At 45.6% G+C, this 62,500-nt stretch overlaps 1 protein-coding gene across 1 annotated transcript; it reads right to left on the reverse strand.

Annotated features, from left to right (window-relative positions):
• Positions 1-18,920: 18,920 nt before the first annotated feature.
• LOC139419736 (carboxypeptidase Z-like) lies at positions 18,921-50,111 on the reverse strand. The gene is made up of 16 exons (XM_071169729.1): positions 49,861-50,111; positions 44,313-44,345; positions 40,738-40,792; positions 40,190-40,373; positions 39,274-39,421; positions 37,787-37,928; positions 37,414-37,487; positions 36,857-37,053; positions 35,637-35,798; positions 34,625-34,783; positions 31,290-31,357; positions 31,145-31,212; positions 30,309-30,448; positions 28,685-28,784; positions 22,426-22,571; positions 18,921-19,904 (listed from the first exon to the last, which is right to left on the reverse strand). Exons 1-16 carry the CDS (start codon positions 49,970-49,972, stop codon positions 19,659-19,661), a joined length of 2,034 nt encoding a protein of 677 aa, XP_071025830.1. The 5' UTR covers positions 49,973-50,111; the 3' UTR covers positions 18,921-19,658.
• Positions 50,112-62,500: the final 12,389 nt, after the last annotated feature.

Here is a 62,500-nt window from a genome sequence, read left to right on the forward strand (position 1 = left end):
TACTGTTGACCAGGACCCATAGAGCTCTACTGTTGACCAGGACCCATAGAGCTCTACTGTTGACCAGGACCCATAGACCTCTACTGTTGACCAGGACCCATAGAGATCTACTGTTGACCAGGACCTATTAGAGCTCTACTGTTGACCAGGACCTATTAGAGCTCTACTGTTGACCAGGTCACATAGAGCTCTACTGTTGACCAGGATCTATAGAGCTCTACTGTTGACCAGGACCCATAGAGATCTACTGTTGACCAGGACCTATTAGAGCTCTACTGTTGACCAGGACCTATTAGAGCTCTACTGTTGACCAGGTCACATAGAGCTCTACTGTTGACCAGGGTCTATAGAGCTCTACTGTTGACCATGACCTATAGAGCTCTACTGTTGACCAGGACCTATAAAGCTATACTGTTGACCAGGACCCATAGAGCTCTACTGTTGACCAGGACCTATTAGAGCTCTACTGTTAACCAGTACCTATTAGAGCTATACTGTTGACCAGGACCTATTAGTGCTCTACTGTTGACCAGGACATATTAGAGCTATACAGTTGACCAGGACCTATTAGAGCTCTACTGTTGACCAGGACCTATTAGAACTCTACTGTTGACCAGGACCTATTAGAGCTCTACTGTTGACCAGGACACATAGAGCTCTACTGTTGACCAGGACCCACAGAGATCTACTGTTGACCAGGACCCACAGAGCTCTACTGTTAACCAGGACCTATTAGAGCTCTACTGTTGACCAGGACCTATTCGAGCTCTACTGTTGACCAGGACCCACAGAGCTCTACTGTTGACCAGGACACATAGAGCTCTACTGTTTACCAGGACCCACAGAGCTCTACTGTTGACCAGGACCCACAGAGCTCTACTGTTGACCAGGACCCACAGAGCTCTACTGTTGACCAGGACCTATTAGAGCTCTACTGTTGACCAGGAACCACAGAGCTCTACTGTTGACCAGGACACATAGAGCTCTACTGTTGACCAGGATCTATTAGAGCTCTACTGTTGACCATGACCTATAGAGCTCTACTGTTGACCATGACCTATAGAGCTCTACTGTTGACCAGGACCTATAAAGCTATACTGTTGACCAGGACCCATAGAGCTCTACTGTTGACCAGGACCTATTAGAGCTCTACTGTTAACCAGGACCTATTAGAGCTCTACTGTTGACCAGGACCTATTAGTGCTCTACTGTTGACCAGGACCTATTAGAGCTATACTATTGACCAGGACCTATTAGAGCTCTACTGTTGACCAGGACCTATAGAGCTCTACTGTTGACCATGACCTATAGAGCTCTACTGTTGACCAGGACCTATAAAGCTATACTGTTGACCAGGACCCATAGAGCTCTACTGTTGACCAGGACCTATTAGAGCTCTACTGTTAACCAGGACCTATTAGAGCTCTACTGTTGACCAGGACCTATTAGTGCTCTACTGTTGACCAGGACATATTAGAGCTATACAGTTGACCAGGACCTATTAGAGCTCTTCTGTTGACCAGGACCTATTAGAACTCTACTGTTGACCAGGACCCATTGAGCTCTACTGTTGACCAGGACCCATAGACCTCTACTGTTGACCAGGACCCATAGAGATCTACTGTTGACCAGGACCTATTAGAGCTCTACTGTTGACCAGGACCTATTAGAGCTCTACTGTTGACCAGGATCTATAGAGCTCTACTGTTGACCATGACCTATAGAGCTCTACTGTTGACCAGGACCTATAAAGCTATACTGTTGACCAGGACCCATAGAGCTCTACTGTTGACCAGGACCTATTAGAGCTCTACTGTTAACCAGTACCTATTAGAGCTCTACTGTTGACCAGGACCTATTAGTGCTCTACTGTTGACCAGGACATATTAGAGCTATACAGTTGACCAGGACCTATTAGAGCTCTACTGTTGACCAGGACCTATTAGAACTCTACTGTTGACCAGGACCTATTAGAGCTCTACTGTTGACCAGGACACATAGAGCTCTACTGTTGACCAGGACCCACAGAGATCTACTGTTGACCAGGACCCACAGAGCTCTACTGTTAACCAGGACCTATTAGAGCTCTACTGTTGACCAGGACCTATTCGAGCTCTACTGTTGACCAGGACCCACAGAGCTCTACTGTTGACCAGGACCCACAGAGCTCTACTGTTGACCAGGACCTATTAGAGCTCTACTGTTGACCAGGAACCACAGAGGTCTACTGTTGACCAGGACACATAGAGCTCTACTGTTGACCAGGATCTATTAGAGCTCTACTGTTGACCATGACCTATAGAGCTCTACTGTTGACCATGACCTATAGAGCTCTACTGTTGACCAGGACCTATAAAGCTATACTGTTGACCAGGACCCATAGAGCTCTACTGTTGATCAGGACCTATTAGAGCTCTACTGTTAACCAGGACCTATTAGAGCTCTACTGTTGACCAGGACCTATTAGTGCTCTACTGTTGACCAGGACCTATTAGAGCTATACTATTGACCAGGACCTATTAGAGCTCTACTGTTGACCAGGACCTATAGAGCTCTACTGTTGACCATGACCTATAGAGCTCTACTGTTGACCAGGACCTATAAAGCTATACTGTTGACCAGGACCCATAGAGCTCTACTGTTGACCAGGACCTATTAGAGCTCTACTGTTAACCAGGACCTATTAGAGCTCTACTGTTGACCAGGACCTATTAGTGCTCTACTGTTGACCAGGACATATTAGAGCTATACAGTTGACCAGGACCTATTAGAGCTCTTCTGTTGACCAGGACCTATTAGAACTCTACTGTTGACCAGGACCCATTGAGCTCTACTGTTGACCAGGACCCATAGACCTCTACTGTTGACCAGGACCCATAGAGATCTACTGTTGACCAGGACCTATTAGAGCTCTACTGTTGACCAGGACCTTTTAGAGCTCTACTGTTGACCAGGACACATAGAGCTCTACTGTTGACCAGGATCTATAGAGCTCTACTGTTGACCAGGACCTATAAAGCTATACTGTTGACCAGGACCCATAGAGCTCTACTGTTTACCAGGACCTATTAGAGCTCTACTGTTAACCAGGACCTATTAGAGCTCTACTGTTGACCAGGACCTATTAGTGCTCTACTGTTGACCATGACCTATTAGAGCTATACTGTTGACCAGGACCTATTAGAGCTCTACTGTTGACCAGGACCTATTAGAGCTCTACTGTTGACCAGGACACATAGAGCTCTAATGTTGACCAGGATCTATAGAGCTCTACTGGTGACCAGGACCCATTGAGCTCTACTGTTGACCAGTACACATAGAGCTCTACTGTTGACCAGGACACATAGAACTCTACAGTTGACCAGGACCCATAGAACTCTACAGTTGACCAGGACCTATTGAGCTATAAATATTTTAAGTCTGCCCACTAAGTCTGCCTAGTTATTACCTCAAAAGTTTTCTCTATAGTAGATGTATTGATGTGTAACAGGGACCAAAGCCTAGTTATTACCTCAACAGCTGTCTCTATTTTAGATGTGTTGATGTGTAACAGGGACCAAAGCCTAGTTATTACCTCAACAGTTGTCTCTATTTTAGATGTGTTGATGTGTAACAGGGACCAAAGCCTAGTTATTACCTCAACAGCTGTCTCTATTTTAGATGTGTTGATGTGTAACAGGGACCAAAGCCTAGTTATTACCTCAACAGTTGTCTCTATTTTAGATGTGTTGATGTGTAACAGGGACCAAAGCCTAGTTATTACCTCAACAGCTGTCTCTATTTTAGATGTGTTGATGTGTAACAGGGACCAAAGCCTAGTTATTACCTCAACAGCTGTTTCTATAGTAGATGTATTGATGTGTAACAGGGACCAAAGCCTAGTTATTACCTCAACAGCTGTCTCTATTTTAGATGTGTTGATGTGTAACAGGGACCAAAGCCTAGTTATTACCTCAACAGCTGTCTCTATTTTAGATGTGTTGATGTGTAACAGGGACCATAGCCTAGTTATTACCTCAACAGTTGTCTCTATTTTAGATGTGTTGATGTGTAACAGGGACCATAGCCTAGTTATTACCTCAACAGCTGTCTCTATTTTAGATGTGTTGATGTGTAACAGGGACCAAAGCCTAGTTATTACCTCAACAGCTGTCTCTATAGTAGATGTATTGATGTGTAACAGGGACCAAAGCCTAGTTATTACCTCAACAGTTGTCTCTATTTTAGATGTGTTGATGTGTAACAGGGACCAAAGCCTAGTTATTACCTCAACAGCTGTCTCTATTTTAGATGTGTTGATGTGTAACAGGGACCAAAGCCTAGTTATTACCTCAACAGCTGTCTCTATTTTGGATGTGTTGATGTGTAACAGGGACCAAAGCCTAGTTATTACCTCAACAGTTTTCTCCATAGTAGTTGTATTCATGTGTAACAGGGACCAAAGCCTAGTTATTACCTCAACAGCTGTCTCCATAGTAGTTGTATTCATGTGTAACAGGGACCATAGCCTAGTTATTACCTCAACAGCTGTCTCCATAGTAGTTGTATTCATGTGTAACAGGGACCATAGCCTAGTTATTACCTCAACAGCTGTCTCTATTTTAGATGTGTTGATGTGTAACAGGGACCAAAGCCTAGTTATTACCTCAACAGCTGTCTCCATAGTAGTTGTATTCATGTGTAACAGGGACCATAGCCTAGTTATTACCTCAACAGCTGTCTCCATAGTAGTTGTATTCATGTGTAACAGGGACCATAGCCTAGTTATTACCTCAACAGCTGTCTCTATTTTAGATGTGTTGATGTGTAACAGGGACCAAAGCCTAGTTATTACCTCAACAGCTGTCTCCATAGTAGTTGTATTCATGTGTAACAGGGACCAAAGCCTAGTTATTACCTCAACAGCTGTCTCCATAGTAGTTGTATTCATGTGTAACAGGGACCATAGCCTAGTTATTACCTCAACAGCTGTCTCTATTTTAGATGTGTTGATGTGTAACAGGGACCAAAGCCTAGTTATTACCTCAACAGCTGTCTCCATAGTAGTTGTATTCATGTGTAACAGGGACCATAGCCTAGTTATTACCTCAACAGCTGTCTCTATTTTAGATGTGTTGATGTGTAACAGGGACCAAAGCCTAGTTATTACCTCAACAGCTGTCTCTATTTTAGATGTGTTGATGTGTAACAGGGACCAAAGCCTAGTTATTACCTCAACAGCTGTCTCTATTTTAGATGTGTTGATGTGTAACAGGGACCAAAGCCTAGTTATTACCTCAACAGCTGTCTCCATAGTAGATGTATTCATGTGTAACAGGGACCATAGCCAAGTTATTACCTCAACAGCTGTCTCTATTTTAGATGTGTTGATGTGTAACAGGGACCATAGCCTAGTTATTACCTCAACAGCTGTCTCTATTTTAGATGTGTTGATGTGTAACAGGGACCAAAGCCTAGTTATTACCTCAACAGCTGTCTCTATTTTAGATGTGTTGATGTGTAACAGGGACCAAAGCCTAGTTATTACCTCAACAGCTGTCTCTATTTTGGATGTGTTGATGTGTAACAGGGACCAAAGCCTAGTTATTACCTCAACAGTTTTCTCCATAGTAGTTGTATTCATGTGTAACAGGGACCAAAGCCTAGTTATTACCTCAACAGCTGTCTCCATAGTAGTTGTATTCATGTGTAACAGGGACCATAGCCTAGTTATTACCTCAACAGCTGTCTCCATAGTAGTTGTATTCATGTGTAACAGGGACCATAGCCTAGTTATTACCTCAACAGCTGTCTCTATTTTAGATGTGTTGATGTGTAACAGGGACCAAAGCCTAGTTATTACCTCAACAGCTGTCTCCATAGTAGTTGTATTCATGTGTAACAGGGACCATAGCCTAGTTATTACCTCAACAGCTGTCTCCATAGTAGTTGTATTCATGTGTAACAGGGACCATAGCCTAGTTATTACCTCAACAGCTGTCTCTATTTTAGATGTGTTGATGTGTAACAGGGACCAAAGCCTAGTTATTACCTCAACAGCTGTCTCCATAGTAGTTGTATTCATGTGTAACAGGGACCAAAGCCTAGTTATTACCTCAACAGCTGTCTCCATAGTAGTTGTATTCATGTGTAACAGGGACCATAGCCTAGTTATTACCTCAACAGCTGTCTCTATTTTAGATGTGTTGATGTGTAACAGGGACCAAAGCCTAGTTATTACCTCAACAGCTGTCTCCATAGTAGTTGTATTCATGTGTAACAGGGACCATAGCCTAGTTATTACCTCAACAGCTGTCTCTATTTTAGATGTGTTGATGTGTAACAGGGACCATAGCCTAGTTATTACCTCAACAGCTGTCTCTATTTTAGATGTGTTGATGTGTAACAGGGACCAAAGCCTAGTTATTACCTCAACAGCTGTCTCTATTTTAGATGTGTTGATGTGTAACAGGGACCAAAGCCTAGTTATTACCTCAACAGCTGTCTCTATTTTAGATGTGTTGATGTGTAACAGGGACCAAAGCCTAGTTATTACCTCAACAGCTGTCTCCATAGTAGATGTATTCATGTGTAACAGGGACCATAGCCAAGTTATTACCTCAACAGCTGTCTCTATTTTAGATGTGTTGATGTGTAACAGGGACCATAGCCTAGTTATTACCTCAACAGCTGTCTCTATTTTAGATGTGTTGATGTGTAACAGGGACCAAAGCCTAGTCGAATACAGTAATAACACACACACACACACTGTCTGGCAAGGTCCTGTTACCCACACTGCCGGGCCCAGGGCGATTCTGTCTTGACCGCTCAGCTCACACTGCAACCAGAGAGGGGCGTCGCCACTCCGCAAAGCAAACGACTACTGAATCAAAACGTCTGTCTGTCTGTCTCTCTCTGTGTGTGTGTGTGTGTGTGTGTTTGTGAGTATTTGCATGTCCGTGTTTTAAATTCACACTTACACAAATATAATTTACAATATGAAAATACAAAATGTCTCATGGACTAAGAGGTAGACAGTCTATCGTACTACTATGGTACTGATAGGGACAGTAGTACTATATTACTATTGTACTGATAGAGACAGTAGTACTATATTACTATGGTACTGATAGAGATAGTAGTACTATATTACTATGGAACTGATAGGGACAGTAGTACTATATTACTATGGTACAGATAGAGACAGTAGTACTATATTACTATGGTACTGATACAGACAGTAGTACTATATTACTATGGTACTGATAGAGATAGTAGTACTATATTACTATGGTACTGATAGGGACAGTAGTACTATATTACTATGGTACTGATACAGACAGTAGTACTATATTACTATGGTACTGATACAGACAGTAGTACTATATTACTATGGGACTGATAGAGACAGTACTACTATATTACTATGGAACTGATAGAGACAGTACTACTATATTACTATGGTACTGATAGAGACAGTACTACTATATTACTATGGTACTGATAGAGACAGTACTACTATATTACTATGGAACTGATAGAGACAGTAGTACTATATTACTATGGTACTGATAGAGATAGTAGTACTATATTACTATGGTACTGATAGGGACAGTAGTACTATATTACTATGGTACTGATAGAGACAGTAGTACTATATTACTATGGTACTGATAGAGACAGTAGTACTATATTACTATAGTACTGATAGAGACAGTAGTACTATATTACTATGGTACTGATAGGGACAGTAGTACTATATTACTATAGTACTGATAGAGATAGTAGTACTATATTACTATGGTACTGATAGAGACAATAGTACTATATTACTATGGTACTGATACAGACAGTAGTACTATATTACTATGGTACTGATAGAGACAGTAGTAGAGAGAGAGACAGTACTACTATATTACTATGGGACTGATAGAGACAGTACTACTATTTTACTATGGTACTGATACAGACAGTAGTACTATATTACTATGGTACTGATACAGACAGTAGTACTATATTACTAAGGTACTGATAGAGACAGTACTACTATATTACTATGGTACTGATAGAGACAGTACTACTATATTACTATGGTACTGATACAGACAGTAGTACTATATTACTATGGGACTGATAGAGACAGTACTACTATATTACTATGGTACTGATACAGACAGTAGTACTATATTACTATGGTACTGATACAGACAGTAGTACTATATTACTATGGTACTGATAGGGACAGTAGTACTATATTACTATGGTACTGATACAGACAGTAGTACTATATTACTATGACTCTGATAGAGACAGTAGTACTATATTACTATGGGACTGATAGAGACAGTAGTAGAGAGAGAGACAGTACTACTATATTACTATGGTACTGATAGAGACAGTACTACTATATTACTATGGTACTGATAGAGACAGTACTACTATATTACTATGGTACTGATACAGACAGTACTACTATATTACTATGGTACTGATAGAGACAGTACTACTATATTACTATGGTACTGATACAGACAGTACTACTATATTACTATGGTACTGATAGAGACAGTAGTACTATATTACTATGGTACTGATACAGACAGTACTACTATATTACTATGGGACTGATAGAGACAGTAGTAGAGAGAGAGACAGAAACATTCAATTAAAATATATATGTTCTTCCTTCTCCTTCCCACAAGCTATGAGAGAGAGAGAGGGGCAGAGAGAGAGTGAGATATGAGGGGAGAGAGAGAGACAGAGAGAGAGAGAGGGGGGGACGGAGAGAGAGGGGGGAGACAGAGAGAGAGAGAGAGAGAGAGAGAGAGAGAGAGGGGAGACGGAGAGAGAGGGGGGAGGGGGGAGACAGAGAGAGAGAGAGAGAGAGAGAGAGAGAGAGAGAGAGAGGGGAGACGGAGAGAGAGGGGGGAGACAGAGAGAGAGAGAGAGAGAGAGGGGGGGAGAGAGGGGGGAGATGGAGAGAGAGAGAGGGAGATGAGGGGAGAGAGAGAGACAGAGAGAGACAGAGAGAGGGGGGGAGACGGAGAGAGGGGGGGAGACGGAGAGAGAGGGGGGAGACAGACAGACACGCATACCGACAGGCAGCGAAGGAAAGAGAGAAGGAGTGAGACAGATGGACAGACACGCATACCGACAGGCAGCGAAGGAAAGAGAGAAGGAGTGAGACAGATGGACAGACACGCATACCGACAGGCAGCGAAGGAAAGAGAGAAGGAGTGAGACAGATGGACAGACACGCATACCGACAGGCAGCAAAGGAAAGAGAGAAGGAGTGAGACAGATGGACAGACACGCATACCGACAGGCAGCGAAGGAAAGAGAGGAGTGAGACAGACAGACAGACACGCATACTGACAGGCAGCGAAGGAAAGAGAGAAGGAGTGAGACAGATGGACAGACACGCATACCGACAGGCAGCGAAGGAAAGAGAGAAGGAGTGAGACAGATGGACAGACACGCATACCGACAGGCAGCGAAGGAAAGAGAGAAGGAGTGAGGTAACATTTCAAAATAAACCCATCAGGAACAGAGAAAGAAAGAGAGAAGTGGATCTCTCACCATCAACACACTCTGGTTGAGACAATATCTGTCCCAAATGGAACCCTCTTCCCTATATAGTGCCCTACTTTATTCCCCTAGGGACAGCCATCTGGTCTAAAGTAGTGCACTATATAGTGCCCTACTTTATTCCCCTAGGGACAGCCATGGGCATCTGGTCTAAAGTAGTGTACTATATAGAGTCCTGGTTTAAAGTACAGCACTATTTAGGGCCCTGGTCTAAAGTAGTGCACTGTATAGGGAATAGGGCTCTGGTCTAAAGTAGTTCACTATATAGGGAATAGGGCTCTGGTCTAAAGTAGTGCACTATATAGGGAATAGGGCTCTGGTCAAACGTAGGGCACTATATAGGGAATAGGGCTCTGGTCAAACGTAGGGCACTATATAGGGAATAGGGTCCCATTTGGGATGCAGATGGAGATTTGACTACTTGGAGGCTCAATGGTGGCCCGGGGTCGGGCTGGGGGTCACTGCGATTAAAGCAGGTAGCATCAGCTGACCCTGAAACTAATTCATTCATAATTAGAGCTACCATTAAAAAGCACAGAGTATTGTGACTCCAAAATGTCACCCTATTCCCTGTATAGTGCACTACTTTAGACCAGGACCCTATATAGTGGACTACTTTAGACCTGGACCCTATATAGTGCACTACTTTAGACCTGGACCCTATATAGTGCACTACTTTAGACCTGGACCCTATATAGTGCACTACTTTAGACCAGGGCCCTATATAGTGCACTACAGACAGACAGACAGACAGACAGACAGACAGACAGACAGACAGACAGACAGACAGGCAGGCAGAGAGACAGACAGACAGACAGACAGACAGACAGACAGACAGACAGACAGACAGACCTGGAAAAAAATACTGTAGTATAAGAAAACTGTAGTATTTACTGTAGTTTTGGGGGGATTTACAGTAGATTTACAGTAGTATTAATTGACTGTATTGTTTTGGAGACTGTACTGTAGTATTTACTGTAGTATTTTGGGGGACTCAGGGAGGACAGAACAGGATTGATCCACGCATGTCCCTGTCTAAGACCTGACTCAGGGAGGACAGAACAGGATTGATCCACCCATGTCCCTGTCTAAGACCTGACTCAGGGAGGACAGAACAGGATTGATCCACTCATGTCCCTGTCTAAGACCTGACTAAGGGAGGACAGAACAGGATTGATCCACCCATGTCCCTGTCTAAGACCTGACTCAGGGAGGACAGAACAGGATTGATCCACGCATGTCCCTGTCTAAGACCTGACTCAGGGAGGACAGTACAGGATTGATCCACCCATGTTTCTTTCTGAGACCTGACTCAGGGAGGACAGAACAGGATTGATCCACCCATGTCCCTGTCTGAGACCTGACTCAGGGAGGACAGAACAGGATTGATCCACACATGTCTCTTTCTCAGACCTGACTCAGGGAGGACAGAACAGGATTGATCCACCCATGTCCCTGTCTGAGACCTGACTCAGGGAGGACAGAACAGGATTGATCCACCCATGTCCCTGTCTGAGACCTGACTCGGGGAGGGCAGAACAGGATTGATCCACCCATGTCCCTGTCTAAGACCTGACTCAGGGAGGACAGAACAGGATGGAACCACCCATGTCCCTGTCGAAGACCTGACTCAGGGAGGGCAGAACAGGATTGATCCACCCATGTCCCTGTCTAAGACCTGACTCAGGGAGGACAGAACAGGATTGATCCACCCATGTCCCTGTCTGAGACCTGACTCAGGGAGGGCAGAACAGGATTGATCCACCCATGTCCCTGTCTAAGACCTGACTCAGGGAGGACAGAACAGGATTGATCCACCCATGTCCCTGTCTAAGACCTGACTAAGGGAGGACAGAACAGGATTGATCCACCCATGTCCCTGTCTGAGACCTGACTCAGGGAGGGCAGAACAGGATTGATCCACGCATGTCCCTGTCTAAGACCTGACTCAGGGAGGACAGAACAGTATGCATCCACCCATGTCCCTGTCTAAGACCTGACTCAGGGAGGACAGAACAGGATTGGGGACATGAAATATAGATTTTCAAGTCCTTGGTTTAATTAGAGCCACACAACTTCAGGGGACAAATAATATCCAAATCTCTCTGCCTTGCTTGGAACCGAAGAACCCTTGTTGAACCCCTCCTTTACCCTTGTTGAACCCCTCATTTACCCTTGTTGAACCCCTCATTTACCCTTGTTGAACCCCTAATTTACCCTTGTTGAATCCCTAATTTTTTGAGTGCAACAATCACTATCGCTCTAAAAAAAGTAGTGGTTCAACAAGGGTAAATTAGGGGTTCTTCAAGGAACCTCTTTAGTTGGTGGGGGTTCTTCAAAGGAACCTCTTTAGTTGGTGGGGGTTCTTCAAGGAACCTCTTTAGTTGGTGGGGGTTCTTCAAAGGAACCTCTTTAGTTGGTGGGGGTTCTTCAAGAAACCTCTTTCGTTGGTGGGGGTTCTTCAGGGAACCTCTTTAGTTGGTGTTTAGTTAGTGTTTCAGTTTGAAGAACCCCTGAAGGATCCCCTCCAGGAACCTTTTAACAATGTACAGCTTTAGTTTAGTATCTTTTAGTTCAGTGTGTGTGTTCACAGTGGAAGTATAGTGGAGTAGGCCTGGGTCTAAAATACACTGAACAGAAACATAAACACAACATGTAGGCACAAAAAGCTTATTTATTCTTTGTCAAGATAATCCATCCATCTGACAAGTGTGGCATATCAAGAAGCTGATTAAACAGCTTTATCATTCCACAGGTGCACCTTGTGCTGGGGACAATAAAAGGCCATTTCAAAATGTGCAGTTTTGTCACACAACACAATGCCACAGATATCTCAAGTTTTGAGGGAGCGTGCAATTGACATGCTGACTGCAGGGAATGTCCACCACAGCTGTTGCCAGAGAATTGAATGTTCATTTCTCTACCATAAGCCGCCTCTAATGTCGATTAAGATAATTTGGTGGTACGTCCAACCGGCCTCACAACCGCAGACAAATGTGTAACCATGCCAGTCCAGGACCTCCACAGCTGGCTTCTTTACCTGCGGGATGGTCTGACACCAGTCAAACAGACAGCTGATGAAACTGAGGAGTATTTCTGTCTGTAATAAAGCCCTTTTGTGGGGAAAAAACTCCTTCTGATTGGCCTGGCTCCTCTCGGGAGAGGCGAAGGTTTGGAGCCGTGCGTCCTCCGAAACACAACCCAGCAGCATTGCCTCTTAACACAACGCCCACTTAACCCTTGAAGCCAGCAGCATTGCCTCTTAACACAACGCCCACTTAACCCTACACCGTTAACACCGTACACCTGGCAACCGTGTCAGCGTGCACTGCGCCCACAGGAGCCGCTAGTGCATGATGGGACAAGGACATCCCTGCCGGCCAAACCCTACCCTAACCCGGACGTTGCTGGGGAAATTGTGCGTCGCCTCATGAGTCTCCCGGTCAGCTGAGACAGGGCCTGGACTCAATCCCAGAATCTCTAGCGGCACAGCCTTAGACCACCGAGACAGGGCCTGGACTCAATCCCAGAATCTCTAGCGGCACAGCCTTAGACCACTGAGACAGGGCCTGGACTCAATCCCAGAATCTATAGCGGCACAGCCTTAGACCACTGAGACAGGGCCTGGACTCAATCCCAGAATCTCTAGCGGCACAGCCTTAGACCACTGCCCCACCCGGGAGGCCCCCGTTTATATATTTGTGGTCAGTGTTATTTAACAGCCAGGAGAAGAAGAAGAAGAAGACGAAGAAGCCTATAAGGCTACTCTCTACTTCATATCTATTGAATTATCTTGCCTCCCTTTGACTTTGGCACAATGGGTGCGTCCCAATTATCTCTCCAAGTGAGCACTTGTTCACTTCCCTATCGTGGATTTGAAAGGGAATGACCGGGTGTATGGAAACTCTCTCTAGCCCATGTCACCACAACACCAATCCAATGCTTTATGACTTGAGGGCAGTAGGCCTAGTGAAGGAGTGTACTCTTCAGGAGGAAGGAGAGATCATTTGTGGGCAGTATGCCTAGTGAATGAGTGTACACTTCAGGAGGAAGGAGAGATAACAGACTTGAATAACATCTCTCTCTCTAAATCCCAACGCCTGGACAATTTCTCATCTTTCTACTCTCTTGTTTTTCATTCTCCGTCTGGGTGGAAGGTGGCCTGGTCTTCATTTAATGTACGGTTGCGCCATCTTGTGGTTAAAATAACTCATGACATCTCCCATCAAAGCAGTGTGAATGCCTGGCGGTTGATTTGGTGTACTGTGGCGCCATCTAGTGGCCAGTAGTGTAAACGACACCCTAAATCATGCAAATAGCAAGACCAATGGATTCTTCATCCATTTATCCATTTTTAATCCAATCTGAAATGAAAAGCATCTGACGGACAAAACGTGTAATAGTGATTTATGAAGAGGGTTGTGATTCTGGTAGGCTATACACTGACACAGCTATACACTGACACAGCTATACACTGACACAGCTATACACTGATACAGCTATACACTGATACAGCTATAGACTGATACAGCTTATACACTGACACAGTTTATACACTGACACAGCTGACTAACTCTTCTGATGACTTGTTTAATACAGTACACAAACATCTCTGTCAGGGCCGATGGACCCTGGTCAACATCTCTGTCAGGGCCTGGTCAACATCTCTGTCAGGACCTATGGACCCCGGTCAACATCTCTGTCAGGGCCTATGGACCCCGGTCAACATCTCTGTCAGGGCCTGGTCATCAACACTGTCAGGACCTATGGACCATGGTCAATATTACTGAAGGAAATAGATAGGGGCCATAGAAAGTTTGAACAAGAGAGAGGAGAGTATGGGAGGGAGAGAGGAGAGTATGGGAGGGGGAGAGGAGAGGAGGGGAGAGGAAAGGAAAGAAGGGGAGGGGAGAGGAGAGAAGGAGGTGAGGAGAGTAGGAGGAGAGGAGAGAAGGAGGAGAGGAGAGAAGGAGGAGAGGAGAGTAGGAGGAGAGGAGAGTAGGAGGAGAGGAGAGTAGGAGGAGAGGAGAGTAGGAGGAGAGGAGAGAAGGAGGAGAGGAGAGAAGGAGAAGAGGAGAGTAGGGGAGGGGAGAGGGGAGAGCAGAGGAGGGGGAGAGGAGAGTAGGGGGAGAGGAGAGTAGGGAGGAGGGGAGAAGAGGAGAGAAGGAGAAGAGGAGAGTAGGGGAGGGGAGAGGGGAGAGGAGAGTAGGGGAGGGGAGAGGGGAGAGGAGAGGAGAGAAGGAGAAGAGGAGAGTAGGGGAGGGGAGAGGGGAGAGGAGAGTAGGGGGAGAGGAGGTGGGGGGAGAGGAGAGTAGGGGGAGAGGAGAGAGGGGAGAGGAGAGGAGGGGGAGAGGAGAGTAGGGGGAGAGGAGAGTAGGGAGGAGGGGAGTATCTTTAGACATGCTGAGTCTTGAAGGCAGTAAGTCATCACAAGCTGCCTGTGTGTTTAGAATTTGCCCCCAATCCTTTAAAATGACAAATGTGTGTGTGTGTGTGTGTGTGCTAGGGTTTGTGTGTAAGTATTAGCGTATGTGTGTGTGTGTGTGTGCTAGGGTTTGTGTGTGTGTGTGTGTAAGTGCTAGGGTTTGTGTGTGTGTGTGTGTGTGTGCTAGGGTTTGTGTGTGTGTGTGTGTGTGTGTGTGTTAGGGTGTGCGTGTGCGTGTTAGGGTGTGCGTGTGCGTGTTAGGGTGTGCGTGTGTGTGCTAGGGTTTGTGTGTGTGTGTGTGTAAGTGCTAGGGTTTGTGTGTAAGTATTAGCGTATGTGTGTGTGTGTGTGTGTGTGTGTGTGTGTGTGTGTGTTAGGGTGTGCGTGTGCGTGTTAGGGTGTGCGTGTTAGGGTGTGCGTGTGCGTGTGTGTGCTAGGGTTTGTGTGTGTGTGTGTGTAAGTGCTAGGGTTTGTGTGTGTGTGTGTGTGTGTGTGTGCTAGGGTTTGTGTGTGTGTGTGTGTGTGTGTGTGTTAGGGTGTGCGTGTGCGTGTTAGGGTGTGCGTGTGCGTGTTAGGGTGTGCGTGTGCGTGTGTGTGCTAGGGTTTGTGTGTGTGTGTGTGTAAGTGCTAGGGTTTGTGTGTGTGTGTGTGTGTGTGTGTGCTAGGGTTTGTGTGTAAGTATTAGCGTATGTGTGTGTGTGTGTGTGTTAGGGTTTGTGTGTGCGTGTTAGGGTGTGCGTGTGCGTGTGTGTGCTAGGGTTTGTGTGTGTGTGTGTGTAAGTGCTAGGGTTTGTGTGTGTGTGTGTGTGTGTGCTAGGGTTTGTGTGTAAGTATTAGCGTATGTGTGTGTGTGTGTGTGTTAGGGTTTGTGTGTGCGTGTTAGGGTGTGCGTGTGTGTGCTAGGGTTTGTGTGTGTGTGTGTAAGTGCTAGGGTTTGTGTGTGTGTGTGTGTGTGTAAGTGCTAGGGTCTGTGTGTAAGTATTAGCGTATGTGTGTGTGTGTGTGTGTGTGTGTGTGTGTTAGGGTGTGTGTGTGTGTGTGCTAGGGTTTGTGTGTGCGTGTTAGGGTGTGCGTGTGCGTGTGTGTGCTAGGGTTTGTGTGTGTGTGTGTGTAAGTGCTAGGGTTTGTGTGTGTGTGTGTGTGTAAGTGCTAGGGTCTGTGTGTAAGTATTAGCGTATGTGTGTGTGTGTGTGTGTGTGTGTGTGTGTGTGTGTGTGTGTGTTAGGGTGTGTGTGTGTGTGTGCTAGGGTTTGTGTGTGTGTGTTAGGGTGTGCGTGTGCGTGTGTGTGCTAGGGTTTGTGTGTGTGTGTGTGTAAGTGCTAGGGTTTGTGGGTTTGTGTGTGTGTGTGTGTGCTAGGGTTTGTGTGTGCGTGTTAGGGTGTGCGTGTGCGTGTGTGTGCTAGGGTTTGTGTGTGTGTGTGTGTAAGTGCTAGGGTTTGTGTGTGTGTGTGTGTGTGTAAGTGCTTGGGTTTGTGTGTAAGTATTAGCGTATGTGTGTGTGTGTGTGTGTGTGTGTGTGTGTGTGTGTGTGTGTGTGTGTGTGTGTGTGTGTGTGTGTGTCCCAACCTGTCAGATCCACAAGTCCACTTGTTGTAACAGAAAGACATTGAAACAGAAGCATTGTTAGAACCCTGAGGAAGACAGAACTCAGAGGAGGAATGTTGTGATTAGAATGTCTTAATGAAACATAATAGAACACTGAGGAAGACAGAACTAGAATGTCTTAATGAAACATAATAGAACACAGAGGAAGACAGAATGTCTTAATGAAACATAATAGAACACTGAGGAAGACAGAACTAGAATGTCTTAATGAAACATAATAGAACACAGAGGAAGACAGAATGTCTTAATGAAACATAATAGAACACTGAGGAAGACAGAACTAGAATGTCTTAATGAAACATAATAGAACACTGAGGAAGACAGAACTAGAATGTCTTAATGAAACATAATAGAACACAGAGGAAGACAGAACTAGAATGTCTTAATGAAACATAATAGAACACAGAGGAAGACAGAATGTCTTAATGAAACATAATAGAACACAGAGGAAGACAGAACTAGAATGTCTTACTGAAACATAATAGAACACTGAGGAAGACAGAACTAGAATGTCTTAATGAAACATAATAGAACACAGAGGAAGACAGAACTAGAATGTCTTAATGAAACATAATAGAACACAGAGGAAGACAGAACTAGAATGTCTTAATGAAACATAATAGAACACAGAGGAAGACAGAACTAGAATGTCTTAATGAAACATAATAGAACACAGAGGAAGACAGAATGTCTTAATGAAACATAATAGAACACTGAGGAAGACAGAACTAGAATGCCTTAATGAAACATAATAGAACACAGAGGAAGACAGAATGTCTTAATGAAACATAATAGAACACAGAGGAAGACAGAACTAGAATGTCTTAATGAAACATAATAGAACACAGAGGAAGACAGAATGTCTTAATGAAACATAATAGAACACTGAGGAAGACAGAATGTCTTAATGAAACATAATAGAACACTGAGGAAGACAGAACTAGAATGTCTTAATGAAACATAATAGAACACAGAGGAAGACAGAATGTCTTAATGAAACATAATAGAACACTGAGGAAGACAGAACTAGAATGTCTTAATGAAACATAATAGAACACAGAGGAAGACAGAACTAGAATGCCTTAATGAAACATAATAGAACACAGAGGAAGACAGAATGTCTTAATGAAACATAATAGAACACAGAGGAAGACAGAACTAGAATGTCTTAATGAAACATAATAGAACACAGAGGAAGACAGAATGTCTTAATGAAACATAATAGAACACTGAGGAAGACAGAATGTCTTAATGAAACATAATAGAACACTGAGGAAGACAGAACTAGAATGTCTTAATGAAACATAATAGAACACAGAGGAAGACAGAATGTCTTAATGAAACATAATAGAACACTGAGGAAGACAGAATGTCTTAATGAAACATAATAGAACACTGAGGAAGACAGAACTAGAATGTCTTAATGAAACATAATAGAACACTGAGGAAGACAGAATGTCTTAATGAAACATAATAGAACACTGAGGAAGACAGAACTAGAATGTCTTAATGAAACATAATAGAACACTGAGGAAGACAGAATGTCTTAATGAAACATAATAGAACACTGAGGAAGACAGAACTAGAATGTCTTAATGAAACATAATAGAACACAGAGGAAGACAGAATGTCTTAATGAAACATAGTAGAACACTGAGGAAGACAGAACTAGAATGTCTTAATGAAACATAGTAGAACACAGAGGAAGACAGAACTAGAATGTCTTAATGAAACATAATAGAACACTGAGGAAGACAGAACTAGAATGTCTTAATGAAACATAATAGAACACAGAGGAAGACAGAATGTCTTAATGAAACATAGTAGAACACTGAGGAAGACAGAACTAGAATGTCTTAATGAAACATAGTAGAACACTGAGGAAGACAGAATGTCTTAATGAAACATAATAGAACACAGAGGAAGACAGAACTAGAATGTCTTAATGAAACATAATAGAACACTGAGGAAGACAGAACTAGAATGTCTTAATGAAACATAGTAGAACACTGAGGAAGACAGAACTAGAATGTCTTAATGAAACATAGTAGAACACAGAGGAAGACAGAACTAGAATGTCTTAATGAAACATAATAGAACACTGAGGAAGACAGAACTAGAATGTCTTAATGAAACATAATAGAACACAGAGGAAGACAGAATGTCTTAATGAAACATAGTAGAACACTGAGGAAGACAGAACTAGAATGTCTTAATGAAACATAGTAGAACACTGAGGAAGACAGAATGTCTTAATGAAACATAATAGAACACTGAGGAAGACAGAATGTCTTAATGAAACATAGTAGAACACTGAGGAAGACAGAATGTCTTAATGAAACATAGTAGAACACCCATTATGTTAATGGGGGTCCAGAATCATTCCTGTTCAGGACACAACACATGATCAGATTCCTGCCCATAGTGGAGGTAGGTGTTCTGGTGAACATGTTACCTGGCCAGGAAGACTAAACAGAACATAAGGCCTTCTGGGAACATGGGGGGAACGTTGGTGGTACTCCGGCCAGAGCTAAATGTGATGGGGGACAGAAACCAAAAAAAGATTGAGAACCAATCTTGTAGGAGACATTTCACATAGCACCCATTCCCTTTACAGTGCACTACTTTTGACTATATAGGGAACAGGGTGCACTATATAGGGAATAGGGTGTACTATATAGGGAATAGGGTGTACTATACAGGGAATATGGTGCCATTTGGGATACAAACTACAAATAATTGTTATTTTACCTAACTAGACAAGTCAGTTAAGAACAAAATGTTTATTTTCAATGACGGCCTAGGAACAGCAGGTTGTTCAGGGGCAGAATGACAGATCTGTACCTTGTCAGCTCGGGGATTTGAACTTGCAACCTTTTGGTTACTAGTCCAACGCTCTAACCACTAGGCTATCCTGCCTCCCCTACACTCTAACCACTAGGCTACCCTGCCGCCCCACAATGCACTTGGGCTTTGGTCAAATGTAGTGCACCAAATAAGGGAATAGTGTGAGGGAATAAGGGAATAGTGTGCCGTTTCAGTCTTTCTCCTGTCCAGTCTTCTAGAAGTTCCGTAGCAGCCAGGTGGGAGCAGAGACTCCTGCCTGAGTAAAGTAGTTCCACCACCACGGCTTCTCCTGCCCCTCTGCTCCCATCCCCGGTTCCCTGGGTTCCCTGGGTTCCCTGGGTTCTCTCGGCTCGGAGCGGCCGTAGCTCTGGAAGTGGTTGTAAGGGTCGAAGCGCTCATAAGTGTCCAGGGAGGAGCTGAGGAACAGGTGGTAGTCTGGTCCTACTGGCTGAACAGGGACCTGGAGGAGAGGAGAGAAATACATATCTTTAATGAGAGGTAGGGGAGGAGGGAGGAGGGGGGAGAGGGGAGAGGGAGAGGGGAGGTTACTCAGGCCCAGAAGCCAGGATATGCATATAATTGGTAGTACGGAATAGAAAACACTTTGAAGTTTCTAAAACTGTTAAAATAATACACGAGAGTATAACACAAGTGTTATGGTAGCCGAAAATCCGAAGAAAAACCAACCAGAATTATTTTTTTTGAGATCCCATGCTCTTTCGATGAATAGCTATGGGTCCTATCTGATTCCAGCTCCCAAATTGCAATTCCTATGGCTTCCACTAGATGGCAACAGTCTTTGTCCCAAGGTTTCAGGCTTGTAAACGTGAATGTTGAAGAAAGAATATGACTTTGAAAAGAGAGAGTCAGCTTTGAAAATCCAGTCTTGGGGCATCACGCCATAAAGAGGACGCTCACCAGCTTATTTTGTTTTCCTATTGAATATACTTCTTTCTGTATGAAATATTATAGTTAATTTACATTTTAGGGAACCTGAGGATTAAACTGAAACGTAGTTTGACTTGTTTGAACAAAGTTAAGGTGTAGTTTTTCGGGTTTCTATCTTGGCCAGTTGAACGAGTGGATTACTGAAATCGATGGCGCTAAACTAAACTGACTTTTTTTGGGATATAAAGAAGGATTTCATCTAACAAAACGACCATTCCTGTTGTAGCTGGGACCATTTGGATTGCAATCAGAGGAAGATTTTCAGAAGTAGGTGATTTATTTAATCGCTGTTTGTGATTGAAAGATATGTCGTGGGGCGCCGTCCTCAAACAATGGCATGGTGTGCTTTCACCGTAAAGCCTTTTGCAAATCTGAAAATGCAGTTAGATTAACAAGAATGTCAGCTTTTTTAATTTAAGCTTTTAACCGATATAAGATACTTGTATGTTCATAAATTTTTAATATTACTTATTATTTATTTGAATTACTTACCCTCCAATTTCACCGGATGTTGTTGACAGGTATCTCGCTCAAGGGACGCCTAGCATTATACCTCAGATATCATGACATTGACATCAACATACTATACCTCAGATATCATGACATTGACATCAACATACTATACCTCAGATATCATGACCCTGACATCAACACCTCAGATATCATGACACTGACATCAACACCTCAGATATCATGACCCTGACATCAACACCTCAGATATCATGACACTGACATCAACACCTCAGATATCATGACACTGACATCAACATAATACACCTCAGATATCATGACACTGACATCAACATCTCAGATATCATGACACTGACATCAACACCTCAGATATCATGACACTGACATCAACATAATACACCTCAGATATCATGACACTGACATCAACACCTCAGATATCATGACACTGACATCAACATAATACACCTCAGATATCATGACACTGACATCAACATCTCAGATATCATGACACTGACATCAACACCTCAGATATAATGACACTGACATCAACATAATACACCTCAGATATCATGACACTGACATCAACATCTCAGATATCATGACACTGACATCAACACCTCAGATATCATGACACTGACATCAACACCTCAGATATCATGACACTGACTTCAACATATTACACCTCAGATATCATGACCCTGACATCAACACCTCAGATATCATGACACTGACAACAACACCTTAGATATCATGACACTGACATCAACACCTCAGATATCATGACCCTGACATCAACATGATATATCTCAGATATCATGACACTGACATCAACACCTCAGATATCATGACACTGACAACAACACCTCAGATATGATGATATTGACATCAACATGATATATCTCAGATATCATGACACTGACATCAACACCTCAGATATCATGACACTGACAACACCTCAGATATCATGACACTGACATCAACATAATACACCTCAGATATCATGACACTGACAACAACACCTCATATTTCATTACACTGACATCAACACCTCAGATATCATGACACTGACATCAACACCTCAGATATCATGACACTGACATCAACACCTCAGATATCATGACCCTGACATCAACACCTCAGATATCATGACACTGACATCAACACCTCAGATATCATGACACTGACAACACCTCAGATATCATGACACTGACATCAACATAATACACCTCAGATATCATGACACTGACAACAACACCTCATATTTCATTACACTGACATCAACACCTCAGATATCATGACACTGACATCAACACCTCAGATATCATTACACTGACATCAACACCTCAGATATCATGACCCTGACATCAACACCTCAGATATCATGACACTGACATCAACACCTCAGATATCATGACCCTGACATCAATATCATATTTCTGAAAACACTGATCCTGGCACAGAAACACCTCAGATATCATGACCCTGACATCAATATCATATTTCTGAAAACACTTATCCTGACACAGAAACACCTCAGATCACAGATAAACCTCTCACTTTACCTTTTTGAGCACGAAGTTGACCCGCCCAGCTTTTTCCATGTGAGCAGGCAGGTAAATTCTCTTGCTGACTTTGGAGTAACCTTTAGCTGATGCTGTTATGATGTGTGTCCCTGAGTTCATTAACCTCCAGTAATCACCTTCCTCCGCTAGAGAGAGAGAGAGAGAGGCAGGAGGAGGGAGGGAGGGAGGGGACAGGGACGGAGACAGGGATGGAGGGAGGGAGGGAGGCAGGGAAGGGGGAGACAGAGAAGGAGGGAGACAGGGAAGGAGGGAGGCAGAGAAGGAGGGAGACAGAGAAAGAGGGAGACAGAGAAGGAGTGAGACAGGGAAGGAGAGAGAGAGAAAGAGGGAGACAGGGAAGGAGGGAGACAGGGAAGGAGGGAGACAGAGAAGGAGTTAGACAGAGAAGGAGGGAGACATGGAAGGAGGGAGACAGGGAAGGAGGGAGACAGGGAAGGAGACAGGGGACAGGGAAGGAGGGAGGGAGGGAGGGAGGGAGGCAGGGAAGGGGGAGACAGAGAAGGAGGGAGACAGGGAAGGAGGGAGACAGAGAAAGAGGGAGACAGAGAAAGAGGGAGACAGAGAAGGAGTGAGACAGGGAAGGAGAGAGACAGAGAAAGAGGGAGACAGAGAAGGAGGGAGACAGGGAAGGAGGGAGACAGGGAAGGAGGGAGACAGGGAAGGAGGGAAACAGAGAAAGAGGGAGACAGAGAAGGAGGGAGACAGGGAAGGAGGGAGACAGGGAAGGAGGGAGACAGGGAAGGAGGGAGACAGTGAAAGAGGGAGACAGAGAAGGAGTTAGACAGAGAAGGAGTTAGACAGAGAAGGAGGGAGACAGAGAAGGAGGGAGACAGAGAAGGAGGGAGACAGAGAAGGAGGGAGACAGAGAAGGAGGGAGACAGGGAAGGAGGGAGACAGGGAAGGAGGGAGACAGGGAAGGAGGGAGACAGGGAAGGAGGGAGACAGGGAAGGAGACAGGGGACAGGGAAGGAGGGAGGGAGGGAGGGAGGCAGGGAAGGGGGAGACAGAGAAGGAGGGAGACAGGGAAGGAGGGAGACAGAGAAAGAGGGAGACAGAGAAAGAGGGAGACAGAGAAGGAGTGAGACAGGGAAGGAGAGAGACAGAGAAAGAGGGAGACAGAGAAGGAGGGAGACAGGGAAGGCGGGAGACAGGGAAGGAGGGAGACAGGGAAGGAGGGAAACAGAGAATGAGGGAGACAGAGAAGGAGGGAGACAGGGAAGGAGGGAGACAGGGAAGGAGGGAGACAGGGAAGGAGGGAGACAGTGAAAGAGGGAGACAGAGAAGGAGGTAGACAGAGAAGGAGTTAGACAGAGAAGGAGGGAGACAGAGAAGGAGGGAGACAGAGAAGGAGGGAGACAGAGAAGGAGGGAGACAGAGAAGGAGGGAGACAGGGAAGGAGGGAGACAGGGAAGGAGGGAGACAGGGAAGGAGGGAGACAGGGAAGGAGGGAGACAGGGAAGGAGACAGGGGACAGGGAAGGAGGGAGGGAGGGAGGGAGGCAGGGAAGGGGGAGACAGAGAAGGAGGGAGACAGGGAAGGAGGGAGACAGAGAAGGAGGGAGACAGAGAAAGAGGGAGACAGAGAAGGAGTGAGACAGGGAAGGAGAGAGACAGAGAAAGAGGGAGACAGAGGAGGAGGGAGACAGGGAAGGAGGGAGACAGGGAAGGAGGGAGACAGGGAAGGAGGGAGGCAGAGAAGGAGGGAGACAGAGAAAGAGGGAGACAGAGAAGGAGTGAGACAGGGAAGGAGAGAGAGAGAAAGAGGGAGACAGGGAAGGAGGGAGACAGGGAAGGAGGGAGACAGAGAAGGAGTTAGACAGGGAAGGAGGGAGACAGGGAAGGAGGGAGACAGGGAAGGAGACAGGGGACAGGGAAGGAGGGAGGGAGGGAGGGAGGCAGGGAAGGGGGAGACAGGGAAGGAGGGAGACAGGGAAGGAGGGAGACAGAGAAGGAGGGAGACAGAGAAAGAGGGAGACAGAGAAGGAGTGAGACAGGGAAGGAGAGAGACAGAGAAAGAGGGAGACAGAGAAGGAGGGAGACAGGGAAGGAGGGAGACAGGGAAGGAGGGAAACAGAGAAAGAGGGAGACAGAGAAGGAGTTAGATAGAGAAGGAGGGAGACAGGGAAGGAGGGAGACAGTGAAAGAGGGAGACAGAGAAGGAGTTAGACAGAGAAGGAGTTAGACAGAGAAGGAGTTTGACAGAGAAGGAGGGAGACAGAGAAGGAGGGAGACAGAGAAGGAGGGAGACAGAGAAGGAGGGAGACAGGGAAGGAGGGAGACAGGGAAGGAGGGAAACAGAGAAAGAGGGAGACAGAGAAGGAGGGAGACAGGGAAGGAGGGAGACAGGGAAGGAGGGAGACAGGGAAGGAGGGAGACAGGGAAGGAGGGAGACAGTGAAAGAGGGAGACAGAGAAGGAGTTAGACAGAGAAGGAGTTAGACAGAGAAGGAGGGAGACAGAGAATGAGGGAGACAGAGAAGGAGGGAGACAGAGAAGGAGGGAGACAGAGAAGGAGGGAGACAGGGAAGGAGGGAGACAGGGAAGGAGGGAGACAGGGAAGGAGGGAGACAGGGAAGGAGGGAGACAGGGAAGGAGACAGGGGACAGGGAAGGAGGGAGGGAGGGAGGGAGGCAGGGAAGGGGGAGACAGAGAAGGAGGGAGACAGGGAAGGAGGGAGACAGAGAAGGAGGGAGACAGAGAAAGAGGGAGACAGAGAAGGAGTGAGACAGGGAAGGAGAGAGACAGAGAAAGAGGGAGACAGAGGAGGAGGGAGACAGGGAAGGAGGGAGACAGGGAAGGAGGGAGACAGGGAAGGAGGGAGGCAGAGAAGGAGGGAAACAGAGAAAGAGGGAGACAGAGAAGGAGTGAGACAGGGAAGGAGAGAGAGAGAAAGAGGGAGACAGGGAAGGAGGGAGACAGGGAAGGAGGGAGACAGAGAAGGAGTTAGACAGGGAAGGAGGGAGACAGGGAAGGAGGGAGACAGGGAAGGAGACAGGAGACAGGGAAGGAGGGAGGGAGGGAGGCAGGGAAGGGGGAGACAGGGAAGGAGGGAGACAGGGAAGGAGGGAGACAGAGAAGGAGGGAGACAGAGAAAGAGGGAGACAGAGAAGGAGTGAGACAGGGAAGGAGAGAGACAGAGAAAGAGGGAGACAGAGAAGGAGGGAGACAGGGAAGGAGGGAGACAGGGAAGGAGGGAAACAGAGAAAGAGGGAGACAGAGAAGGAGTTAGACAGAGAAGGAGGGAGACAGGGAAGGAGGGAGACAGTGAAAGAGGGAGACAGAGAAGGAGTTAGACAGAGAAGGAGTTAGACAGAGAAGGAGTTAGACAGAGAAGGAGGGAGACAGAGAAGGAGGGAGACAGAGAAGGAGGGAGACAGAGAAGGAGGGAGACAGAGAAGGAGGGAGACAGGGAAGGAGGGAGACAGGGAAGGAGGGAGACAGGGAAGGAGACAGGGGACAGGGAAGGAGGGAGGGAGGGAGGGAGGCAGGGAAGGGGGAGACAGAGAAGGAGGGAGACAGGGAAGGAGGGAGACAGAGAAGGAGGGAGACAGAGAAAGAGGGAGACAGAGAAGGAGTGAGACAGGGAAGGAGAGAGACAGAGAAAGAGGGAGACAGAGGAGGAGGGAGACAGGGAAGGAGGGAGACAGGGAAGGAGGGAAACAGAGAAAGAGGGAGACAGAGAAGGAGTTAGACAGAGAAGGAGGGAGACAGAGAAGGAGGGAGACAGAGAAGGAGGGAGACAGGAAAGGAGGGAGACAGGGAAGGAGGGAGACAGGGAAGGAGGGAGACAGGGAAGGAGGGAGACAGGTAAGGAGGGAGACAGTGAAGGAGTTAGACAGAGAAGGAGTTAGACAGAGAAGGAGATAGACAGAGAAGGAGGGAGACAGAGAAGGAGTTAGACAGAGAAGAGGGAGACAGGGAAGGAGGGAGACAGGGAAGGAGGGAGACAGTGAAAGAGGGAGACAGAGAAGGAGTTAGACAGAGAAGGAGTTAGACAGAGAAGGAGGGAGACAGAGAAGGAGGGAGACAGAGAAGGAGGGAGACAGAGAAGGAGGGAGACAGAGAAGGAGGGAGACAGAGAAGGAGGGAGACAGAGAAGGAGGGAGACAGAGAAGGAGGGAGACAGAGAAGGAGGGAGACAGGGAAGGAGGGAGACAGGGAAGGAGGGAGACAGGCAAGGAGGGAGACAGGGAAGGAGACAGGGGACAGGGAAGGAGGGAGGGAGGGAGGGAGGCAGGGAAGGGGGAGACAGAGAAGGAGGGAGACAGGGAAGGAGTGAGACAGAGAAGGAGGGAGACAGAGAAAGAGGGAGACAGAGAAGGAGTGAGACAGGGAAGGAGAGAGACAGAGAAAGAGGGAGACAGGGAAGGAGGGAGACAGGGAAGGAGGGAAACAGGGAAGGAGGGAAACAGAGAAAGAGGGAGACAGAGAAGGAGTTAGACAGAGAAGGAGGGAGACAGAGAAGGAGGGAGAAAGGGAAGGAGGGAGACAGGGAAGGAGGGAGACAGGGAAGGAGGGAGACAGGGAAGGAGGGAGACAGGGAAGGAGGGAGACAGGGAAGGAGGGAGACAGTGAAGGAGTTAGACAGAGAAGGAGTTAGACAGAGAAGGAGATAGACAGAGAAGGAGGGAGACAGAGAAGGAGTTAGACAGAGAAGGAGGGAGACAGGGAAGGAGGGAGACAGGGAAGGATGGAGACAGGGAAGGAGACAGGGAAGGAGGGAGACAGTGACATGTTGTTACAGGGTAACCACCAGGAGAAAACGTTTGTCTTGATGTCACGTCTCTCCAGTGATGACACAACGTCAAAAAGAATGTTGCGATTCCTTGCGTGTATACTGCCAACATCTCTACATTAACACCATACAATGTAAACCGCTTGGAGCGTCTGTAAAAGCTCTGTGAATGAAACTAGGTATGATCTATGTCCCAAATGGCTCCTTTGTCCCTCCATGGAGCTGTAACAGAGAGCCCTGCTCAGAAGTAGCCACCTGCTCAGAAGTAGCCATTTGGGCTCCTATTTCCCTCCATAGAGCTCTAACAGAGAGCCCTGCTCAGAAGTAGGCATTTGGGCTCCTTTCTCCCTCCATAGAGCTCTAATAGAGGACCCTGCTCAGAAGTAGCCATTTGGGCTCCTTTCTCCCTCCATAAGGCTCTAACAGAGTCCTGCTCAGAAGTAGCCATTTGGGCTCCTTTCTCCCTCCATAGAGCTCTAACAGAGAGCCCTGCTCAGAAGCAGCCATTTGGGCTCCTTTCTCCCTCCATAAGGCTCTAACAGAGAGCCCTGCTCAGAAGTAGCCATTTGGGCTCCTTTCTCCCTCCATAGAGCTCTAACAGAGAGCCCTGCTCAGAAGTAGCCATTTGGGCTCCTTTCTCCCTCCATAAGGCTCTAACAGAGAGTCCTGCTCAGAATCAGCCATTTGGGCTCCTTTCTCCCTCCATAGAGCTCTAACAGAGAGCCCTGCTCAGAAGTAGCCATTTGGGCTCCTTTCTCCCTCCATAGAGCTCTAACAGAGAGTCCTGCTCAGAAGCAGCCATTTGGGCTCCTTTCTCCCTCCATAGAGCTCTAACAGAGAGCCCTGCTCAGAAGCAGCCATTTGGGCTCCTATCTCCCTCCATAGAGCTCTAACAGAGAGCCCTGCTCAGAAGCAGCCATTTGGGCTCCTATCTCCCTCCATAAGGCTCTAACAGAGAGTCCTGCTCAGAAGTAGCCATTTGGGCTCCTTTCTCCCTCCATAGAGCTCTAACAGAGAGCCCTGCTCAGAAGTAGCCATTTGGGCTCCTATCTCCCTCCATAGAGCTCTAACAGAGAGCCCTGCTCAGAAGCAGCCATTTGGGCTCCTTTCTCCCTCCATAGAGCTCTAACAGAGAGCCCTGCTCAGAAGCAGCCATTTGGGCTCCTTTCTCCCTCCATAGAGCTCTAACAGAGAGCCCTGCTCAGAAGCAGCCATTTGGGCTCCTTTCTCCCTCCATAGAGCTCTAACAGAGAGCCCTGCTCAGAAGCAGCCATTTGGGCTCCTTTCTCCCTCCATAGAGCTCTAACAGAGAGCCCTGCTCAGAAGTAGCCATTTGGGCTCCTATCTCCCTCCATAGAGCTCTAACAGAGAGCCCTGCTCAGAAGCAGCCATTTGGGCTCCTTTCTCCCTCCATAGAGCTCTAACAGAGAGTCCTGCTCAGAAGCAGCCTGTCTGGGCTGCAGACCTTATCCAGAACTATGGCTATCAGTTATTACGGTGGTTACCTGTGGTGACATCTTTACGGATTCCCCTGACAGATATGGACGCTCCCTTTATTCCATAGCCCTCTTCATCCTTCACCACTCCCTTAATACCTCTGTGGACCTGGAGAAGAGAAGGAACGACAGGGAATATCAGGCTTGGGGAATGACATAGGGTTATTTTAACAAATACTGCTTATTCCAGCCTCATTACAGGATTCTCCCAACCAGGATCCCTGGATATACGGCTTATTCCCCCCTCATTCCAGGATTCTCCCAACCAGGATCCCTGGATATACGGCTTATTCCCCCCTCATTCCAGGATTCTCCCAACCAGGATTTCTGGATATAAGGCTCATTCCCCACTCATTCCAGGATTTTCCCAACCAGGATTCCAGGATTCTCCCAACCAGGATTCCTGGATATACTGCTTATCCCCCCTGATTCTAGGATTCTCCCAACCAGGATTCCTGGAAACCCAGGAAATTTTTTGGGGGGGAAGTTTCCAGAATTTGCAAACCTATCAGTGAATGGCAGGGAATGCTAAGGTCAGTGGAGGCTGGTGGGCAGGAGAAATATATAGTAGGACGGCAGCTTAAAACTTCTTCGGGATCGGTGTCCCGTCCACGGGACGGTTGAGCTAATGTAGGCTAATGCGATTAGCATGAGGTTGAGCTAATGTAGGCTAATGTGTTTAACATGAGGTTGAGCTAATGTAGGCTAATGTGATTAACATGAGGTTGAGCTAATGTAGGCTAATGCGATTAGCGTGAGGTTGAGCTAACGTAGGCTAATGTGATTAGTATGAGGTTGAGCTAATGTAGGCTAATGCGATTAGCATGAGGTTGTAAGTAACTAAGAACATTTCCCAGGACATAGACATATCTGATATTGGCAAAAAGCTTAAATTCTTGTTAATCTAACTGCACTGTCCATAGTTTTGAACATGAAAAGTTATTAATAAACAAGTTAGGCACATTTGGACTGTCTTGATACAACATTTTGAACAGAAATGCAATGGTTCATTGGATCAGTCTAAAACTTTGCACATACACTGCTGCACTCTAGTGGACAAAATCTAAATTGCAGCTGGGCTGGAATAATACATTATGGCATTTCTCTTGCATTTCAAAGATGATGGTACAAAAAAAAAATACAAAAGAACAGTTGTTTTTTTCTTTGCATTATCTTTTACCAGATCTAATGTGTTATGTTCTCCGACATTCCTTTCACATTTCCACAATCTTCAAAGTGTTTCCTTTCAAATGGTGTCAAGAATATGAATATCCTTGCTTCAGGGCCTGAGCTACAGGCAGTTAGATTTAGGTATGTCATTTTAGGCGAACATTTGGGAAAAAAAGGGGGTGGATCCTTAAGAGGTTTTAACATAACGGCTGTATTGGAATGAATGGAACGGAATCAGACACATCAAACACATGTTTTCCATGTGTTCAATATACAGCTCCATGTAATACATTCCAGCCATTACAAAGAGCCAGCTGTCCTCCTTTATCTCTGCCCACCAGCCACCACTGATAAGGACATTAAACATGGTCAGAAAATGACGAGACAGCACAAAGGCCTTCTACGGTATAACTACGGCACAAAATGGCTGCCTGGTCGCTGGGCTATAGAGAGGCAGACCCACCGACTCCATGAAACTGAGCAGGGCCTCCTTGTTCCTGAGCCACTCTGGGTAGAGCTCCTCTTCAGAAGGGAACTTGTCACAGCCCAGCTCCACCGTAATCTCCAGACAGTTAGTGTGGAGGTAGTTAAAGTCTGACATGCCTACGGTACCGGAGAAATAGAGAGTTAGGACACACCGTAAATATATACACTAGACACACAAGTACTGACAATTAACAGACAGAGACAGGAATAAGAGGGGGAGGTTAAGGAGAGGAGGAAGAGAGGAGGAGAGAAAAGAGGAGGAAGAGAGGAGGAGTGGAAAAGAGGAAGAGAGGAGGAGAGAGAAGAGAAAGAGAGGAGGGGGAAGAGGAGGAGGAGAGAGGAGAGATTAGAGGAGGAGGTGAGGAGGAAAGGAAGAGAGGAGGGGGAGAGAGAAGAGGAGGAGGTGAGAGAAGAGGAGGAGGAGAGGAGGAAAGGAAGAGAGGAGGAGGAGAGAAAAGAGGAGGAGGAGAGAGAAGAGGAGGAGGAGAGGAGGAAAGGAAGATAGGATGAGGAAAAGAGGAGGAGAGGAAAAGAGGAGGAGAGGAAAAGAGGAGGAGAGAGAAGAGGAAGATAGGAGGAGAGAGGAGAGGAGTTAAGGAAGAGAGAGAAGAGGAGGAAAGAAGAGAGGAGGAGAGGAGGAGAGGAAAAGAAGAGGAGGAGAGGAGAGAGAAGAGAAGGAGAGGATGAGAGGGAAGAGGAAGAGAGGAAGAGAGGAAGAGAGAGTAAGAATGACACGAGGACGAGAGGAGAGACAGAATGACACGAGGAGGAGAGACAGAATGACACGAGGAGAAGATATAGAAGGTTCCGTACCCCCTGGGAAGCTGTACCACAGAGCTCCGTTGATGATGCCTCCACTCCGGATGAAGGACGCTCCACACCTAGAATATACAATATATAGGTCATGTAACAAGGGGGTAATATAATCATTCATAATTATAGCCAGGAATATAATCACCTCTCTGTGTTGTTGTCGGCCATGCTGGCGTGAGAGTCTGCGTACGTCCGGGCCAGCTGCTTAAATGCCTGCAGAGAGGAACACAGTCTCTACTCTTCAACATGGCATTTTCTGGCCTGGGAACAGAAGAGGTTTTCACCACTGACATAAACTAGGTGTAGAACAGAGTACCTGTTGGTCAGGTGTAGAACAGGGTACCTGTTGGTCAGGTGTAGAACAGGGTACCTGTTGGTCAGGTTTAGGACAGGCACCTGTTGGTCAGGTGTATTACAGGACAGGGTACCTGTTCATCAGGTGTATTACAGGACAGGGTACCTGTTGGTCAGGTGTATTACAGGACAGGGTACCTGTTGGTCAGGTGTATTACAGGACAGGGTACCTGTTGGTCAGGTGTATTACAGGACAGGGTACCTGTTGGTCAGGTGTATTACAGGACAGGGTACCTGTTGGTCAGGTGTATTACAGGACAGGGTACCTGTTCATCAAGTGTATTACAGGACAGGGTACCTGTTCATCAGGTGTATTACAGGACAGGGTACCTGTTCATCAGGTGTATTACAGGACAGGGTACCTGTTGGTCAGGTGTATTACAGGACAGGGTACCTGTTCATCAGGTGTATTACAGGACAGGGTACCTGTTGGTCAGGTGTATTACAGGACAGGGTACCTGTTCATCAGGTGTATTACAGGACAGGGTACCTGTTGGTCAGGTGTAGGACAGGACAGGGTACCTGTTGGTCAGGTGTAGGACAGGACAGGGTACCTGTTCATCAGGTGTATTACAGGACAGGGTACCTGTTGGTCAGGTGTAGGACAGGACAGGGTATCTGTTGGTCAGGTGTATTACAGGACAGGGTACCTGTTGGTCAGGTGTAGGACAGGACAGGGTACCTGTTGGTCAGGTGTAGGAGATGGTAAATGTTGGTCAGGTGTATTACAGGACAGGGTACCTGTTGGTCAGGTGTATTACAGGACAGGGTACCTGTTGGTCAGGTGTAGGACAGGACAGGGTACCTGTTCATCAGGTGTATTACAGGACAGGGTACCTGTTGGTCAGGTGTAGGACAGGACAGGGTATCTGTTGGTCAGGTGTATTACAGGACAGGGTACCTGTTGGTCAGGTGTAGGACAGGACAGGGTACCTGTTGGTCAGGTGTAGGAGATGGTAAATGTTGGTCAGGTGTATTACAGGACAGGGTACCTGTTGGTCAAGTGTAGGACAGGACAGGGTACCTGTTGGTCAGGTGTATTACAGGAAAGGGTACCTGTTGGTCAGGTGTATTACAGGACAGGGTACCTGTTGGTCAGGTGTAGGACAGGACAGGGTACCTGTTGGTCAGGTGTAGGACAGGACAGGGTACCTGTTCATCAGGTGCATTACAGGACAGGGTACCTGTTCATCAGATGTATTACAGGACAGGGTACCTGTTCATCAGGTGAATTACAGGACAGGGTACCTGTTGGTCAGGTGTATTACAGGACAGGGTACCTGTTGGTCAGGTGTAGGAGATGGTACCTGTTGGTCAGGTGTATTACAGGACAGGGTACCTGTTCATCAGGTGTATTACAGGACAGGGTACCTGTTCGTGAGGTGTATTACAGGACAGGGTACCTGTTCATCAGGTGTATTACAGGACAGGGTACCTGTTGGTCAGGTGTAGGACAGGACAGGGTACCTGTTGGTCAGGTGTAGGACAGGACAGGGTACCTGTTAGTCAGGTGTAGGACAGGACAGGGTACCTGTTGGTCAGGTTTATTACAGGACAGGGTACCTGTTAGTCAGGTGTAGGACAGGACAGGGTACCTGTTGGTCAGGTGTAGGACAGGACAGGGTACCTGTTCATCAGGTGTATTACAGGACAGGGTACCTGTTGGTCAGGTGTATTACAGGACAGGGTACCTGTTGGTCAGGTGTAGGAGATGGTACCTGTTGGTCAGGTGTATTACAGGACAGGGTACCTGTTCATCAGGTGTATTACAGGACAGGGTACCTGTTCATCAGGTGTATTACAGGACAGGGTACCTGTTCATCAGGTGTATTACAGGACAGGGTACCTGTTGGTCAGGTGTATTACAGGACAGGGTACCTGTTGGTCAGGTGTATTACAGGACAGGGTACCTGTTCATCAGGTGTATTACAGGACAGGGTACCTGTTGGTCAGATGTATTACAGGACAGGGTACCTGTTCATCAGGTGTATTACAGGACAGGGTACCTGTTCATCAGGTGTATTACAGGACAGGGTACCTGTTGGTCAGGTGTAGGACAGGACAGGGTACCTGTTGGTCAGGTGTATTACAGGACAGGGTACCTGTTGGTCAGGTTTATTACAGGACAGGGTACCTGTTGGTCAAGTGTATTACAGGACAGGGTACCTGTTGGTCAGGTGTATTACAGGACAGGGTACCTGTTCATCAGGTGTATTACAGGACAGGGTACCTGTTGGTCAGGTGTATTACAGGACAGGGTACCTGTTCATCAGGTGTATTACAGGACAGGGTACCTGTTGGTCAGGTGTATTACAGGACAGGGTACCTGTTGGTCAGGTGTATTACAGGACAGGGTACCTGTTCATCAGGTGTATTACAGGACAGGGTACCTGTTGGTCAGGTGTATTACAGGACAGGGTACCTGTTGGTCAGGTGTAGGACAGGACAGGGTACCTGTTGGTCAGGTGTAGGACAGGACAGGGTACCTGTTGGTCAGGTGTATTACAGGACAGGGTACCTGTTGGTCAAGTGTAGGACAGGACAGGGTACCTGTTGGTCAGGTGTAGGACAGGACAGGGTACCTGTTGGTCAGGTGTATTACAGGACAGGGTACCTGTTGGTCAGGTGTATTACAGGACAGGGTACCTGTTGGTCAGGTGTATTACAGGACAGGGTACCTGTTGGTCAGGTGTAGGACAGGACAGGGTACCTGTTGGTCAGGTGTAGGACAGGACAGGGTACCTGTTGGTCAGGTGTATTACAGGACAGGGTACCTGTTCATCAGGTGTATTACAGGACAGGGTACCTGTTGGTCAGGTGTATTACAGGACAGGGTACCTGTTGGTCAGGTGTATTACAGGACAGGGTACCTGTTCATCAGGTGTATTACAGGACAGGGTACCTGTTGGTCAGGTGTAGGACAGGACAGGGTACCTGTTGGTCAGGTGTATTACAGGACAGGGTACCTGTTGGTCAGATGTATTACAGGACAGGGTACCTGTTCATCAGGTGTATTACAGGACAGGGTACCTGTTGGTCAGGTGTAGGACAGGACAGGGTACCTGTTGGTCAGGTGTATTACAGGACAGGGTACCTGTTGGTCAGGTGTAGGACAGGACAGGGTACCTGTTCATCAGGTGTAGGGGAGAACATCCTCTCTTCATGGAGGTGTCTAGAGAAGTCAAAGGGATAAGAGATCACCAGCTCTCCACCATGGAGGCTTGCAGACTGGACAAACGGCACAGACCTGATCCACTTCATCACTGCATAGGTCTCTGAAGCTACCTGAGACAGGAGAGGAGAGGAGAGGAGAGGAGAGGAGAGGAGAGGAGAGGAGAGGAGAGGAGAGGAGAGGAGAGGAGAGGAGAGGAGAGGAGAGGAGGATAATTACACATTTCCCTTACAAAACTGGTTTTGTCTAAAACTCTGGACACCCCTAGAACATATCTTACCAAAACAGTAGGAATGTCCTGTACAGTAGGAATGTCCTGTACCTTACCAAAACAGTAGGAATGTCCTGTACAGTAGGAATGTCCTGTACCTTACCAAAACAGTAGGAATGTCCTGTACAGTAGGAATGTCCTGTACCTTACCAAAACAGTAGTAATCTCCTGTATCTTACCAAAACAGTAGGAATGTCCTGTACCTTACCAAAACAGTAGGAATGTTCTGTACCTTACCAAAACAGTAGGAATGTCCTATACCTTACCAAAACAGTAGGAATGTCCTGTACCTTACCAAAACAGTAGGAATGTTCTGTACCTTACCAAAACTGTAGGAATGTCCTATACCTTACCAAAACAGTAGGAATGTCCTGTACCTTACCAAAACAGTAGGAATGTCCTGTACCTTACCAAAACAGTAGGAATGTCCTGTACCTTACCAAAACAGTAGGAATGTCCTGTACCTTACCAAAACAGTAGGAATGTCCTATACCTTACCAAAACAGTAGGAATGTCCTATACTTTCCCACATCAACAGAAAGCTAAGTTCCCATACCATCGGAGAGGTACCTACACCTGAGGGACTTGCTATAGAGAAGCTAGTTACATCACTCATGTGTACACACCTCTCCGATGGCCTCACTGGCGCCATCCAACTACCGACACCAGTGTAGCGAGATGTTGATATTACATACCTTACCAAACCAGTAAGAGTCTGGGATGGGGATGTGGTCTGTGCGGAACCGTTTGATCCTGCGATTCCGGTAGAGGATAGACGTAAGGTCAGGAAAGTTTCGGTTCAAGTCTAGGTTCTGAGCGTTGGTGCGACCCACCGTCCAACCGTTGAGCTCGTGACCCTACACAAACACACACAGAGGGTAAAGGTCGTGACCCTAGACATGGTTCAACACCCCACAACCCTGCAGGAGCGTGATGGAGAGGAGTGAAGAGTGAAGCATCATGGGTAATGGGAAGACAAGGGAAGTCATGACGGTTAGAAGAATGTGATTGGATAGGATGAATATAAGAGGTCAGGAGTGTTTTGTGTGTGACCCAGAAGAGGGCCCAGAGATTTTCCCAGTCAAGTCACATGATCGTTCCCTATACAGGAAGTAATTTAGGGACAGACTATGTAATCCGTCCGGAGAGAACAAGCTGTCGAGTAAACATTTATGTTTTTATTAAAACCTTTATTTTAAGAGGCAAGTCAGTGAAGAACAAATTCTTATTTAAAATGACGGCCTACACCGTCCAAACCCGGACGACACTGGGCCAATTGTGCGCCGCCCTATGGGATTCCCCATCACAGCCGGGTTGTGATACAGCCTGGATATCGAACCAGGGTGTCTGTAGTGACAGGACATGCTGTTTGTGTGAAGAAGATAGTCCAGAAATCATTCGGTTGTTTGAAAAGATGATGATAAAGACAATAGAGCTTCCCACTGCCAGCTGTTGGGAAAAACAACGACTAGACGTTCTATCTATTAAAAATATATTTGTTACATTTTATATTTTAAGAAAAACGTTTTGAGATTTCTAGCAGTGTTACTTCTTCGACCTTAAACACAGTTACAAAAAAAATGGCACTGTGTTTCCATGACAACAGTCTAACCGACTGCTCTTGTTGATTGGTTAAGGACACTATCACTCTGTCTCTCTGGTAGTGGGAGGGGCTGAACAAATAGGAGAGCTCAGGTAGATGATAGGCAGTTGTGAAAAGGGGCAAGGCTTAGAAAGAGAGTGCCCCAACACATGCTGTCACAGACTCTATATAATGGAGAAGATAGGAGGCGTGGCCTCTTTCTATCTCTACGCGGCGGTTGGTTGGTCCCGGCTTCGACGTTTTTTAAATTTATTTGTGATTTACTTCCTGGTTGTGGTGTGGTTGTTGTTCCGGGTCGTTGCTATCCTCTACCTCGGCGGCCGCCAGCTCGTAACCGTCGGGGTTCATGGACGCCAGGATGTGGATGCGCGTGGTGTTTACGAGCGTCTGGATACGCTGGTTGCCAAGGAGATACTCGGAACACAGGTACTGGGCCAGGTAGAGCAGCAACTGGCGACCCAGGACCTCGTTGCCATGCATGTTGCCAACCAGCTTGATCTCCGGTTCCACTGAGATGGGGGAGATGGGGGAGGGAGAGACGGGGGAGGAAGGGAGGGGGTGAGAGACACAGGAAAGGAATTGCTCAAGTCAAAACCTGTGTCAAAGTTCATTTTAGAAGATGTTAAGACACAGGAGGTCCTCGACTAGCCCTGTACCAATAGGCTTTAATAAACAGGAGGTCCTCAACTAGCCCTGTACCAATAGGCTTTAATAAACAGGAGGTCCTCAACTAGCCCTGTACCAATAGGCTTTAATAAACAGGAGGTCCTCAACTAGCCCTGTACCAATGGGCTCCCTAGCTCACTTGCCCCATTGCGGTGCAGTTCAAACCCCAGAAATCACTCCACCTTAAATCGTCACACACTCACACAGTTCATGCCCTCCGGGGTTGTCTGTGAACTCTATGGCCAGGAGGTCTTTCCCCTCTGTGCTGCGTCCGATACTGTAGATATATAGATACACAGATCAGTACTGTAGATATATAGATACACAGATCCGTACTGTAGATATATAGATACACAGATCAGTACTGTAGATATATAGATACACAGATCCGTACTGTAGATATATAGATACACAGATCAGTACTGTAGATATATAGATACACAGATCAGTACTGTAGATATATAGATACACAGATCGGTACTGTAGATATATAGATACACAGATCAGTACTGTAGATATATAGATACACAGATCAGTAGTTTATTCATCCCCTTGAGGTTGTATTTCAGCCAGTACCTGTAGGTGCGGGAGATGTGAGAGCACTTGGCAGCCGTCCTCTTCAGAACGCTGTACATTTGGGCGTTGGAGTGGTACGTGAACTGAATGATGGTGGAGGGTTCGTCTGGAGACAGGTTGGAGAAAGCCACTTCCTGTCTGGCTGAGAGGGCGAAAGGAGGAGGGGAGGGGGGTCGAGTGATATGGAGGAAGGGGGTGGGAGATTAGCTGAATTGATCATAGTTGGTTTTCTGAAACACCCCTTCGGGATCGGTGTCCAATCCACGGGATGGTTGAACTAATGTAGGCTAATTTGATTAGCATGAGGTTGTACGTAACAAGAACATTTCCCAGGACATAGACATATCGGATATGGGCAGAAAGCTTAAATTCTTGTTAATCTAACTGCACTGTCCAATTTACATTAGCTAATACAGTGAAAGAATACCATGCTATTGTTTGAGGAGTGTGCACAATTTTGAACATGAAAAGGTATGAATAAACAAATTAGGCACATTTGGGCAGTCTTGATACAACATTTTGAACAGAAATGCAATGTTCAATGGATCAGTCTAAACTTTGCACAGACACTGCTGCCATCTAGTGGCCAAAATCTAAATTGCAGCTGGGCTGGAAGAAATACATTATGGCCTTTCATTTTAGGTGAACATTTTAAAAAAGGGGCGGACACACATTACGATTGTCATGTTAAATTACTTGGTAAGCTCTTTCAAATACATTTGTAATGTATTTAGGAACTAAAAATGCACTATGTCCTAGCTAGCTTTTTAGGTATTTGTGAATGCTAAGACAAGGTAGAATGTATGTTTGACATGTTAAAATTCTATTTGTGTAACAGTACATTAAAAACTCTTATTTTGTAAGACAGGGTAGAATGCGTTTTTAACATGTTAAAATTCTATTTGTGTAACAGTACATTAAAAAACTCTTATTTTGTAAGACAGGGTAGAATGTATGTTCAACATGCTAAACACTTCTTTGGGCTAGGGGGCAGTATTCGGAAGTTTGGATGAATGAGGTACCCAAAGTAAACTGCCTGTTACACAGGCCCAGATGCAAGGATATGCATATAATTGGTGGTATTGGATATAAAACACTCTAAAGTTTCAGAAACTGTTAAAGGCGAAAACCCGAGGAGAATCCATCTGGAATTTATTTTGGGGGGATGATGACATCATTTAAAATGGCTGTCTATGGGAAAATCAATGGAATACCTCCCAGATTGCAGTTCCTAGGGCTTCCAGTAGATGTCAACAGTTTTTAGAAAGAGATTCAGGTATGTTTTTTGATAAATTAGCTAGAATTTGTAGTTTTTCTAAGTGGCTTCCATTTTGGCTGTAGTGTTGTGGAGTGCTGTTGGACAGGTGGGACACTAACGCTCAGAGGTATTCAAAATTATATTTGTACAGTACAGTAAAAACTCTTATTGTGTAATTATTGTATATTCAACAAGTTATTTTTAACATGTACAATTCCGGGAGGGCTACCTCTTAACGGGGCCAACGGGTCGTGACAGCCTTCCTGTTCGCCGGCGAAGAATCGGTCACAGTCTAGGAAGTAAGGCCACGCCATGTCGATGCCCTCGAACGCGTGGCCACACCCCTTCCTCACCGCCTCACATGCACTGCGGCATGACTTTAGAAGAAGAAGAAGAAGAAGAAGAAGGAGAAGAAGGGGGAATATGAGGAGAAGAAGAAAACTGTATTAATCCATATGAGATGGACACCCATCCTGGATCCAACCCCTCCAGCACATACTCCTTGACTGTTGTGGGGCTGGAACTAAATGTGCTAACTGGAACACACCTTGACTGTTGTGGGGCTGGAACTAAATGTGCTAACTGGAACACACCTTGACTGTTGTGGGGCTGGAACTAAATGTGCTAACTGGAACACACCTTGACTGTTGTGGGGCTGGAACTAAATGTGCTAACTGGAACACACCTTGACTGTTGTGGGGCTGGAACTAAATGTGCTAGCTGGGACACACCTTGACTGTTGTGGGGCTGGAACTAAATGTGCTAGCTGGGACACACCTTGACTGTTGTGGGGCTGGAACTAAATGTGCTAACTGGAACACACCTTGACTGTTGTGGGGCTGGAACTAAATGTGCTAACTGGGACACACCTTGACTGTTGTGGGGCTAGAACTAAATGTGCTAGCTGGGACACACCTTGACTGTTGTGGGGCTGGAACTAAATGTGCTAACTGGGACACACCTTGACTGTTGTGGGGCTGGAACTAAATGTGCTAGCTGGGACACACCTTGACTGTTGTGGGGCTAGAACTAAATGTGCTAGCTGGGACACGCCTTGACGGGGGCGGGGCTAGAACTAAATGTGCTAGCTGGGACACGCGTTGACGGGGGCAGGGCTGGAACTAAATGTGCTAGCTGGGACACACCTTGACAGGTGCGGGGCTGGGTAGGTCTTGGCAGCGCGGGGCGAGTACGGAGCACCCCAGCAGACGGATGTCGGGGGAACACTCCCCGTTGAGGAGACCGTGGATCACAGAGAGGAGGAGGTACTCAGCTCCAGACTCCACCTCGTGACGAGACTGCTGACCTAGGATGTTAGGGAAGATGGTCCTGGGGAGAGAGGAGATGAGCAATTGATCAATTGGTTGATTGGTCGATCTGAAGATCAGTCTGTTGAACAGTCAGTCAGTAGGTAAATCAATCAATCATTTAGTCAGTCAGTCTGTCAATCTGTGAATCGGTCTGTCGATCAGTCAGTGAATCAATCAGTCAAGTAGATGAGAACATATTGGTAATGTTTTTTCTCAAACAAAGTTATTCTCTTCCATTTCCATGTGGGAAATATTTTCACCCTAGGGTAAGGGAGGGAACCCCCTATGGGCCCTGGTCAAAAGTACTGCACTATATAGGGAATAGTGTGGCATTTGGGATGCATTCTCGGCTTATAGTAAGGGAGGGTAACCTGAAGACTCACCTGGAGTAGTCCAGGTCATTGCAGTAACCCAGGTTAATCTCTGAACACACTGCGGCTGTGGAGGGAGGAGGGTTAAGAGGAGGACAAAACATTTAGGAACGTTCAGATAGAAATATGTTATGTAGAACAAACATGCCTCTCTGACATGTCGAACTAGGAGTCATGTCGGCTGTAGTCATGGCATTTCTATCTGCATTGTTGGACAACGTTGGACAACTGAACCTGGTCACACTTTATTGTCTACTTTGTTGATGTTACTATGATATAGGACTTACTCAAGACTTAAGGGACTTTACCCAGCTAGCAGCACATTTGGTATACTTAGAAGTTGTGGGAAAGTACGTTTTTGGTTTCTTGTTCGTTCTGGGAACGAAGACATAGGTTTCCTGACATTTAAAATGGAACATTTTGTCTGTTCTTGGAACGTAGATTTTTAGGTTGCAGGGAGGTTCTGAGAACGTTGCAGGGAGGTTCTGAGAACGTTGCAGGGAGGTTCTGAGAACGTTGCAGGGAGGTTCTGAGAACGTTGCAGGGAGGTTCTGAGAACGTATTGACACAAATCCACATGTGGTATGTACACTATAAACACTGTCAGCTACAGTGTGGTATGTACACTATAAACACTAAGATACAGTGTGGTATGTACACTATAAACACTAAGATACAGTGTGGTATGTACACTATAAACACTGTCAGATAGAGTGTGGTATGTACACTATAAACACTGTCAGATACAGTGTGGTATGTACACTATAAACACTGTCAGCTACAGTGTGGTATGTACACTATAAACACTGTCAGATCCAGTGTGGTATGTACACTATAAACACTGTCAGCTACAGTGTGGTATGTACACTATAAACACTGTCAGCTACAGTGTGGTATGTACACTATAAACACTGTCAGATCCAGTGTGGTATGTACACTATAAACACTGTCAGCTACAGTGTGGTATGTACACTCTAAACACTGTCAGATCCAGTGTGGTATGTACACTATAAACACTATCAGATACAGTGTGGTATGTACACTATAAACACTGTCAGATACAGTGTGGTATGTACACTATAAACACTAAGATACAGTGTGGTATGTACACTATAAACACTGTCAGATCCAGTGTGGTATGTACACTATAAACACTGTCAGATACAGTGTGGTATGCACACTATAAACACTGTCAGATCCAGTGTGGTATGTACACTATAAACACTAAGATACAGTGTGGTATGTACACTATAAACACTGTCAGATCCAGTGTGGTATGTACACTATAAAAACTGTCAGATACAGTGTGGTATGTACACTATAAACACTGTCAGATCCAGTGTGGTATGTACACTCTAAACACTGTCAGATACAGTGTGGTATGTACACTATAAACACTGTCAGATACAGTGTGGTATGCACACTATAAACACTAAGATACAGTGTGGTATGTACACTATAAACACTGTCAGATCCAGTGTGGTATGTACACTATAAACACTGTCAGCTACAGTGTGGTATGTACACTATAAACACTATCAGATACAGTGTGGTATGTACACTATAAACACTGTCAGATACAGTGTGGTATGTACACTATAAACACTAAGATACAGTGTGGTATGTACACTATAAACACTGTCAGATACAGTGTGGTATGTACACTATAAACACTAAGATACAGTGTGGTATGTACACTATAAACACTGTCAGATACAGTGTGTTATGTACACTATAAACACTGTCAGATACAGTGTGGTATGTACACTATAAACACTAAGATACATTGTGGTATGTACACTATAAACACTGTCAGCTACAGTGTGGTATGTACACTATAAACACTATCAGATACAGTGTGGTATGTACACTATAAACACTGTCAGATACAGTGTGGTATGTACACTATAAACACTAAGATACAGTGTGGTATGTACACTATAAACACTGTCAGATAGAGTGTGGTATGTACACTATAAACACTGTCAGATCCAGTGTGGTATGTACAATATAAACACTGTCAGATACAGTGAGGTATGTACACTATAAACACTAAGATACAGTGTGGTATGTACACTATAAACACTGTCAGATAGAGTGTGGTATGTACACTATAAACACTGTCAGATCCAGTGTGGTATGTACAATATAAACACTAAGATACAGTGAGGTATGTACACTATAAACACTGTCAGATCCAGTGTGGTATGTACACTATAAACACTGTCAGATCCAGTGTGGTATGTACACTATAAACACTGTCAGCTACAGTGTGGTATGTACACTATAAACACTGTCAGATACAGTGTGGTATGTACACTATAAACACTAAGATACAGTGTGGTATGTACACTATAAACACTGTCAGATCCAGTTTGGTATGTACACTATAAACACTGTCAGATACAGTGTGGTATGTACACTATAAACACTGTCAGATCCAGTGTGGTATGTACACTATAAACACTAAGATCCAGTGTGGTATGTACACTATAAACACTAAGAGCCAGTGTGGTATGTACACTATAAACACTGAGATCCAGTGTGGTATGTACACTATAAACACTAAGAGCCAGTGTGGTATGTACACTATAAACACTAAGATCCAGTGTGGTATGTACACTATAAACACTAAGAGCCAGTGTGGTATGTACACTATAAACACTGTCAGATACAGTGTGGTATGTACACTATAAACACTGTCAGCTACAGTGTGGTATGTACACTATAAACACTATCAGATACAGTGTGGTATGTACACTATAAACACTGTCAGATACAGTGTGGTATGTACACTATAAACACTAAGATACAGTGTGGTATGTACACTATAAACACTATCAGATACAGTGTGGTATGTACACTATAAACACTGTCAGATACAGTGTGGTATGTACACTATAAACACTAAGATACAGTGTGGTATGTACACTATAAACACTATCAGATTCAGTGTGGTATGTACACTATAAACACTATCAGATACAGTGTGGTATGTACACTATAAACACTGTCAGATACAGTGTGGTATGTACACTATAAACACTGTCAGCTACAGTGTGGTATGTACACTATAAACACTGTCAGATACAGTGTGGTATGTACACTATAAACACTATCAGATACAGTGTGGTATGTACACTATAAACACTATCAGATACAGTGTGGTATGTACACTATAAACACTATCAGATACAGTGTGGTATGTACACTATAAACACTAAGATACAGTGTGGTATGTACACTATAAACACTATCAGATACAGTGTGGAATGTACACTATAAACACTATCAGATACAGTGTGGTATGTACACTATAAACACTATCAGATACAGTGTGGTATGTACACTATAAACACTGTCAGATACAGTGTGGTATGTACACTATAAACACTGTCAGCTACAGTGTGGTATGTACACTATAAACACTGTCAGATCCAGTGTGGGATGTACACTATAAACACTATCAGATCCAGTGCACTGCTATACGGTTGACATGGACTATCATACATAAGATATATTTTACAATCCATCTTTACATGTAATTTATTTTCTTATAAGAATAAAATAAGTTCAGTTCAACTTACGTTTTTCTACATCTGGACGGTTGTTGCATCTTCCTGCAAAACACAAAACACATCACAATAGAAGTACGTGTAGCCTACTGCGGTGGTTCTCTAACCTCTCCTGGTGAACCCCAGACTCTATGTAACCTACTGCAGTGGTTCTCTAACCTCTCCTGGAGAACCCCAGACTCTATGTAACCTACTGCAGTCTCTAACCTCTCCTGGAGAACCCCCAGACTCTATGTAGCCTACTGCGGTGGTTCTCTAACCTCTCCTGGAGAACCCCAGACTCTATGTAACCTACTGCAGTCTCTAACCTCTCCTGGAGAACCCCCAGACTCTATGTAGCCTACTGCGGTGGTTCTCTAACCTCTCCTGGAGAACCTCAGACTCTATGTAACCTACTGCAGTGGTTCTCTAACCTCTCCTGGAGAACCCCCAGACTCTATGTAACCTACTGCAGTGGTTCTCTAACCTCTCCTGGAGAACCCCCAGACTCTATCTAACCTACTGCAGTGGTTCTCTAACCTCTCCTGGAGAACCCCCAGACTCTATCTAACCTACTGCAGTGGTTCTCTAACCTCTCCTGGTGAACCCCCAGACTCTATCTAACCTACTGCAGTGGTTCTCTAACCTCTCCTGGTGAACCCCCAGACTCTATCTAACCTACTGCAGTCTCTAACCTCTCCTGGAGAACCTCCAGACTCTATGTAGTCTACTGCGGGGGTTCTCTAACCTCTCCTGGTGAACCCCCAGACTCTATCTAACCTACTGCAGTCTCTAACCTCTCCTGGAGAACCCCCAGACTCTATGTAGCCTACTGCAGTGGTTCTCTAACCTCTCCTGGAGAACCCCCAGACTCTATGTAACCTACTGCAGTAGTTCTCTAACCTCTCCTGGAGAACCCCCAGACTCTATCTAACCTACTGCAGTGGTTCTCTAACATCTCCTGGAGAAACCCCCAGACTCTATGTAACCTACTGCAGTGGTTCTCTAACATCTCCTGGAGAACCCCCCGACTTTATGTAACCTACTGCAGTGGTTCTATAACCTCTCCTGGAGAACCCACAGACTCTATGTAACCTACTGCAGTGGTTCTCTAACCTCTCCTGGAGAACCCACAGACTCTATGTAACCTACTGCAGTGGTTCTCTAACCTCTCCTGGAGAACCCACATACTCTCTGTAACCTACTGCAGTGGTTCTATAACCTCTCCTGGAGAACCCCAGACTCTATGTAACCTACTGCAGTGGTTCTATAACCTCTCCTGGAGAACCCACAGACTCTATGTAACCTACTGCAGTGGTTCTCTAACCTCTCCTGGATAACCCCCAGACTCTATGTAACCTACTGCAGTGGTTCTCTAACCTCTCCTGGAGAATCCCCAGACTCTATGTAACCTACTGCAGTGGTTCTATAACCTCTCCTGGAGAACCCACAGACTCTATGTAACCTACTGCAGTGGTTCTCTAACCTCTCCTGGAGAACCCCCAGACTTTATCTAACCTACTGCAGTCTCTAACCTCTCCTGGAGAACCCACAGACTCTATGTAACCTACTGCAGTGGTTCTCTAACCTCTCCTGGAGAACCCCCAGACTCTATGTAACCTACTGCGGTGGTTCTCTAACATCTCCTGGAGAACCCCCAGACTCTATGTAACCTACTGCAGTGGTTCTCTAACATCTCCTGGAGAACCCCTAGACTTTATGTAACCTACTTCAGTGGTTCTATAACCTCTCCTGGAGAACCCACAGACTCTATGTAACCTACTGCAGTGGTTCTCTAACCTCTCCTGGAGAACCCACAGACTCTATGTAACCTACTGCAGTGGTTCTCTAACCTCTCCTGGAGAACCCCCAGACTTTGTGTAACCTACTGCAGTGGTTCTATAACCTCTCCTGGAGAACCCCAGACTCTATGTAACCTACTGCAGTGGTTCTCTAACCTCTCCTGGAGAACCCCCAGACTTTATGTAACCTACTGCAGTGGTTCTCTAACCTCTCCTGGAGAACCCCCAGACTCTATGTAACCTACTGCAGTGGTTCTCTAGCCTCTCCTGGAGAACCCCCAGACTCTATGTAACCTACTGCAGTGGTTCTCTAACCTTTCCTGGAGAACCCCCAGACTCTATGTAACCTACTGCAGTGGTTCTCTAACCTTTCCTGGAGAACCCCCAGACTCTATGTGACCTACTGCAGTGGTTCTCTAACCTCTGCTGGAGAACCCCCAGACTCTATGTAACCTACTGCAGTGGTTCTCTAACCTCTCCTGGAGAACCCACAGACTCTATGTAACCTACTGCAGTGGTTCTCTAACCTCTCCTGGAGAACCCCCAGACTTTATGTAACCTACTGCAGTGGTTCTCTAACCTCTCCTGGAGAACCCCCAGACTCTATGTAACCTACTGCAGTGGTTCTATAACCTCTCCTGGAGAACCCACAGACTCTATGTAACCTACTGCAGTGGTTCTCTAACCTCTCCTGGAGAACCCCCAGACTCTATGTAACCTACTGCAGTGGTTCTCTAACCTTTCCTGGAGAACCCCCAGACTCTATGTGACCTACTGCAGTGGTTCTCTAACCTCTGCTGGAGAACCCCCAGACTCTATGTAACCTACTGCAGTGGTTCTCTAACCTCTCCTGGAGAACCCACAGACTCTATGTAACCTACTGCAGTGGTTCTCTAACCTCTCCTGGAGAACCCCCAGACTTTATGTAACCTACTGCAGTGGTTCTCTAACCTCTCCTGGAGAACCCCCAGACTCTATGTAACCTACTGCAGTGGTTCTATAACCTCTCCTGGAGAACCCACAGACTCTATGTAACCTACTGCAGTGGTTCTCTAACATCTCCTGGAGAACCCCCAGACTCTTTGTAACCTACTGCAGTGGTTCTCTAACATCTCCTGGAGAACCCCCAGACTTTATGTAACCTACTGCAGTGGTTCTATAACCTCTCCTGGAGAACCCACAGACTCTCTGTAACCTACTGCAGTGGTTCTCTAACCTCTCCTGGAGAACCCACATACTCTCTGTAACCTACTGCAGTGGTTCTCTAACCTCTCCTGGAGAACCCCCAGACTTTATGTAACCTACTGCAGTGGTTCTATAACCTCTCCTGGAGAACCCCCAGACTCTATGTAACCTACTGCAGTGGTTCTCTAACCTCTCCTGGAGAACCCCCAGACTTTATGTAACCTACTGCAGTGGTTCTCTAACCTCTCCTGGATAACCCCCAGACTTTATGTAACCTACTGCAGTGGTTCTATAACCTCTCCTGGAGAACCCACAGAATATATGTAACCTACTGCAGTGGTTCTCTAACCTCTCCTGGAGAACCCCCAGACTCTATCTAACCTACTGCAGTGGTTCTATAACCTCTCCTGGAGAACCCCCAGACTCTATGTAACCTACTGCAGTGGTTCTCTAGCCTCTCCTGGAGAACCCCCAGACTCTATGTAACCTACTGCAGTGGTTCTCTAACCTCTCCTGGAGAACCCCCAGACTCTATGTAACCTACTGCATTGGTTCTCTAACCTCTCCTGGAGAACCCCCAGACTCTCACCATCCTCCTCCCTCTCCTGGGGGGCAAAATGCATTTGTGTCCTCTACCCGTGAGGTTTTCAACTGTTCCATATATATATTTTTTTTTTAATAATTGCCCTGACAGTGCTCAGTGGTACATTCAATCGTTTGTGGATCTTCTTGATCTTCTCAGTATATGCACACCTGTTGTGAAAGGCCCCAGAGTCTGCAAAACCACTAAGCAAGGGGCACCACCAAGCAAGCGGCAACATGAAGACCAAGGAGCTCTCCAAACAGGTCAGGGACAAAGTTGTGGAGAAGTACAGATCAGGGTTGAGTTATAAAAAAAATATCAGAAACTTTGAACATCCCACGGAGCACCATTAAATCTATTATTATTATTTTTATTTAAATGGCACCATAACAAACCTGCCAAGAGAACCTGCCCAAAACTCATGGACCAAGAAAGCAGGGCATTAATCAGAGAGGCAACAAAGAGACCAAAGATAATCCTGAGATTGTAGTATCTGTCCATTGGGACCACTTTAAGCTGTACACTCCACAGAGCTGGGCTTTACGGAAGAGTGGCCAGAAAAAAAAGCCATTGCTTAAAGAAAAAAATAAGCCAACATGTTTGGTGTTCCACAAAAGGCATGTGGGAGACTCCCCAAACACATGGAAGAAGGTACTCTGGTCAGATGAGACTAAAATTTAGCTATTCTGCCATCCAAGAAAACACTACGCCTGGCGCAAACCCAGCACCTCTCATCACCCCGAGAATACCATCCCCACAGTGAAGCATGGTGGTGGCAGCAGCATCATGCTGTGGGGATGTGTTTCATCTGCAGGGACTGGGAAACTGGTCAGAATTGAATGAATGATGGATGGCGCTAAATCCAAGGAAATTCTTGACTGTTTCAATCTTCCAGAGATATGAGACTGGGACGGAGGTTCACCTTCCAGCAGGACAGTGACCCTAAGCACACTACTAAATCAACTCTCTAGTGGTTTAAGGGGAAACATTTAAATGTCTTGGAATGGCCTAGTCAAAGCCCAGATCTCAATCCAATTGAGAATCTGTGATATGTGTTAAAGATTGCTGTGCACCAGCGAAACCCATCCAACTTGAAGGAGCTGGAGCAGTTTTGCCTTGAAGAACGGGCAAACATCCCAGTGGCTAGATGTGCCAAGCTTATAGAGACATACCCCAAGAGACTTGCAGCTGTAATTGCTGCAAAACGTGGCTCTACAAAGTACTGACTTTGGGAGGGTGAATAGTTATGCACGCTAAATTTCTGTTTTTTGTCTTATTTCTTGTTTGTTTCCCAATAAGAAAAAAGATGTTGCATCTTCAAAGCGGTAGGTATGTTGTGTAAATCAAATTATATATTACCCCCCCCCCTAAAAACTATTTTAATTCCAGGTTGTGAAGGCAACAAAATAGGAAAAATGCCAAGGGTGTGAATACTTTCGCAAGCCACTGTAGAACGTCAGACACCAGCACAGACGAAGAATCAACATCTGTGATGACATTTACTTTGACATTTTTTCTACAATTATATTGCACTTATAAACGGATACTGTGGTTTGGACTTAACATTTTTAGTAACCTGACTTGAAATACTAGTTACCTGACTTGAAATACTAGTAACCTGACTTGAAATACTATTAACATGACTTGAAATACTATTAACCTGACTTGAAATACTAGTAACCTGACTTGAAATACTAGTAACCTGACTTGAAAAACTCATACTGAGTTTGAGTAAATGTTATATTTTTAAAGGGACAGTGCACCTTAACGTTTCTATACAGAAACCCAGCCTAAAAACCCCAAGCAGCCATGCAGATGTAGAAGCACGGAGTAGAGTGATGGATGGACCGCTAGGCTGTAGCAAACAAACACTATACGCTTTTATAAAATCACATGGGGGGAAAAAAAGACAAGACAATCGTCTCAGAAACGACCTCGTAACTTACTTCAATAGCTCCGTGATGCGTAACCAGCCATGAGGATGATGAATGAATACAATGTGGTACTTTACCCGAATTGTCGTCTCCAGGCTGGCAGAACCGTTGAGGTGCACACCAGCATATCGACAGGACACAGAAGAGGGTAAAAACGGTTAAGTACGTCTTATATTCCGTTGTGTCCATAGTGATGTGGCAGGCTTGGTACGGCGCTATAAACTCTGTAATTACACTACACTACCTCCCACAGATCCAATTCCTCGGTCTCTCTCTCCTACCTCCCACAGATTAAATTCTTCAGTCTCTCTCTCCTACCTTCCACAGATGAAAAAGTTCTCTCTAGTCTACCTTCCACAGATGAAAATGTTTTTTCTCTCTCTGTCTCTCTTTCCACCCCTCTCTCTCTCTGTCTCTCTCTCTCCTACCTCACAGTTGAAAACATATTCTTCTTTCTCTCCCCCCTCTCTCTCTCTCCCCACCTCTCTGTCTCTCTCTCTCCTACCCCACAGTTGAAAAACGTTTTCTCCTCTCCCTGTCTGTCTCCCTGAACCCCCACAGCCAGGAAAATCAGGAGAATACTCTTCCAGTAGATCATATTACAGAAGACATCCAGGGTGTGTGTGTGTGTGTGTGTGTGTGTGTGTGTGTGTGTGTGTTGGCGGGAAGACAAAAGAGGAACATGTCCTACCGTGTGTGTTGAACGGGTGGATTTAATGTAAAGACCCCTTGGTTTATAGTTTGTGGCGTCAGAGAGAAGAGTCTCTTATTACTGGAAGCTGTCTGAGGAATTTCAGGTCTGTGTTTGTGTGTGTGTGTGCATGGTGTGTACGTGTGTGTCTCAAGAGTCTTGGCAGTGTATTTAGTCCCAGAGAGGTTGTCCAGGAGACAGCGGAACTAAAAATGGAAAGCCACAATGACAGTCTGTCTCTGCATCCCCCAATGACACTACCAACCAGGTTAAATAAAATATGAAATAAAAACAAACTTTTAGCCTCTTCATTTTCATGTTACTTACAACCTCATGCTAATCGCATTAGCCTACGTTAGCTCAACCTCATGCTAATCGCATGTGCACTACTTTAGACCACAGGGCCCATAGGGAATAGGGTGCACTACTTTAGAACACAGAGCCCATAGGGAATAGGGCGCACTACTTTAGACCACAGGGCCCATAGGGAATAGGGTGCACTACTTTTGACCAGGGCCCATAGGGAATAGGGTGCACTACTTTTGACCAGGGCCCATAGGGAATGGGGTGCACTACTTTTGACCAGGGCCCATAGAGAATAGGGTGCACTACTTTAGACCACAGGGCCCATAGGGAATAGGGCGCACTACTTTAGACCACAGGGCCCTTAGGGAATAGGGTGCACTACTTTTGACCAGGGCCCATAGGGAATAGGGTGCACTACTTTTGACCAGGGCGCATAGGGAATAGGGTGCACTACTTTTGACCAGGGCCCATAGGGAATAGGGTGCACTACTTTTGACCAGGGCCCATAGAGAATAGGGTGCACTACTTTTGACCACAGGGCAATAGGAAATAGGGTGCACTACTTTAGACCACAGGGGACATAGGGAATAGGGTGCACTACTTTAGACCACAGGGCCCATAGAGAATAGGGTTTAGTGTTCCATTTGGGATGCAGGATTAGTCATAACAAAATAACATTTAATTATCTGACATTTTTACAGTTAATAAATAACTTACTGAAACAATTTTAGAATCATGTCTTTAAAGTTCACTTTGACTTCAAACACACAAACTCACTGTCAATACAACTCAATGTAAAACTAGTGTCCATTGAAAACATCTCTGAAGACCCTCTATAAAACAAGCTAGTGAAAACATCTCTGAAGACCCTCTATAAAACAAGCTAGTGAAAACATCTCTGAAGACCCTCTATAAAACAGGCTAGTGAAAACATCTCTGAAGACCCTCTATAAAACAGGCTAGTGAAAACATCTCTGAAGACCCTCTATAAAACAGGCTACTGAAAACATCTCTGAAGACCCTCTATAAAACAGGCTAGTGAAAACATCTCTGAAGACCCTCTATAAAACAGGCTAGTGAAAGCATCTCTGAAGACCCTCTATAAAACAGGCTAGTGAAAACATCTCTGAAGACCCTCTATAAAACAGGCTAGTGAAAACATCTCTGAAGACCCTCTATAAAACAGGCTACTGAAAACATCTCTGAAGACCCTCTATAAAACAGGCTAGTGAAAACATCTCTGAAGACCCTCTATAAAACAGGCTAGTGAAAACATCTCTGAAGACCCTCTGTAAAACAGGCTAGTGAAAACATCTCTGAGGACCCTCTGTAAAACAGGCTAGTGAAAACATCTCTGAAGACCCTCTGTAAAACAGGCTGGTGAAAACATCTCTGAAGACCCTCTATATAACAGGCTACTGAAAACATCTCTGAAGACCCTCTATAAAACAGGCTAGTGAAAACATCTCTGAAGACCCTCTGTAAAACAGGCTAGTGAAAAAATCTCTGAAGACCCTCTATAAAACAGGCTAGTGAAAACATCTCTGAAGACCCTCTATAAAACAAGCTAGTGAAAACATCTCTGAAGACCCTCTATAAAACAGGCTGGTGAAAACATCTCTGAAGACCCTCTATAAAACAGGCTAGTGAAAACATCTCTGAAGACCCTCTATAAAACAGGCTAGTGAAAACATATCTGAAGACCCTCTATAAAACAGGCTAGTGAAAACATCTCTGAAGACCCTCTATAAAACAGGCTACTGAAAACATCTCTGAAGACCCTCTGTAAAACAGGCTAGTGAAAACATCTCTGAAGACCCTCTATAAAACAGGCTGCTGAAAACAGCTCTGAAGACCCTCTGTAAAACAGGCTAGTGAAAACATCTCTGAAGACCCTCTGTAAAACAGGCTAGTGAAAACATCTCTGAAGACCCTCTATAAAACAGGCTAGTGAAAACATTTCTGAAGACCCTCTATAAAACAGGCTAGTGAAAACAGAGCCATTGTTGCCAGGAATGTGAGGTATGTTACTCAGGGAGCCTTCTGAGGTATGGAGGGATACCTTAAGGACACATACAAAAACACACACACACACACCGAGCACACACACACACACACACACAAAAAGACACACACACACAGAACTCCGTGTCGGTGCGCACAATCCGTCCACCGTGGGGGAAAACACAGGGGACTTCAGACTGTAGAAACAGCCTCAGACTGTAGAAACAGGATCAGACTGTAGAAACAGGCTCAGACTGTAGAAACAGGGTCAGACTGTAGAAACAGGGTCAGACTGTAGAAACAGGCTCAGACTGTAGAAACAGCCTTAGACTGTAGAAACAGGGTCAGACTGTAGAAACAGGGTCAGACTGTAGAAACAGGATCAGACTGTAGAAACAGGGTCAGACTGTAGAAACAGGCTCAGACTGTAGAAACAGCTTCAGACTGTAGAAACTGGATCAGACTGTAGAAACAGGGTCAGACTGTAGAAACAGGGTCAGACTGTAGAAACAGCCTCAGACTGTATAAACAGGATCAGACTGTAGAAACAGCCTCAGACTGTAGAAACAGGGTCAGACTGTAGAAACAGGGTCAGACTGTAGAAACAGCCTCAGACTGTAGAGACTGTAGAAACAGGGTCAGACTGTAGAAACAGCCTCAGACTGTAGAAACAGGGTCAGACTGTAGAAACAGCCTCAGACTGTAGAAACAGGGTCAGACTGTAGAAACAGACTCAGACTGTAGAAACAGGGTCAGACTGTAGAAACAGGATCAGACTGCAGAAACAGGGTCAGACTGTAGAAACAGGGTCAGACTGTAGAAACAGCCTCAGACTGTAGAAACAGGGTCAGACTGTAGAAACAGGATCAGACTGTAGAAACAGGGTCAGACTGTAGAAACAGGGTCCGACTGTAGAAACAGGGTCAGACTGTAGAAACAGCCTCAGACTGTAGAAACAGCCTCAGACTGTAGAAACAGGGTCAGACTGTAGAAACAGGGTCAGACTGTAGAAACAGGGTCAGACTGTAGAAACAGGGTCAGAATGTAGAAACAGCCTCAGACTGTAGAAACAGCCTCAGACTGTAGAAACAGGGTCAGACTGTAGAAACAGGGTCAGACTGTAGAAACAGCCTCAGACTGTAGAAACAGTCTCAGACTGTAGAAACAGGGTCAGACTGTAGAAACAGGGTCAGACTGTAGAAACAGGATCAGACTGTAGAAACAGGGTCAGACTGTAGAAACAGGGTCAGACTGTAGAAACAGCCTCAGACTGTAGAAACAGGGTCAGACTGTAGAAACAGGGTCAGACTGTAGAAACAGGGGCATACTGTAGAAACAGGGTCCGACTGTAGAAACAGGGTCAGACTGTAGAAACAGGGTCAGACTGTAGAAACAGGGTCAGACTGTAGAAACAGGGTCCGACTGTAGAAACAGGCTCAGACTGTAGAAACAGGCTCAGACTGTAGAAACAGGGACAGACTGTAGAAACAGGGTCAGACTGTAGAAACAGCCTCAGACTGTAGAAACAGGGTCAGACTGTAGAAAAAGCCTCAGACTGTAGAAACAGCCTCCATGTCACTTTATGAGAGCAGCTCACACTACTACTGGGTTACAATTGGAGTGTAAGGCTGGTATGAACGTCCTGCTTAATGTACTGTAAGGCTGGTATGAACGTCCTGCTTAATGTACTGTAAGGCTGGTATGAATGTCCTGCTTAATGTAGTGTAAGGCTGGTATGAATGTCCTGCTTAATGTAGTGTAAGGCTGGTATGAACGTCCTGCTTAATGTACTGTAAGGCTGGTATGAACGTCGTGCTTAATGTAGTGTACACTACGTCCTGCTTAATGTACTGTAAGGCTGGTATGAATGTCCTGCTTAATGTACTGTAAGGCTGGTATGAACGTCCTGCTTAATGTACTGTAAGGCTGGTATGAATGTCCTGCTTAATGTAATGTAAGGCTGGTATGAATGTCCTGCTTAATGTAATGTAAGGCTGGTATGAACGTCCTGCTTAATGTAGTGTACACTACGTCCTGCTTAATGTACTGTAAGGCTGGTATGAACGTCCTGCTTAATGTACTGTAAGGCTGGTATGAACGTCCTGCTTAATGTAGTGTACACTACGTCCTGCTTAATGTACTGTAAGGCTGGTATGAACGTCCTGCTTAATGTAGTGTAAGGCTGGTATGAATGTCCTGCTTAATGTAGTGTACACTACGTCCTGCTTAATGTACTGTAAGGCTTGTATGAATGTCCTGCTTAAATTACTGTAAGGCTGGTATGAACGTCCTGCTTAATGTAGTGTAAGGCTGGTATGAACGTCCTGCTTAATGTACTGTAAGGCTGGTATGAATGTCCTGCTTAATGTAGTGTACACTACGTCCTGCTTAATGTACTGTAAGGCTGGTATGAATGTCCTGCTTAATGTAGTGTACACTACGTCCTGCTTAATGTACTGTAAGGCTGGTATGAACGTCCTGCTTAATATACTGTAAGGCTGGTATGAACGTCCTGCTTAATGTACTGTAAGGCTGGTATGAATGTGCTGCTTAATGTACTGTAAGGCTGGTATGAATGTCCTGCTTAATGTAGTGTAAGGCTGGTATGAACGTCCTGCTTAATGTAGTGTACACTACGTCCTGCTTAATGTACTGTAAGGCTGGTATGAACGTCCTGCTTAATGTACTGTAAGGCTGGTATGAACGTCCTGCTTAATGTAATGTAAGGCTGGTATGAATGTCCTGCTTAATGTAGTGTACACTACGTCCTGCTTAATGTACTGTAAGGCTGGTATGAATGTCCTGCTTAATGTAGTGTACACTACGTCCTGCTTAATGTACTGTAAGGCTGGTATGAATGTCCTGCTTAATGTACTGTAAGGCTGGTATGAACGTCCTGCTTAATGTAGTGTAAGGCTGGTATGAACGTCCTGCTTAATGTAGTGTACACTACGTCCTGCTTAATGTACTGTAAGGCTGGTATGAACGTCCTGCTTAATGTACTGTAAGGCTGGTATGAACGTCCTGCTAAATGTAGTGTACACTACGTCCTGCTTAATGTACTGTAAGGCTGGTATGAATGTCCTGCTTAATGTACTGTAAGGCTGGTATGAACGTCCTGCTTAATGTACTGTAAGGCTGGTATGAACGTCCTGCTTAATGTAGTGTAAGGCTGGTATGAACGTCCTGCTTAATGTACTGTAAGGCTGGTATGAACGTCCTGCTTAATGTACTGTAAGGCTGGTATGAACGTCCTGCTTAATGTACTGTAAGGCTGGTATGAACGTCCTGCTTAATGTACTGTAAGGCTGGTATGAACGTCCTGCTTAATGTAGTGTAAGGCTGGTATGAACGTCCTGCTTAATGTACTGTAAGGCTGGTATGAACGTCCTGCTTAATGTACTGTAAGGCTGGTATGAACGTCCTGCTTAATGTACTGTAAGGCTGGTATGAACGTCCTGCTTAATGTACTGTAAGGCTGGTATGAATGTCCTGCTTAATGTAGTGTAAGGCTGGTATGAACGTCCTGCTTAATGTACTGTAAGGCTGGTATGAACGTCCTGCTTAATGTACTGTAAGGCTGGTATGAATGTCCTGCTTAATGTAGTGTAAGGCTGGTATGAACGTCCTGCTTAATGTACTGTAAGGCTGGTATGAACGTCCTGCTTAATGTACTGTAAGGCTGGTATGAATGTGCTGCTTAATGTACTGTAAGGCTGGTATGAATGTCCTGCTTAATGTAGTGTAAGGCTGGTATGAACGTCCTGCTTAATGTAGTGTACACTACGTCCTGCTTAATGTAGTGTGCACTACGTCCTGCTTAATGTACTGTAAGGCTGGTATGAACGTCCTGCTTAATGTAGTGTACACTACGTCCTGCTTAATGTACTGTAAGGCTGGAATGAACGTCCTGCTTAATGTAGTGTACACTACGTCCTGCTTAATGTACTGTAAGGCTGGTATGAACGTCCTGCTTAATGTACTGTAAGGCTGGTATGAACGTCCTGCTTAATGTACTGTAAGGCTGGTATGAATGTGCTGCTTAATGTACTGTAAGGCTGGTATGAATGTCCTGCTTAATGTAGTGTAAGGCTGGTATGAACGTCCTGCTTAATGTAGTGTACACTACGTCCTGCTTAATGTAGTGTACACTACGTCCTGCTTAATGTACTGTAAGGCTGGTATGAACGTCCTGCTTAATGTAGTGTAAGGCTGGTGTGAACGTCCTGCTTAATGTACTGTAAGGCTGGTATGAATGTCCTGCTTAATGTACTGTAAGGCTGGTATTAATGTACTGTAAGGCTGGTATGAACGTCCTGCTTAATGTACTGTAAGGCTGGTATGAATGTCCTGCTTAATGTACTGTAAGGCTGGTATGAACGTCCTGCTTAATGTACTTTAAGGCTGGTATGAATGTCCTGCTTAATGTACTGTAAGGCTGGTATGAACGTCCTGCTTAATGTAGTGTACACTACGTCCTGCTTAATGTACTGTAAGGCTGGTATGAACGTCCTGCTTTATGTACTGTAAGGCTGGTATGAACGTCCTGCTTAATGTACTGTAAGGCTGGTATGAACGTCCTGCTTAATGTAGTGTAAGGCTGGTATGAATGTCCTGCTTAATGTACTGTAAGACTGGTATGAATGTCCTGCTTAATGTACTGTAAGGCTGGTATGAACGTCCTGCTTAATGTAGTGTAAGGCTGGTATGAACGTCCTGCTTAATGTAGTGTACACTACGTCCTGCTTAATGTACTGTAAGGCTGGTATGAACGTCCTGCTTAATGTACTGTAAGGCTGGTATGAACGTCCTGCTAAATGTACTGTAAGGCTGGTATGAACGTCCTGCTTAATGTACTGTAAGGCTGGTATGAACGTCCTGCTTAATGTAGTGTACACTACGTCCTGCTTAATGTAGTGTAAGGCTGGTATGAATGTCCTGCTTAATGTAGTGTACACTACTTCCTGCTTAATGTAGTGTAAGGCTGGTATGAATGTCCGGCTTAATGTAGTGTAAACTACGTCCTGCTTAATGTAGTGTAAGGCTGGTATGAATGTCCTGCTTAATGTACTGTAAGGCTGGTATGAACGTCCTGCTTAATGTAGTGTACACTACGTCCTGCTTAATGTACTGTAAGGCTGGTATGAACGTCCTGCTTAATGTACTGTAAGGCTGGTATGAATGTCCTGCTTAATGTAATGTAAGGCTGGTATGAATGTCCTGCTTAATGTAATGTAAGGCTGGTATGAACGTCCTGCTTAATGTACTGTAAGGCTGGTATGAATGTCCTGCTTAATGTAGTGTAAGGCTGGTATGAACGTCCTGCTTAATGTAGTGTATATAACGTCCTGCTTAATGTACTGTAAGGCTGGTATGAACGTCCTGCTTAATGTACTGTAAGGCTGGTATGAATGTCCTGCTTAATGTAATGTAAGGCTGGTATGAATGTCCTGCTTAATGTAATGTAAGGCTGGTATGAACGTCCTGCTTAATGTGCTGTAAGGCTGGTATGAATGTCCTGCTTAATGTACTGTAAGGCTGGTATGAATGTCCTGCTTAATGTACTGTAAGGCTGGTATGAATGTCCTGCTTAATGTACTGTAAGGCTGGTATGAACGTCCTGCTTAATGTACTGTAAGGCTGGTATGAACGTCCTGCTTAATGTACTGTAAGGCTGGTATGAACGTCCTGCTTAATGTACTGTAAGGCTGGTATGAATGTCCTGCTTAATGTACTGTAAGGCTGGTATGAACGTCCTGCTTAATGTACTGTAAGGCTGGTATGAACGTCCTGCTTAATGTACTGTAAGGCTGGTATGAACGTCCTGCTTAATGTACTGTAAGGCTGGTATGAATGTCCTGCAAGGCTGGTATGAACGTCCTGCTTAATGTACTGTAAGGCTGGTATGAACGTCATGCTTAATGTACTGTAAGGCTGGTATGAATGTCCTGCTTAATGTACTGTAAGGCTGGTATGAACGTCCTGCTTGTTACGTACGCCTTGTTACGTATGTGACAGTGGGTGGAGGTATGTGACTGTAGGTGGAGGTATGTGACTGTAGGTGGAGGTAAAGAGGTATGTGACTGTAGGTGGAGGTAAAGAGGTATGTGACTGTAGGTGGAGGTATGTGACTGTAGGTGGAGGTATAGAGGTATGTGACTGTAGGTGGAGGTAAAGAGGTATGTGACTGTAGGTGGAGGTATGTGACTTTAGGTGGAGGTAAAGATGTATGTGACTGTAGGTGGAGCTAAAGAGGTATGTGACTGTAGGTGGAGGTATGTGACTGTAGGTGGAGGTATAGAGGTATGTGACTGTAGGTGGAGGTAAAGAGGTATGTGACTGTAGGTGGAGGTATGTGACTGTAGGTGGAGGTATGGGACTGTAGGTGGAGGTATAGAGGTATGGGACTGTAGGTGGAGGTAAAGAGGTATGGGACTGTAGGTGGAGGTATAGAGGTAAGTGACTGTAGGTGGAGGTATAGAGGTATGGGACTGTAGGTGGAGGTATAGAGGTATGTGACTGTAGGTGGAGGTATAGAGGTATGGGACTGTAGGTGGAGGTAAAGAGGTATGGGACTGTAGGTGGAGGTAAAGAGGTATGTGACTGTAGGTGGAGGTAAAGAGGTATGTGACTGTAGGTGGAGGTATAGAGGTATGTGACTGTAGGTGGAGGTATGTGACTGTAGGTGGAGGTAAAGAGGTATGGGACTGTAGGTGGAGGTAAAGAGGTATGGGACTGTAGGTGGAGGTATAGAGGTAAGTGACTGTAGGTGGAGGTATAGAGGTATGGGACTGTAGGTGGAGGTATAGAGGTATGTGACTGTAGGTGGAGGTATAGAGGTATGTGACTGCAGGTGGAGGTAAAGAGGTATGGGACTGTAGGTGGAGGTAAAGAGGTATGTGACTGCAGGTGGAGGTAAAGAGGTATGGGACTGTAGGTGGAGGTAAAGAGGTATGGGACTGTAGGTGGAGGTATAGAGGTATGTGACTGTAGGTGGAGGTAAAGAGGTATGTGACTGTAGGTGGAGGTATAGAGGTATGGGACTGTAGGTGGAGGTAAAGAGGTATGGGACTGTAGGTGGAGGTATAGAGGTATGTGACTGTAGGTGGAGGTAGAGAGGTATGTGACTGTAGGTGGAGGTAAAGAGGTATGGGACTGTAGGTGGAGGTATAGAGGTATGTGACTGTAGGTGGAGGTACGGGACTGTAGGTGGAGGTAAAGAGATATGTGACTGTAGGTGGAGGTATAGAGGTATGGGACTGTAGGTGGAGGTATGTGACTGTAGGTGGATATAAAGAGGTATGTGACTGTAGGTGGAGGTAAAGAGGGATGTGACTGTAGGTGGAGGTATGGGACTGTAGGTGGAGATAAAGAGGTATGTGACTGTAGGTGGAGGTATAGAGGTATGTGACTGTAGGTGGAGGTATGTGACTGTAGGTGGAGGTATAGAGGTATGGGACTGTAGGTGGAGGTATGTGACTGTAGGTGGAGATAAAGAGGTATGTGACTGTAGGTGGAGGTATGTGACTGTAGGTGGAGGTAAAGAGGTATGTGACTGTAGGTGGAGGTATAGAGGTATGGGACTGTAGGTGGAGGTAAAGAGGTATGTGACTGTAGGTGGAGGTAAAGAGGTATGTGACTGTAGGTGGAGGTAAAGAGGTATGTGACTGTAGGTGGAGGTATAGAGGTATGGGACTGTAGGTGGAGGTGTAGAGGTATGTGACTGTAGGTGGAGATAAAGAGGTATGTGACTGTAGGTGGAGGTAAAGAGGTATGGGGACTGTAGGTGGAGGTATGGGACTGTAGGTGGAGGTATGTGACTGTAGGTGGAGGTATAGAGGTATGGGACTGTAGGTGGAGGTAAAGAGGTATGTGACTGTAGGTGGAGATAAAGAGGTATGTGACTGTAGGTGGAGGTATGTGACTGTAGGTGGAGGTAAAGAGGTATGTGACTGTAGGTGGAGGTATAGAGGTATGTGACTGTAGGTGGAGATAAAGAGGTATGTGACTGTAGGTGGAGGTATGTGACTGTAGGTGGAGGTAAAGAGGTATGTGACTGTAGGTGGAGGTAAAGAGGTATGGGACTGTAGGTGGAGGTATGTGACTGGAGGTGGAGGTATAGAGGTATGTGACTGTAGGTGGAGGTATAGAGGTATGGGACTGTAGGTGGAGGTATGTGACTGTAGGTGGAGGTAAAGAGGTATGGGACTGTAGGTGGAGGTATGTGACTGTAGGTGGAGGTAAAGAGGTATGGGACTGTAGGTGGAGGTATGTGACTGTAGGTGGAGGTAAAGAGGTATGTGACTGTAGGTGGAGGTAAAGAGGTATGTGACTGTAGGTGGAGGTATGGGACTGTAGGTGGAGGTATGGGACTGTAGGTGGAGGTGTAGAGGTATGTGACTGTAGGTGGAGGTGTAGAGGTATGTGACTGTAGGTGGAGGTATATGACTGTAGGTGGAGGTATGTGACTGTAGGTGGAGATAAAGAGGTATGTGACTGTAGGTGGAGGTATGGGACTGTAGGTGGAGGTATAGAGGTATGGGACTGTAGGTGGAGGTAAAGAGGTATGTGACTGCAGGTGGAGGTAAAGAGGTATGGGACTGTAGGTGGAGGTAAAGAGGTATGGGACTGTAGGTGGAGGTAAAGAGGTATGTGACTGTAGGTGGAGGTGTAGAGGTATGTGACTGTAGGTGGAGGTAAAGAGGTATGTGACTGTAGGTGGAGGTATATGACTGTAGGTGGAGGTATGTGACTGTAGGTGGAGATAAAGAGGTATGGGACTGTAGGTGGAGGTAAAGAGGTATGTGACTGTAGGTGGAGGTATGGGACTGTAGGTGGAGGTAAAGAGGTATGGGACTGTAGGTGGAGGTAAAGAGGTATGTGACTGTAGGTGGAGGTATGGGACTGTAGGTGGAGGTAAAGAGGTATGTGACTGTAGGTGGAGGTATGTGACTGCAGGTGGAGGTAAAGAGGTCTGGGACTGTAGGTGGAGGTAAAGAGGTATGTGACTGTAGGTGGAGGTATGGGACTGCAGGTGGAGGTAAAGAGGTATGGGACTGTAGGTGGAGGTAAAGAGGTATGTGACTGTAGGTGGAGGTATGGGACTGTAGGTGGAGGTAAAGAGGTATGGGACTGTAGGTGGAGGTAAAGAGGTATGTGACTGTAGGTGGAGGTATGGGACTGTAGGTGGAGGTAAAGAGGTATGTGACTGTAGGTGGAGGTATGTGACTGCAGGTGGAGGTAAAGAGGTCTGGGACTGTAGGTGGAGGTAAAGAGGTATGTGACTGTAGGTGGAGGTATGGGACTGTAGGTGGAGGTATAGAGGTATGTGACCACTCTAACCCCTCTACACTCTAACCCTCTACACTCTAATCCTCTACACTCTAACCCTCTACACTCTAACCCTCTACATCTTATGAACACTTATTAAGGTAATGAGTCAGATTACAACTGTTGTAATAAACAGACATTTGAGGACTGAAACCCAGCTGCCACGTCAGGAGGCCTGTCCACAGATATGGTAAACACTCCCACATAGTGGCCAGCGCTGAAACTACAGGCTGCATTTAATTTGCCAGCGACACTTCTCCGGTTTGACCGATAGATGGCGCCACACTCGTCGTTTTGTAAATTGGAAAATCTCAATTTCGTTTCATCGCATTCTCTCTCTTAGCCACCATCTCAAAACCCATTGGAGTAGAAGGTCAGAGGTGATG

Source organism: Oncorhynchus clarkii, chromosome 10, assembly GCF_045791955.1.
Source record: "Oncorhynchus clarkii lewisi isolate Uvic-CL-2024 chromosome 10, UVic_Ocla_1.0, whole genome shotgun sequence".
NCBI lineage: Eukaryota > Metazoa > Chordata > Actinopteri > Salmoniformes > Salmonidae > Oncorhynchus > Oncorhynchus clarkii.

Bases quoted from the DNA above. Each gene is read 5' to 3' on its own strand.
- LOC139419736 (XM_071169729.1), bottom strand. From the start codon at position 49,972: ATGGACACAACGGAATATAAGACGTACTTAACCGTTTTTACCCTCTTC. The intron at 44,346-49,860 runs GTAAAGTACCAC...TGTGTTTTGCAG, and splicing joins GCCTGGAGACGACAATTCGG to GAAGATGCAACAACCGTCCA. The intron at 35,799-36,856 runs GTAGAGGATAGC...GTGTTTGTGTAG, and splicing joins ACGAGCTGGCGGCCGCCGAG to GGTCACGAGCTCAACGGTTG.